Raw genomic sequence first — 72,089 nt, 5'->3', positions numbered from 1 at the left:
ATATATTGCCCCAGCAGAACCAAATACCACAGAGCAGCACAATATACTGCCCCAGCAGAACCAGATACCACAGTGCAGCACAATATACTGCCCCAGCAGAACCAAATACCACAGTGCAGCACAATATACTGCCCCAGCAGAACCAATTGCCACAGTGCAGCACAATATACTGCCCCAGCACAACCAAATACCACAGAGCAGCACAATATACTGCCCCAGCAGAACCAGACACCACAGTGCAGCACAATATACTGCCCCAGCAGAACCAGATACCACAGTGCAGCACAATATACTGCCACAGCAGAACCAAATACCACAGTGCAGCACAATATACTGCCCCAGCAGAACCAATTGCCACAGTGCAGCACAATATACTGCCCCCGCAGAACCAAATACCACAGTGCAGCTTGGGGGCTTGGGCAGCCCCTTGGGCATCAGCCCACTGAGAAATGTTCCTGTAAGATCTATGGCCAGCCTGCCCCTGGATACATAACTGAAAAGAAATAGAGAATGGGGGTCATTTACTAGGACCAGCATTTTACGCCGGTCTTAGATGCCCCTCCTGCGCTGCTGTAAGACTTGTCTAATTTATGGAGAGTCGTGCACATGGCAAGAAAAACCGCTCCACTCCCTAAGGGTGCTGACACACGTTCACGCTTTTTGATACGGTTTTTAAATCCCAAACCAGGAGTTGAATGAAAGAAAGTGGAGAAGTAGTATTTTTTCCTAAAGTTAGTAAAGTTGCTGGGATCCAGGTTCCCGTCCTGGTCTCTACGACTCTCAAATGTACATGGCGCAAAACCGCCAGTGCGAGAAAATAATGCAAAAACAGCATTGCAACTACATGGCAACTCATGACTTTTTAAAAGCCGAGTGTATTGCCTTATTCACACAGTCAGCGGGGCACATGTACTATCGTGTCTGCGCCTGTTTCCAGGAGGAAAAAAGCGGTTTCCGACAGTCTAATTTTAGTCTCATTTACTAACTGATTCTGCGCCTGTTTAGGAGACGGGGAAAAAAAGTCCTGCATGCAGTACTTTTGTTTCCGTCTAAAAAAACTGATCTCAAAACAGATTAAGGCTACATGCACACGACTGTATGTGTTTTGCTGTCCGCAATTTGCGAATCCGTAAAAAAAAAAAAAAAACGTCCGTATGTCATCTGTTTTTTTTTTTTACGGATCCATTGCAACAATGCCTAAAACGGACAAGAATAGGACATGTTCTATTTTTTTTTGCGGGGCTACGAAACGGACATACTGATGCGAACAGTACACGGTTTGCCTTCCGCATTTTTTGCGGACCCGTTGTAATAAATGGGTCCGCATCCTATCTGCAAAAAAAACGGAACGGACACGGAAACAAACAACGTTTGTGTGCATGTAGCCTAAAACTGATGCAACAGGATCCCGTTTTTTTTTTTTTTACGGGATCCAGTTCTTTTTTTTCTCTCTCTCTCTTCTTCTGACGGATCAGAAGGACGGAAATCTAAACGGTGATGTGAAGTCACCCTAAGGGCTCATGCAAACAAACGTATTTTCTTTCCGTCTCCGTTCTATTTGCGGAACCTTTCACTTAAATGGGTCCGCAAAAACAACGGAAGCTACTTTGTGTGCATTCTGTTTCCGTATTTCCTTTCCGCAAATTTAGTGCATGTCCTATTATTTCCGCAAATCACAGTCCGAGGCCCCATTCAAGTCAAAGGGTCCGCAAATAATACGGAACGCACACGGAACACATCTGTATGTCATCCGTATTTCATCCATATTTTGTAGATCCATACTGTAGAAATGCTATGCCCAGCCCCTATTGCTCATGTGTTTGGTGATTAATAAGTTACTGTTTCCGTTTCCGATACACAAAAAACAGATCGCATATGGAAACCATACGGATATGTTTTGTGGAATAATGAAACGGAAGAGGACTTAAATCAGAGAAATACAAACCTCAGATATGGAACAACAGATCCGTGAAAAAAGGACAAGAAATGAACACAAATCCATTGTGAACTTCACCACTGGACTCTGCATTGCCATATCCTCATCAGGTGTGGATGGTGTCCAGCTGAGTATAATGAAGGGTCAAGTGAAGTGATGACCATGTGATGGGTGAGGTATAAAGATCTCCTCCCTCCACCACTTCCTGGTGTGTTTTCTTCTGTAGTCAAGATGTTGTTAGGGATTAGGTGGAGTTGGTTGCTTGTGGTTCTCATCTATGGGTCAGGCTTTAGCAGTTCCTTGGTTAGACACCGGCGCCAGCCAGACACTCGGTGGAGGAATTATCAGCCTGGATGGGGATCTTCTAGAACTGTATCTGCAGTAGGTTCTCCTAGGGGAAATCTTTTGTCTCCAGTTTCTGGAATTGGGTCTCTGAGAGGTTCTGGTCCTGTGTCTGGCTGGGGTCGCATGTATCCTGGAGTAGGTATTCAGTCCAGACAGCTTACACAGCCCCCACCAATTATGCCAAACCCATCATCCCCTGTCCGTGTTCAGTGTGCTGAGGACAGTATGGTGGTGACTGTAGAGAGAGACTTCTATGGTAATGGTAGGATGGTGAATCCTTCAGACCTGGTCCTTGGGACCTGCACAGCTGGATCTCAGGCTTCAGTTACTACTGTAGTCTTTCAAATTGCTCTTCAAGACTGTGGAAGCAACCTAGAGGTAAGTTGGAGGACTAAAGGTCCCTTAGTAGACCAATATGCACTGAGCAACAATTACTGTGTTTATCATGAAAACTCTTTAGATCCTCTTCACTATATTGACCTGTTTTGGTTAGAGATGAGCGAATTTCATATTTTGAAATTTGTTTACGCTTTTACTGGTAAAAGGTGAATTGCTTTATGGGTTCCATTACCATGGACCATAATGCAATTCTATGACTAAATGCATAATGGAATGCCTCTAAAGGCATTCTGTCATAGAATTGTGTTATAGTCCATGGTAACGGAATCCATAACACAATTCCCCTTTTACCAGTAAACAAAGCATGAATAAGTTTCATAACCTGAAATTTGCATATCTCGTGTGGACATGGATCCGGTTTTGTTGAAGTACATTAACCCTTTCTACAGCTTGTACCCAAGAATGTTGACTAGTTTTAGCTGGCATACTATGGTGTCATGATCTTCTGACGCAATCATGGACTTTCATAACACAATCTAACCAGTTGTCCATTTCTGGCCTTGCAGTGTACTTGACCCAATGCCTTGTCAATTTAATTTTATTTTTTCTCTTGTATATCTTCTAGGGTTGCCCATTCTTACTAATTTTCCAGCTGATTTGGTTCAGCTTTTAGGGTTAGGCTTTTTTATTTTATTTTGTGCTTTGTGTTGAGACTAACTTTTACTATGGCTCTATCATCAAGATGACTTCAGATATACTTATCTACAAGATCAACTTGTCTTACAACCCCACCACCTCCCCCAATGTGCCAATCATTAGATCCAGTCCTGCAGTGGTTCCCATCTGGTGTTACTACCCACGGTAAGTCTGTACTAATAGTGTGCTCTATAGCTATGTCTTCTAGAGTCTTCCAGTGGTGAAATATCTTCCAAGTTAAGCTAGATGGTAGTTGCTGAATGTGGTCACATTGAGACTAGGGCATCGTGCACACGACCGTTCCGCAGTTTGCAGACCGCAAAAAACGGAAGATGCCTGTGTGACTTCCATAATCTGCAGAACGGACGGCCATCAATATAAATGCCTATTCTTGTCCGCAAAGCGCAGATAATACGACTTATTATTTTTTTTTGTGTGGCCGTGGAACGGAGCAACGGATGACATGGCGTGCTGTCCGCATCTTTTGCGGCCCCTTTGGAGTGAATGGGTCCGCATCCGAGCCGCCAAAATGGCGGCTCAGATGCAGACCCAAACAATGGCCGTGTGCATGAGGCCAAACTGTTTGCTCCAACCAGCCATGAGACAGTCCCGTCCTGATGGATCTGACTGGGACAGTCACAGCTTGATTCCACTTACATTATGAAGCAATGTTCTGTCACATCAGTACTGTGATCTTTGGCCATGTAATGAGTAATGCAATAATTAGGATGGGGCTACATGGACATTACAGCTGCTATACTCATCCTGCTCCTCTTCAAGGTTCATAAAGATTCTGAAAGGAATCATGACAAACATTCCCCTCTAGCTCTGTTATTACTAGTGAGAGGTTTTGAGCGGTCTCCTCTCCTGGCATGTGTTTCACCAACTACTTACACTCTCTCCATGTAGTAATTCTGGAGAACCTTTTAACTGTTCCTGATTCCTAATGGAAGTTAGCAGTATGCCATAAAGGTCTGAATTTTCAGTTTTGGGGTGTCTGACCCTATTCTATAGGTGCTGCCAGTCACTATGCAGGGACACCCAGATTGGCTTTTATTGAAAACTGCCAGCAATTCAATAGTAGTAGGAATAATGGGGGGAACTGTAGCCCACAAGATACTCCAGAAATGGTATGACCTGGGAATTGTTTACTAAAACAAATGTCTGGGGAGGAGACGGGCCCTCTTTGAATGGGACCTGGCTGTATGACTCAAGGCAAAAATAGGTCGTCGACCATCAAACTCTTTGTAAGTAGAGCAGGACTGGTCAGGGTGTCGTAACTTCAGTCAAACACGCTGCAACACCTTACATGGCTGGAACACCCTTAAGGCCTCAATGCCATAAGTGTCAGCTTTGCTACTTTACCATATGGTTGACAAGATACTTTCAAGTTCCAGTCAACCTCTCAAAGAGCTTGTCCATCATTACAACCATGGCTGCTTACTTCCAAAAATACCCCCTGCTGTCCATTGGTTCAGCTCTATAGTAAATAGGGCTAAACTGCGGTACCACTTGCCACCTGTGGACACATGGGGTGATTATGGAAAGCTGCCATTTTCTTGCAATCACGTACAGTTATCCTTTCATTTCTCTACTCTTCCAGATTTGGCAATGTAAGCAGCAATGCCATCAAGCCAACATGGGCTCCCTACAGCACCACAGTGAGCTCAGAAGAAAGGTTGTCTTTCTCCTTGACTCTCATGACTGGTAAGACTTCAAATAGAAGGGGGGGGGGGGGGGTGCGTATTCTCGTCTTCTACTAAAAGCCTTAATTTGTCTGTAGAGGACTGGAGTGCTCCTCGTCAATCGCTTGTCTACCAGCTTGGTGAGATCCTCTACATAGAGGCCTTTGTGAACATAGAGAACCACGTCCCGATGATGCTGTTTGTTGATAGCTGTGTTGCCACCCTTACTCCAGATGAGACCTCTAATCCTCACTATGACATCATTGCTTATAATGGGTGAGTTTCATATATATTTTTTTGTTTACTGTTAATTTAAGGCATCTTCACTGAAATATCTCCTACAGGTGCTTGATCGATGGGATACTAGGAGAATCCTCTTCAGCCTTTGTTTCTCCAAGATCTGAAGCGAATAAGCTTCGATTCACAGTTGATGCCTTCAGGTTCATTAACAGTGACCTTTCTATGGTAAGGACTAGAGATGGTAGTATAACCCTAAATGCCAAGCAATTAACTTTTTGCACCTGTCTTTAACGTCCTTGTTTTCACCCCACTGATTGGTGTTGAAAGCGCACAACCGGCCACTGTTCTAATCTGCACTTTCAACATTAAAGGGAGTCTGTTGCCAAAATTAGATGTTGCACACTGCATATATGGTGCTGTAGCACAAGTGCCAGTGCTACCTTTGTTCTTTTGCTGTGACGTTCTCCAGCTAAAAACTATGTTGAATCCATATGCAAATGAGGGTTCATGGGTGCCCAAGCTGCTCTGCCTTTCACATTGCTTGTCCCTCCCTCTAAATCTGTTGCATCATCCCCAGTACCAGCCGATAACCTGCACATGGCAGTTCACCACTGGCCTGGGCATGCCTGCTGGTTTCACACAGCGCATGCACACTTGATTGATCACTGCCCACAATGGGCATCAGTGATTAAACAGACTTGCAGAGCGGGACAAGCAAGAGGCTGGGAAGTAGTAATATTGGCCCTGAGGGTAAATTCTCCAGCTGTCCAAGATTATGAATGTAAATTATTTCTTGTGATATAAACTGTAATTGTGGTGTCTTAGATCTACATAACCTGCCACCTGAGAGCTGCTGACATCAACCAGACCCCTGATCCAATGAACAAGGCCTGCTCCTACAACAAGGCTACCAGCAGGTAAAACCTTGCACATCTAAGTTTCTTTAGTTAGATAACAATGGATGTTCTCTCAATGGTTGACACTTTTCTTGCTCTTACAGTTGGTCACCTGTGGAAGGCCCCAGTGTGAACTGCCAGTGCTGCAACACTGGGAACTGTGCTACAGTTGGCAGCCGGAGAACAGCATGGGGCCCACAACCTGCCAGGTCAAGAGGAGTTGGGAAGAGAGATGTCGGTGAGTTCTTCATTCAAATGTCCCCTAAAGCTTCCATAAATGTCAAGGTATTTGAAAATGGGTGTTGCTAATTCTTCCACTAGGTTCTCATCTAGAAAAATACACTCTGGCCAGACTGGGCCCTCTTCTAGTGACTGGATCGAAGCCTAACCAGGTCTCCAAAGAAGGAATTTCCCAAGCTTCCAGAATGGGTGTAGAAGAACCTCTGCAGTTGTGGGTGCTGGTGGCCATGGGCTCAATCACTTCAGTAGTTGTTGCAGTGACTCTTATTGTGTCTGCAAAATGTCTTCTGAAAAAACTGTCTCACAAATAATCCAGAAATAAAAATGGGAAAAATGTTACTAGCTCTTGGGTCTTGTCTCAATCATCGGTGCCAATGGTTTTATGGGACTGGTTTCATGTGACCCATAACTTCATGCATGGTCCAGCACAACAGACCATCTCCTGGTGCTATATACATGAGTACTATGGGGCTATATAGAGGATTTTCTGTGGGTCACATGGAAGTATGGTATAGGCACATCTGTATGGAGCAGATGGGTGGTTTATAGCTCACACTTCTCAGGAGAAGAATAATTGAAAGCTGCTCTCTGGCAGTGGTGGCTCTAGCTTTGAAATTTTGAGGGGGCACACTGGGGGCCAGGACAAAAGTATGGGGGGAGGCTATAACGATACATTAAAAAAAAAAATATATGCTTAGAAATGCTCCAATAATTAACCGAATACCTAAAACAGCAACCGAAAAGGAAAGTTCTGTCTGTAGTTTTAAAAACAACTCTGATTTCAACATATCCTAGTTTCCTGTGGTTGACACTGCTATGGGGGGTTATTCTGTGGATGACTTTATGGAGGGGGAGCTGTGGATGACACATACTGTATATAGCATCTTATGCTATGTGTCATCCACAGATCCCCCTCCCCGCCGCTCGGTGTACATTTGGCATTTATAAACTGTAATCCATATCCTGCAGTAACTTCAACTTTAAATCGGGATTCAGCGGCCGCTCATCTCTACTAGTACCTTAACCTTACACCACTCGGCTAGCTTTGGTAACAGGGCCAGGCTACAGCCTACAGGTCCTGCCTGTTAGTTGTTACCAAGTGAGCGCTGATTTCTGCAGGTCAGAGGATACAGATTAGTTTAGAAGAAATGTACACTCCTGTGAGCGGTCCAGACCAGCGGCAGATCTAGAGCCTGATCTCGGGAGGGGCACTTGCACATTATATTCTGTCCACCGCCAGAAAATAATGGTGCTTATAGAACAGACTACACAGTGTAGCGGTATATTGTGTGGCACAGTCTATGCTGTTTGTAGAACAAACATATTTCACATGAAAACTTACAATTGCTTGGCTCTTGAGGCTGGTGCTGCTACTAGGGGGTCATACCATGGGAGTAATAAAGCCCACCATAATCACGTTTAATTAATTCTCCTTATAATGTCACAGTGCAAAAAATACACCCTTGTAATGCCCCCAGTTGAGCTAATGTCCCCATAGTGCCAGTATAAAATACCCCTATATAGTACTCCTCTACCCCCCAGTACCCACCATAATGTGTCCCAGTATAAAATGCTACTGTACAGAGACTTTCATATAAAATACCCCTTCTTTTTAGCCTCAGTAGAAGCACCTATAGTGCCCCCAATAATGTGTCGGTAAGTGCCCCCCAATGTGCCAGTAAAAGTATTGTACGTAAAAAACACGTATACTTCCATGTCAGCGATGCAGGCCTCTTCCGGCCTGGGTCCCGCACTGTACGGTTTAAGAGACTACAGGTACTAGGCCAGAGCGCCGATCAGAGGAAGGGACATGCCTCTCCCTCCCCTGCCCCACAGCACAGGCATCTGTATTGCTGTCCTGAGGACTGATACAGATGACTATGGGTATGAGCGCAATGGAAGCTCTCATCTCCCTAATCATTATACAGATGCATTTAAAAAAAAATGTTTTTCCCATGGCATAGCAATAGTATGTGCCCTTAAATGTCTGATGGGTGTGGGTTTCACCTTCAAAGAAGATCCTGGCTTGAAGTGCATACTTTTCCATTGACTGTAATGGGAATTCTGACAAGACTTCTGGCTCAACTGTTTTTTGTTTTTGGAGATCCCATATCGGTCAATGAAGAGGGTGGCATGTGGTGGTCTTGGCTGGACTGCATTCTTAATCTAGGTCCAGTGGTGGTCTTAAGACCCACACAATTGCTTGGAACCCCTTGACAGTGCCACATCTTTCAGCAGGACATGGGGCTTAATATCTGCTATTCACTCTCTTAGGCCTCAGGCCACTAGACCTGAAGCCTAGGCGTTGGTACAATAGGACATGTGGTCAGCATAACCTGATGTGCCAGTTCTTGGGCAGTGCACTAACTTGGTCTGCTTGCATCCTGGTGCAGGCTGACCATTGTAGATAGCAACGTGAATGGAGAGTGAGGCAAGTACTTACTATTTTGGCACTTGGGAGGGGAAGTATAAATAAATGCAGGACTCCGGGGAACACATACTGGAGGGGCAATATAAATATGGTGGGGACTGTTGGGGTCCCAGCAGTGCCCACTTAGTAGTGTCTTGCAGCAGATTTAAAGTTATAGTGCCCCCTCCTTTATATTAAGAGGAGCACTTCCTACAGCATACTAATTTGGGGGTAGCAGCAGGATGACACCATTGGAACCAAAAGGAAGATGATGGTCTGGTCACCGTAGAGAACATCTACATCACTGGATGTATGAGGTATATAATGTCCAACTCTAATATGCTTTTAGCAGTAGGGTTGAGGAAGGAGTTGGACTGGGGGGTGGGGACGCTATTTCGGTTTTACCTTAAGGCTAAAGCTAAAATTGACCGAGTCAAAACTTTCTATTGTATCTGATGCAGATATCGTTGTGGACAGATAGGACTGCTGCCAGGAATAGCGAACTGAATAGGGCCCCCTGACATAGCTGTGCTTGGGGCCTAAGCCCTCATCTGGGTAGGTCCTGCCTCTGGGACCCACTAGACACTGAAGGCAAAATAGACGGAAAATCGTGAGGTCCACCCAGGACGGATATGTGGAGCATTTGCTGTTTGTACAGTACCTGCAATGTAGACGAGACTGAAGATCATCCACAGATTGTAAAAAATCTGCAGGGTAAATTGACCGGCAATGCGGATCTTTCACCTGCAGCATGATTAATTCAGCAGATTTTCAGTGTCCTCTTTTGCAATGCATGGGGGGCCTGAGCCAAAACCTGGTGCTGGTCAAGCATGGAACAGGTACAAATCTTTCCCTTCTGTCTGTGGAGCCTCCACTGCTGGTTTTGGCTCACTGATGGAAATCGCTGATCACAACACTGCAGTGTGAATGAGGCCTTGGAGAGGATACTTCTATTGTTTTCCACTTCTGTTTGGCTCAAAGCCCGTATTTGATTCTAAACGTTCCACATTTTGTGGACAAGAATAGGACATGTTTTATTTTTTTCGGGATCAGAAGTGCGGGTCGACATTTCCGGATCATGCGGCCCCATAGAAATGACGGTCTGCAATTCCGTTCTGCAAAATGCAGAACGCAATTGCGGACGAGCCTAAAATAGCATGAAATCTGGGACAGAGAATCTCCAGACATTCCCCCTTCGCCTCCAATTGGAAAATAGCAATACAGTGGTCCCTCAAGTTACAATATTGGTTCCACGACGACCATTGTAGGTTGAAACCAGTTGAGTAATTGGTTCCAAAGGCCTAAAATGAAGACATTGAGCTGTTAGCATGAGACCTCACTATCTACCACGTGAGTTTACACAGGTTGTTAGTAATCTACGTGCCCCCCTCTGCCAATGCTTTAGTTGCCTGTGACATTATTCACACTGTGACCAGCAGTCTCCAGACAAAACACCCCCAGGTTCTCTTTTTGATCTCTGGAAAATAAATCACGTGTCCGTGTCTTCCACTCTTCCCACCTTCACCCAGTATGTTAACTGCCACACCAAAGACAATAGAACGATGGACCTACTGTATGCTAATACTAAATAGGCATACAGCTCCTCACCTCTCATCTCCCCTAGGGGGCTCAGACCACAATCTGGTTTATCTTCAGCCTGTGTACAAACCCCTTGTAGGATGGGATGGTCTGAGGAAACTAAAGACTCTCTGAGGGACTGTTTTCAGCTGCACTGTGTGGGATGAGCTCTGTGCTCCTCATAGGGAGGACATCGACAACATTGCTGACTGCATCACAGACTACATCAACTTCTGTGTGGAGAACAGTGCCAGTCATGAAGGTACGGTGTTTTTCTAATAAGCCTTGGATTAACCCAGAAATAAAGACTCTGCTCAAGGAAAAGAAAAGAGCCTTTAAATCTGGAAACAAGGAGGAGCATAAAACTGCAGAAGGAGCTGAGTTGAAAAAGTTCTTCAATAGTGATGTCCCGAACTATTCGCCGGCGAACATAGCTTGTTCGCGGTCGCTGCCTCGGGCGAACATATGCAATGTTCGGTCCGCCCCCTATACATCATCATTGAGTAAACTTTGACCCTGTACCTCAGTCAGCAGACACATTACAGCCAATCAGCAGCAGACCCTCCCACCTCCTGGACAGCATCCATTTTAGATTCATTCGGAAGCTGCATTCTCAGTGAGAGGAGGGACAGTGCTGCTGCTGCTGCTGATCTAATAGGGAAAGCGTTAGCTAGGGCAGTGTTCTGTGTCCACAGACTCATCTGCTGTAAGGACAGCGTCCTGACAGCACCCCAAAAAGCCCTTTTCAGGGCTGGTACATCAGTCTGCTTTTTTTTTTTTATATATATATATATATATATATATATATATATTTTGCAGTTGCCTGGCTGCCCGTGTGTGAAAGGCTGCAGGCTCAGTCATACAGCACGTGCACACCATTCATACAGGGTGTGACAGAAAATACCTTGCAGATAAAAAAAAATTATATTTATTATTTTTCTGTGACATAATCACATTTGCAAGCCCGTGTGTGTCAGGGCCACACAGACTGTACTGTGCCCACTGCCCACCACTTATATAGAGTGGCACAGTACCTTGCACGCATAGTAACACTTATCTAATAAAAAATGACAGGCAGAGTCAGGCCACGCCGCAGGGGCCGTCATGTTCGTGGTGCTGTGATTTCCACTGGCCCTGGAATAATGCCCAGTGTTCAGAGGCCACGTACCCTGAACCCCAAAAATTCAGAGAAAATAGTTGACTGGCTTACACAGGACACCCAATCTTCAACAGCTTCCGCTAAGAACCTTGACGCACCATCCTCCTCCAGCTCAGCTTTGGTTACCTGCTCTCAAGTTACCACTCTCCCGCCCGCCGCCACCACCACTACCACCACAGCCACCACAGCCGCTTCACTTGATCCCTCAGAGGAGTTATTTACACATCAGTTGGATGAAATTAGTGAGGCAACCATTATTGCCAGGGGATGTAGATAACAGGGATATGTCTCAGTCAGGCAGCATTACACACAAGGACGTACAGTGTGATGATGTTGTACCCACTGCTGTTTCCTTTGCTGCGGTGTCAGATACAAGTGAAGTGGTTGATGATGATGTGTCCGTGGATGCCACGTGGGTGCCTGCTCGAAGAGAAGAAGAGTAAGAGGGGGAAAGTTCAGAAGGGGAGACAGAGAGAAGGAGGAGACGAGTTGGAAGCAGGGGGAGGTCGTCGCAAGGCGCTAGTGGCACAGTCAGACAGCATGTATCGGCACCCGGGGTCAGCCAGACAGCAAGCCAATCAACACATGCTGTTGCCACCACCAGAATGCCGTCATTGCAAAGCTCAGCAGTGTGGCATTTTTTTTGTGTGTCTGCCTCTGACAACAGCGATGCCATTTGCAACCTGTGCCAAAAGAAACTGAGTCGTGGGAAATCCAACACCCACCTAGGTACAACTGCTTTGCGAAGGCACATGATCGCACATCACAAACGCCTATGGGATCAACACATGATGACGAGTAGAAGCAGCACACAAGCTCAAAGCCACCATCCTCCTCCTGGTCCAGCATCTTCAGCCACGTCAACCACTGCTGTCCTCCTTGTCCCCTCTCAACCACCCGCCACTCCGCCTCTCACCTTGAGCAGTTCCATCTCATCTGCCCACAGTCAGGTGTCTGTTAAGGAAATGTTTGAGCGTAAGAAGCCAATGTCACAGAGTAACCCCCTTGTCCGGCGTCTGACAGCTGGCTTGACGGAACTCTTAGCCCGCCAGCATATTGGATGAAACCAATATGCACCAAAAAATGGTGACTTATCAGAGGACTCCTGACAACGGTTATTTAAAGCAAACTCAGCAAGGGACAAAAAAGAACACCAATCCTCCTGATTCTCTGCCACAAAACAGCGCAGATATGTCTCCAGATTCTGATTGACGCGCTCTGTCTGGCCATTCGACTGCGGGTGGAAAGCAGAAGAGAATGACAACCCTATCAGAGACTATGTCTGAGGGAATACAATGCTATTTGACAATGTGATCAATAAATGTCTGCGCCAGCGTCTTAGCATTGGGCAAGCCAGGAAAAGGAATGAAATGCACCATTTTGCTAAAACGGTCCACCACCACCAGAATCACAGTCTTCCCCGAGGAACGAGGCAGGTCCGTAATGAAGTCCATGGACAGATGTGTCCAAGGACGGGAAGGAATGGGTAACGGAAGGAGAGGACCTGATGGCCGTGAATGAGGGACTTTGGCACGAGCGCAGGTCTCGCAGGCTGCCACAAAACCCTCAACCGACTTACGAAGCGCCGGCCGCCAGAATCTCCGAGCGATGAGATCCACTGTGGCTCTTGCCCCCGGGTGCCCAGCAAGGACAGTTTTGTGGTGCTCCTTAAAAACTCCTTCTTGTGTCTTAAAGCGAGAGGCACAAACAACCTCCCAGGAGGACAAAGATCAGGAGCCTCTGACTGGGCTACCTGAACCTCTGCCTCCAATTCAGGATAAAGAGCAGAGACCACCACCCCTTCAGCCAAAATGGGACCCGGGTCTTCAAAATTCCCACCTCCCGGAAAACAATGTGACAGGGCAGAACGTGACAACAAAATTAAACCTTGAAAAGAACAAAGACCATCTGGCCTGTCTCGGGTTCAGACGCTTGGCTGACTCCAAGTAGGCCAGATTCTTATGGTCCGTAAACACGGTAATAGGGTGTCTGGCTCCCTCTAGCCAATGGCGCCATTCCTCAAAAGCTAACTTGATGGCCAACAACTCCCTATCTCCCACATCGTAATTTCTCTCTGCAGAGGAGAGTTTCTTCGAGAAAAAGGCACACGGTCGCCATTTGGCAGGAGAGGGACTCTGAGACAAGACCGCACCCACACCCACCTCAGAAGCGTCCACCTCAACTATGAAGGACAGAGAAATATCAGGTTCTACCAAGATGGGAGCAGAAGCAAAACTCTCCTTGATATTAGAAAAGGCCTTACGCGCCTCTACCGACCAGGAGGAAAAATCGACCCCCTTTCTAGTCATATCAGTGAGTGGTTTAACAACAGAGGAATAATTCAAAATAAACTTTCTGTAATAATTGGCAAAACCCCAAAAAACGCATCAGCGCCTTCTGATTCTCAGGAAGCTCCCACTCAAGCACAGCGTGGACCTTCTTGGGGTCCATGCGAAAACCAGAAGCGGAGAGAAGAAACCCCAGAAATTGAATTTCTGGAACCGCAAACAAGCATTTTTCCAGTTTAGCGTACAATTTATTCTCCCGCAGGATGAGCAAGACCTGACGTAAGTGTTCCTTATGAGTTTTGAAATCAGGAGAAAAAATCAAAATGTCATCTAGATACATTAATACAAATTTCCCCATTAAATGATAAAAAAAAATCAAAATGTCATCTAGATACACGAATACAAATTTCCCCATTAAATGATAAAAAATGCTGAAAGACGGCTGGAGCATTCATCAAACCAAAAGGCATAACCAAATTCTCAAAATGGCCCTCAGGGGTATTGAAGGCCGTCTTCCATTCGTCTCCTTCTCTGACCCTGACCAGGTTGTATGCCCCTCTTAGATCCAACTTGGAAAAAACATTAGCCCCGACAATCTGGTTAAACAGGTCCGTGATCAGAGGAAGCGGATAAGGGTCACGAATTGTGATACTGTTCAGCTCCCTGAAATCCAGACATGGTCTTAAAGAACCATCTTTTTTCTTAACAAAGAAAATACCAGCGGCAACAGGTGACTTCGAGGGTCGTATATGTCCCTTTCTCAGACTCTCAGAGATATAAGCACGCATAGCGACCCTTTCAGTTTGGGAGAGATTGTATAGACGAGATTTAGGCAGCTTGGCGCCTGGGGTGAGATTAATAGGGCAATCGTACTCCCTGTGAGGGGGCAAGTCCTGAACACCACTCTCAGAAAACACATCCGAAAATTCAGAGAGAAAAGATGGTACAGTCTTAGTAGAAACCTCAGAAACAGATGTCGTGAGGCAATTCTCTCTGCAAAAGTCACTCCAACCATTTATTTGCCTCGCTTGCCAATCAATGGTGGGTTTATGTTTAGTGAGCCAGGGTAGCCCCAACACTAGAGGAGTAGGCAACCCGCTTAGGACGAAACATGACACATCCCCACATGAGTATCACTCACAATCAAACGGATATTGTGAACTATGCCCTTTAATGATTTCTGAGAAAGTGGAACGGAATCAATAGCAAAAACAGGTATATCCTTTCCCAAAGTGCATACCTGGAAACCATGAGTTATGGCAAATTGATTATCAATGAGATTGACAGCTGCTCCACTATCTACAAAAATCTCACAAAAAATGTTCTTGCTCTCTAGCTCCACCCTGGCAGGTAGGACAAAACGGGAACTACAAGCAAACGGAAAACCTTCAATTTCCGCATCAACCTTGCCAATAGTAACAGATGGAACGTTTTTAGAGGATTTTTTTCTTTTTGTTTCTTTATTACTCTAAAAAAACTGCCTGAATCTCCTAGAGAGACAAAACATTTGCCAAATGATTTATACCTCCACAACAGAAAGAAACCTTCCTATGAGAGCTGAATCTTCTATTGTCAGAGGCAAAAAAAAACAGCTGCATGGGCTCCTGCTCAGAAGGGATTGAGAGCGACTGAGACCCCTGTGCACTGAATGAGACCGCCGCACTGTCCTTGGACTGAGTATGACAGGAAGGAGTGATCTCTCCTCTCTCTCTAAGATGCCTGTCAATACGAACAGCCCGAGACATGGCAGAGTCCAAGGAGGTAGGTCTCTCATGAAAGGCAAATGCATCTTTCAATCCCTCTGAAAGACCATGGCAAAATTGACTTCGGAGTGCAGCATCATTCCAACCAGTATCAGCTGCCCATCTCCGAAATTCTGAACAGTATATCTCTGCGGACTGTTTACCCTGGCATAAAAGACGTAGTCTAGACTCAGCCAGAGCAATACGATCTGGATCATCGTATATCTGACCCAGGGCTAAAAAAAATTCATCCACTGAACAGAGGGGCCGTGCCCCCACCGGCAGCGAAAAGGCCCAGGACTGAGCGTTATCCCTGAGCAGCGAGATGATGATCCCCACCCTCTGCTCCTCATCACCAGAGGAATGGGGAAGTAGGTGAAAATGGAGTTTGCAAGCCTCTCTAAAACAAACAAAATTCTCACTACCCCCGGAGAACGTATCCGGGAGCGAGATCTTAGGCTCAGAACAAACTCCATGAACGCAAGCTGAACCAGTCACATGAAACTGAGAAACAGTTTTACGGAGATCTGCTACCTCCAATGAAAGACCCTGCATGTGTTCAGTCAAAAGTGAAACCGGATCCATGCTTGAGACGATTTTGGCGGTTTATAATGTCACGGAAGGTGTACAGAAAACTAGAAGACACAAAATGAAGATCCGACTGACTGGATCCAAAACTAAGGAACCAAAGGGAGAGCCCTGCAACAGACCTGGCTCTCTCCCTAACTGCTCAGCCTATGCAAACACCTCAATGGTAGATGATCGCATATCCTCGTTCCTCGACTGTATAACACCTGAACACCCTATAATAGTGAGGGGACACAACCACCAGCTCCCTACACATGATACGGAGGGAGTCAGGGTCACCTGGGATCCAGCAAACAGGAAAACACAAATGGATGAACAAAACTTATCTGTAGAAGACTCAGTAGTAACATCCAGCATGCACACACTCCAGGAAGTTGTATAAACCGCAAAGTGATGCAGTATGGGAAGGGATTTAAAGGGATGCAATCAGTGCAACTACATGAAAGCTGAGAGAGGCTAACGGGATGAGAAAACAAAAGCAAAACAAAATGAACTTCAAGGAGGAGGTTCTGAAGAACGTCTGTCAGAGCTTCTCAGATGTCTGGTAGTGACAGGTAATTGTTGGGGTATTGCTTGCAGAGTGTGCCAGAGCAGGAGCACACAATGCAGGGAGGGCACAGAACAGGCTGCTGGAAGGGAAGCAGAGTTTCCAGCAGGGGTGAGTGATGCTGCTTGTGGTGGCAGGGGTATAGATACCGGCCAGGATACTGACTACAGTGTGTGCCGGGACGGGAGTGCATGCTACAGTAGCAGGGGGCGGGGCCACAGGATGAGCTGCAGGCAGGACCGCTGAGGTCCCAGCAGTCACGCTGGATACAGCGCCCTTCCCCCCGCTTGCACCCACGAGTTAATGTATTGAGGGAGGAAAGGGGGGTAATATGGCTGGGGCTTAGGTGACATGGAGGGCGAGTACGCCCTGCACCTCGCCGAGGAGGATGCTGGTGAAGCAGGATGGGGCTCCCGCAATCCAGCCCACAAGAGGGACAAGAAAGCTGGTCCCTCAGATTGAAGCTTGGCAGAAATGCTGCCAAAACTGCCTTTTCATCAGCCATACCTGCAGGAGAAAATTCCTGTTGAAAGTAACATAGTAACATAGTACATAAGGCCGAAAAAAGACATTTGTCCATCCAGTTCTGCCTGTCATCCTGCAAGTTGATCCAGAGGAAGGCAAAAAACCCCTGTGAGGTAGAAGCCAATTTTCCTCACTTTAGGGGAATAAAAATTCCTTCCCGACTCCAATCAGGCAATCAGAATAAATCCCTGGGTCAACGATCTCTCTCTAGTAGCTATAGCCTGTAATATTATTACGCTCCAGAAATACATCCAGGCCCCTCTTGAATTCCTTTATTGTAATCACCATCACCACCTCCTCAGGCAGAGAGTTCCATAGTCTCACTGCTCTTACCGTAAAGAATCCTCTTCTATGTTTGTGTACAAACCTTCTTTCCTCCAGACGCAGAGGATGTCCCCTCGTCACAGTCACCATCCTGGGAATGAATAGATGATGGGATAGATCTCTGTACTGACCCCTGATATATTTATACATATTAATTAGATCTCTCAGTCGTCTTTTTTCTAAAGTGAATAACCCTAATTTTGATAATCTTTCAGGGTACTGTAGTTGCCCCATTCCAGTTATTACTTTAGATGCCCTCCTCTGGACTTTCTCTAGCTCTGCTATGTCTGCCTTGTTTACAGGAGCCCAGAACTGTACACAGTACTCCATGTGTGGTCTGACTAGTGATTTGTAAAGTGGTAGGACTATGTTCTCATCACGGGCATCTATGCCCCTTTTAATGCAACCCATTATCTTATTGGCCTTGGCAGCAGCTGCCTGACACTTTTTTTTGCAGCTTAGTTTGCTGTTTATTAAAATTCCTAGATCTTTTTCCATGTCAGTGTTACCAAGTGTTTTATCATTTAATAAGTACGGGTGACTTGCATTATTCCTTCCCATGTGCATAACTTTACATTTGTCAGTGTTAAACCTCATCTGCCACTTCTCTGCCCAAGCCTCCAATCTATCCAGATCCCGCTGTAGTAGTATACTGTCCTCTTCAGTGTTAATTACTTTACACAGTTTAGTGTCATCTGCGAAAATTTATATTTTACTATGCAAGCCTTCTACAAGATCATTAATAAATATATTGAAGATCATAGGGCCCAATACTGACCCCTGAGGTACCCCACTAGTGACAGTGACCCAATCTGAGTGTGTACCGTTAATAACCACCCTCTGTTTTCTATCATTGAGCCAGTTACTTACCCACATACAGATGTTTTCTCCCAGTCCGAGCATTCTCATTTTATATACTAACCTTTTATGTGGAACAGTGTCAAATGCTTTGGAGAAGTCCAGATACACGACATCCATTGATTTGCCGCTGTCAAGTCTAGAACTTACCTCCTCATAGAAACTGATTACATTTGTTTGACATGACCGATCCCTCACAAAGCCATGCTGATATGGCGTTATTTGCTTATTTCCGTTAAGTTGCTCTAACGTAGCATCTCTCAGAAAACCCTCAAACAGTTTACCCACAACAGATGTTAAACTTACCGGCCTATAGTTTCCAGGCTCTGTTTTTGGACCCTTTTTGAATATTGGCACCACATTTGCCATGCGTCAATCCTCTGCTGGTGAAAAGAGACAGAGATGTGATAAACCCTCCTATTTATTAACTCTAGGGGGAGGGACAGGAGAGACCATCTGATCTGAACCTGAGAAAAAGGAGGGGGAATAAGGGAGTGAACCAAATAATCAAACAGGCAGGCACAGTGCCAAAGGAAACGCCCCCCCCCCTCTTCAGGAGAAACCACAATGCCGGCAGAAGACATGAGAGATTTAACACATGAGCTGCCAACAGTATCTGCAGTCAAAAACGCCCTCGCTATATGCTGTGGCGTTAACTAATATCTTCATTATCTCTCTGAGTTGTCTGGAGATACTGTTATCTTTTCCCTTTTATGGGCTGGTACATAGAATTAACGATGGAGGTTTTGTAGCCCTCCAAGATGCAAGCTGAGGTGCAGGTTGTCCTCAGGCATCATACACCGACCTTCTTTCTGCACTCACTACACACTTGGTGTAGGGCGGAGTTAGTCCTGGAGGCTTGTTAGAACCTCCTACTCCTATGCAACTTTATGAGAATATGTTTACAAGGACAGTTTGCATGAAACACAATCACAACATTAAGCAGTGTGTTTCAGGACACTGCATCAGATCCAGGCTCCTGTAGTGCTGCTTAGAACAACTGTGTGGCATCAATATGGGTCACATGTTCAACATGAGCCTGAGGCTGGGGAAGGTTCCACAGCTGTGGAAGACCTGATTGGTACCAGTGCCAAAGACCTCACTCCCAAAAGACCTCAGCAGCTACAGGCCCATAGCACTGACCTCACATTTGAGGAAGACCCTCGAGAGGCTGGTTCTCAACCATCTCCGCCCCCTTGTGAAGTTTGCCTACCAGCCTGGCATCAGGGTGGATGATTCCATTATCTTCCTCCTACACCGAGCTCTAACTCACCTGGAGAGGCCTGGAAGCACTGTGAGGATCATGTTTTTTGATTTCTCCACTGCATTTAACACCATCCAACCTGGACTTCTGAGGGACAGGCTGTAGATGGCAGGAGTGGACCACCACATGTCACATTGGATACTTGACTACCTCACAGAATGCCCACAGTTTGTTAAATCTCAGGGTTGTGTACCTGACAAACTGATCTGCAGTACAGGGGCACCACAGGGAACTGTGCTGGCACCGTTCCTCATCACCCTCTACACTGCAGACTTGTCCATCAACTCCCCAGGCTGCCACCTACAGAAGTTCTCTGATGACTCTGCCATAGTCAGCCTTTTCACAGGTGAGGACGACTGAGTACAGATAGGGGACACAGGATTTTGTGGAATGGTGTCAGCTGAACCAGCTCCAGATCAATGCGGGCAAAACAAGGATCTGGTGGTGGCTTTCCGCAGACACAGGCCCTCTGCTTTGGTTCCGGTGAACATACAAGGAATGGACATTGAGCTGGTGGACTCTTATAAGTACCTGGGTGTTCACCTGAATAACAAACTGGACTGGAGCCAAAACACTGATGCTCTTTTCAAAAAGGGTCAGAGCAGACTCTATCTGTGTTGAGGAGACTGAGGTCCTTTGGAGTACAGGGGACGCTTCTAAAGACCTTCTTTGACTCAGTGGTGGCATCAGCCATATTCTATGGTGTGGTTTGTTAGGGGAGCAGCTTATCTGTGGCTGAGAGACAGAGATTAGATAAGCTCATTAAAGAGGCCAGCTCTGTCCTATGTTGTCCCCTTGATCCAGTGCAGGAGGTGGGTGACAGAAGAACCAGGTGCATGAAGGAACATTATCGGAGGTCCTTACTCCCAGCAGAAGTTAGGATTTATAACCACCACTGTTCCCAGGAACCCAGTAGTGAAGTTTTTTAAGTAAATTCTGGGTAATATTTTTCTTGCATTTTACTCTTTAATTTCTAATTACTCTTATTTTTGCTCCTGTTATGAATGTGATTGCTGCTGTTTTCCCACTGAGGGACAATAAAGGGATTTTCTTCTTCTTCTTAAAATGTCATAAGAGAAAATTAAGATTTAAGAAAAATAAGCAGATAACGAAGACAGATGAAACATGTGCTTACATATAGCAGTCAGGAATAGCTGATAACCAGCAACTAATACAGATATTTTACCAGATAAATGGCCTTGATTGGTGGGATCTGTAATATCCCAGAGTGGCATTATTTCTCTTTGCACCCCCCTCACTATCTTCTATCTACAACAATCCCCCGCCACGCACCTTACTACTCGCCACCAGCTCAGAGACACTAAAGGCCCCGAAGAAAGCCAAAGAGAACGCGGCCCTAAACAAACACACCTCATACTCAGAATTGCACACCACACCAACCTGCTCCCACAACTGTTGTAACACCGAAAAAGAAACCGGACGACGAGTGTCCTTCCTAACAGCACTGCGTCTATAACCCTTCAGAGCCCGGCGCACCAAAAATCTCCTGGACACGTCAGTTAAACCACGCAAACGCAACCCAAAAAGCCACAGCCGCCACCCTTTTAGAAGTGACCGAGAAAGACAATCCCTAACTATAAGCCAACCCCACAAAATAAACCAACAGCACATGAAAATCCTCCACTGCCTCACAACCCCCCACCTGATCCACAAGCCGCTCCCAATGAGACCACACAGAAGAATAAGCAGACCACGTACTCCTACTCACGGACTGCCGAATCAGATCTGACGAGACCCCAAGGCCACGCTCCAGAGCCACTGAGGACAGGGCAGACCCGTAGCATCCGCGCTGGGCACCAAAATGCGAAAACGGTCCCACTGAAAACGAGAAAGGGAATCAGCGATAGAATTATCAACACCAGGAACATGCACCGCCACAAAACAAGCATTCAAACGTAACCCTCTGAGGAACAGGTGCCGAAGTAAACGAACAACAGGAGGTGAATTAGCTGACTGACTATTAACCGCTTGCACCACACCCAAATTATCACAACAAAAACGCACCCGTTTATTCCGTAACAATTCCCCCCACAGTTCAGTCGCCAAGACTATTTGGAACAACTCCAACAATGCTAGATTACCAAGCAAGCCGGCCCCTCGCCACTCCTCCGGTCAAGGCCCCGCACTCCAATGCCCTCAACAATACGCGCCATACCCGCAAGAACCCGACGCATCCGTAAACAATTCCAAATCTGCACTAGAAACGGGTGCCTCCATCCAAATCGAACGGCCGTTATAATCCCCCAACAAATGCTCCCAAACGCCTACATTCTCCCTCACTTCCGCAGACAACCTCGAAAAATGGAAAGGTACCTTAACTCCCGCAGTAGCCATGGCCAATCGCCTACAAAACACCCGACCCATGGGCAAAATTCTGCAAGCAAAATTCAATTTACCCAAAACCAACTGAACGCGACGTAACTGCACTTTCTTTGCCCTACGCAGAAACACTACCTCACCTCGCAAATCTGCCACCTTTTCTTCCGGCAGCCTGCACTCCATTGCCACGCTATCAATTTCTATGCCCAAAAACTTGACCGACGTAGCCGGTCCCTCCGTTTTTTCCACCGCTAACGGCACCCCGAACCTGTCTGCCACTCGCTCCATGGTGTGCAACAACACCGAACAAATCCGCGAACCAGCCAGACCAAGAAACAAAAAATCGTCCACCCATTCTAAAAACTAACTAAACATTTCGAACAAAGAACAAGAAATAGCACAACCCATAGGTAAGCAGCAATCCACATAAAATTGCCCCTCCCACCTAAAACCGAGTAAGTGAAAGCTATCTGGATGAATGGGCAACAAACGAAAAGCAGCCTCAATGTCCGTTTTCGCCAACAACACCCCATACCCGAAACGTCGCACCCACCGCACCGCTTCGTCAAACGACGTGTACGACACTGAACATAACTCGTCATCAATACCTTCATTGACGGAACTCCCCACAGGAAACGACAAATTGTGAATAAGCCGAAACTTGTTCGGCTCCTTCTTTGGGACCAATCCCAATGGTGAAACCCACAAACCATGCAACGGACATTCTGCAAACGGGCCCGCTATCCTCCCCGCTACCACTTCCTTGGCAATCTTGTCAGCAACGACAACTGGGTGCGCCAATGCGGAGGACAAGTTGCGATTGGCAACCACAACCCCCTCTGAAACACATGGGATCTTAAAACCGTCCCTGAAACCAGATAACAACAACCCTGCCACCTCCCTATTTGGATAAATCCTTAGGAAAGGCTCCATCTCGACCACCTTCACCGGAGTCACCCCTCTTCTGCATAACCTCGAATCCCTTGCCTTTTCCGCGCTTAAAACACCTCGACAAGCTGTGAGCCCAGCCGCAACCAGAGCATTCATGCTTAAACCGGCAATAGGCCAGGTACTTACAGAACCTCTCATTAAATTGCCAACAGCATCCCCTTTAATTCCCACTACTGAAGTCGGTAGACGAGGAACCCCCGGCCTCCCCCCGAAAGGACTGGCTGCTGCCTTTTGAAGCCGACATTAGCCGCATCCATAAGCTGATGTCTTTATGGTCCCACCTAATACTAGGCCGGACCGCCTTCCGCTGACCAAACTGCTCGTCGTACCTGAGCCAAGCCAACCCCCCATAAGTCCGATATGCCTCCCCGACCGGATCCATATAACAAAAAAGCGCCAAACAGTGTTTGGGCGCCTTCTCGCCAACCACACTAGCCAATATGGCGAAAGCCTGCAGCCAATTCAGAAAAGTGTGCGGTATAAGCCTATACCGCCGCTTCTCCTCCTCCTCACGTTTGCTCTCATCCAACCTCACCCTATCCAACTGAAACTTCTCTAACGGAAGTAACGAAAAAAATTCCACATACTCGTCCCTCCAAATCTTCTCCCTGACCTCCGGCTTCAAGTGCACTCCCAATGGCCCCTCAAAGCACACATATACCTCCCCTTTTGCCGCATCGGCCAACCTAACTTCCTCACCAGCTTTTCGTTTACTTCCCCCGCTCACCACCACTTCACCCACCGGGGCACCAACCGCCACAACAGGCGCCTCTCCTGCCCTAACCCCACTGGATTGTTCGCCCAACCCAACCTCAGGCCCAGACGCCCACACCGCTGTCGGGGAAGCAGCTGCCCCATTACCCAAACGCGCAATAAGAGCCAACATGGCCGACAGCAATTCCTGCGCCAAACCCTCAGACCCCGCCTGCCCTAACTGACCCCCCGCACCCCAGGGTCTGACACGAAGATCCCTCACCTGGCTGACCCTGGGCTATCCTCCCAGTCACCGCAGATCGTTCTGTCACTCCTCCTGGCATCGCACCAACCGGACGTGTAGAAGACGATGGACCGACACCAACGACCTCCGACCTGTCGTCCGCTTCACAATCTTCCAAACTGAGTTCTCCTTCCTCCAAAATTGAAGCCGACTGGAGACCCCTGCCATCGTCCGCGCTGCAGGGTCGCAGACCTGCTGGCACGTCACCCCTTGGACCACCCGAAGGTAGCCGATGTGCCGCAACCTCGCTGGCCTCATCATTATTATCGCCGTTCCGTGGCCCACCGGGACGAAAACCGGTAGCCGCGTAGCGCCCCCTTTCGGTCACATCACCTGACTTCTGCACGGGGGATAGGACCACACTGGAACCCCCGGCCAGTGCTCTGCCTCTGAATCTCTGGCCTGCTGTACCCAGACTCTCCACCGGTGTCGATGTTCTTACAGGATTCTCCTCTTGCTGCGAACTCCCAGCCTGCGCTCTTCCTCTGAGCCTCTGGCCTGCAGTACCCAGACTCGTCACCGGTGTCGCTGTTGCCACTGAACACTCCCCTTGCTGCACAGAAGACAAACGCTGCCGGCCCACAGGAACAGGCCGCAGCTCCTCCCACTCCGCCGCTGCCACCTCCACCGATGAGCGCTCACCACACGACAGTGAGGCCGCGTCCCCCGACATCCTCACCGCCGATCCACCGCCCACCGCAGGTCCAGGTAGGCTGGGTATCTCCGCTCCAGGGACCACATGGGATGCACTTCCCGCAGCACCACACGCCACCCCCCCCTGCTGAGCCAGGGACGAGCGGCGGGAACTAACCCGATCCTCTCCTGCAGGCGCCCGCCGCGGTGCCATATTACTGCCACTACGCCGGCTGGCCGTGGCTCGATCAGCCCCAGCCGGTTGCAGTGGAGGGTCCCTAAGGGGGCTCCGCAAACGGCGCCGCACCCGGGGGGTCGCCTCAGGACTCAAGCGCTCCAGCGGTACTGACCGCCAGGCCCTAACCCTCCCCACTAAAGCAGCCGGAGGCGCAGCGGGGCGCCTCCAAAGCTGCCTGCAAGCTCCTTTGTAGCCACGCAGAACCATGCTGTTCTGCTGCGGCTCTGACCGCGACCAACAACTCATCTAGGGACGCCATTACCTAATTAAAGCAGTGCAACTCACTACATCCTAACTCACCGAATATCCCCGGACACTGCTGCAGATCCCACCCCCACCGTGGGTTATAAACAGCCTGCGAATTATAACCCCCGCCCCACTTTCTTAACCCTGTATACACCTATCCTGAAAACACACTTAACCCTTTCCTGCCTACATACTTCCCCCTAAGTCAAGTTACACTACGCTACTGTCTGCGCCCCGCTCCGTTGCTCTAATTACTGTTAACAATAAATAACACATTGCTTTCCTCAGCGTGATGATGAGCCTTTCCTCAGGAGTAATGCTGCGCCTCATGTTTGTGTACTGAAAGGTAAAGACAGTATGGAGAGACGACAGCAGGATATCAAACGTTGACACTGACATCCGACAGTAGGCAAAGAACTTCTCAGGATGCTGACGAAGATCAGTGAACAGGGTATGGAAGTGGCCTTTCCTGCACCGTTGGGAAACAATGGGATGGACCCAAAATCTCCTCCTTCTCCTCGGCTCCTCGTACAACGGAAGGGACTGTGATCCCCATCGCCTAGAAATAAGCCAGTGCAGTAGGACCTCATAAAAGTCTTCTTCCATGGTGTAACGGATCTCCTGGCACCCCGACCGGGTACTTCCGTTGATAGATGCTCCTAGTGTTTTCCGAGGACTCCAAGCACTCCACTTGACACCGTACGCACTGCAGACCCCACGACCCGCCGAAGCTGGGTTGAGGTCTCACTGTCTCCTACCCATCCTGGACCTACGACAAGGCTCCAGGCTCCAGTGGGTGAACCTCTCCTAAAACCAGAGAGCAGGAACAGCTCTTACAAGAGCTAGTAGTAAAGCCAGGGGAGTATAGCAAATCTCCAGCGTATAGCAATCCCCCAGTTTTGATCAGTTACCCAAACACCAGCCTCAACATGATGAAGGATAAAACAGGCACTCTTTATTGAGGGCTACCCGCCCGTATTTATGCAGGTCCCCATCTGGTGGACACACCCCTAGGGGACCAGATGGGAGACTGTGACACAGGACAGATATGCAGCAATTCAGGGTACACAGACACAATACATCCCCACAATGCATCATGGTTTCCTCCTCTCTGCCCTGGAGACACCCGAGGAGCAATTTAATTATCTCTCAGGACAAAGGGAAATCGCCAATACACATGTGGGGACAACAGAACAGAAATCACCATTTAAACATACAATGTCACAACACTTACAGTAAACACAGACATTAAACATATCCCCAGAGAGCTTAAGTCTGAGTGCATATTATTAGGTGAATGGCACTCAGAATACATGAATACAATAAAGACAGATTTAAGCTGTGCGGCCGGTCTGTCTTCTCCTTTAAAGTTAGTATGGGCCATAATCCTGAGGCAGAGGCTGGTAGCCAGGCCCCTCCAAAACCCAGTGGCGAGGTTGGTTTCGCCACACATGGTAAAAACAAGATCCCAAACTGCAAAAATATGCTGTGAGCAAAGCCAATAAATCCAACCAAACCCACTATACTGGAAAGACTGGAGAAAATGGCCACCAAACACTCAGATGACCAGAAATATATGACTGTATCCTGGGTGGGGATAGTAAAATTGCACAATTTCCTCCTTCTGTTTTTTTGCGGTCCGCAAAACAACGGAGGACACACGGAAACATAACGGACATGATTTGCGGAAAGAGGGAAAGGATGCAGAAGCACTATAGAAACTAACTGCGACACGGATTCGCGTTTTGCAGACGGCAAAAAGCATACAGTCGCGGGCATGTAGCCTTAAGCTGATATGTTACCATGAAGGGGACTGGTCAATCGGGAGCTCGCTCATCTGTTCACGGCTTTGGTGACTTTACCCTTTGTATTATCTTTTGTACGTATACATTTTATCATCGCTTAGTAAACTTTTTATACACCTAAAGCCTCATTCACACATTCGTGTCCGTACTCACATCCGTGAAGAGGTGGTCAGTGATGCCTCCGTGAAGATGTCTGTGAAGGATCCGTGTTTTGTCTGTGTTAGAGATTTCTTAGAATTGCTTTGTCACAAAGTGCATTTTTTTTAAAAGTAGCGGATTCAATGACAGGGAGCTGCGATAACGCCGCCCCCCCCCCCCCATCATTGTACCCCTCAGATGTCGCGTTCACACATGATCGCGGCATCTGAGTGTAATTTCACACAGTTTTTAACAATAAAAAAACTATTAGATCAAACTTACCGCCTCTATTTGCTCGCGATGGTGGGCCTGCCGCCGCCATCTTGCTTGAAGATGTTAGCAAAAATTCTGTGCGGCGAGTGATTACGTAATTACTCTGGTTGGCGTTGTAACGGAACGCCTGGCACCCCGACCGGGTACCTCCGTCGATAGATGCTCCTAGTGCTTTCCGAGGACTCCAAGCACTCCACTTGACACCGTACGCACTGCAGACCCTACGAACCGCCGTAGCTTGGTTGGGGTCTCAGCGTCCTCCACCCACGCTGGACCTACTACAAGGCTCCAGGCTCCAGTGGGTGAACCTCTCCTACAGCCAGAGAGCAGGAACAGCTCTTACAAGAGCTAGTAGTTATGCCAGGGGAGTATAGCAAATCTTCAGCGTATAGCAATCCCCCAGTTTGATCAGTTATCCAAACAACAGTCTCAACATGATGAAGGATAAAACAGGAACACTTTATTGAGGGCTACCCGCCCGTATTTATGCAGGTCCCCATCTGGTGGACACGCCCCCAGGGGACCAGAATGGAGACTGCGACACACAGAACAGATACAACACATCCCCACAATGCATCATGGTTTCCTCCTCTCTGCCCCAGAGACAACCGAGGAATAATCCAATTATCTCTCAGGACAAAGGGAAATCGCCAATACACATGTGGGGACAACAGGACAGAAATCACCATTTAAACACACAATGTCACACCCTCCCAGCAAACACAGACATTTAACATATTCCCAGATAGCTCAAGTCTGAGTGCATATCATTAGGTGAATTGCACTCAGACCACACGAATACAATTAAACTAGCCATCTGGGTACCCACACATAACAAAATACAATTCCAAAGACAGATTTAAGCTGTGCGGCAGGCATGTCTTCTTTAAAGTCAGTATGGGCCATAATCCTGAGGCAGGAGGCTGGCAACCAGCCCCCTCCAAAACACTGTGGCGAGGTTGGTTTCGTCACAGGCGTGATGATGTAATCTCGCGCCGCAAGGGATTTTGGACGAGATCTTCAAGCAAGATGGAGGCTGGTGGCCCGTTGCTAGAAAATGGAGGCAGTACATTTGAATTTTTTTGTTTTTTAGACAATTTCAGGTTAAATCGGTTCACTGACACGAAGAATGAGGAAATTTGGATTCTAGGCAAATCGAATTTATCCTGAAATTGGCATCGAATTCCACTTTGTGGGATTCGATTCGCTCATCTCTAGTCCGTGTGTCAGTTTGTTCATTGCTGTCCGTGTGTCATCCGTGTTTCACTGACATAGCACAGCTGAAATTTTTTTTTTTTAAACATCTCTTCCTAGTGATCCATGAACCACGGACGGTATCCATGTTGCATCCGTGGTTTTCACAGACCCAGACTATTATTGGCGTGATGGATCCGTGACAAAATACAGCAGGCGTCCGTGCTAAAAACACTGATGTGTGAATGCAGACATTACACTGACTGGGGGACGTGTGCTGGAGAACAGGTACAGCACACGGACATGAAACACTGACATGTGACTGAGGCTTAAAGGGAACCTGTTATCTAAAAAAACGCCTCCCAAACCGCCAGCGTTACCTTAAAGTACCCAGCAGTATGTTCCTAAAGATTATTTTCTTCCTCCGGCCAGATGCACCAAAATCTTTAAAAAACAAACTTTAATCCCCTGCACGCGCCATGTAACAGCAGAGTCTGAAGTCAAGGGGGCAGCGGCCTCCTCGCTTCAGGTCAAGCTAAGCCCGCCCCTTACCTGTCCTCCCTTCACTGTGACTGACATCCTGCTGTGGGGCCGGGATCGGGCAAGGCTCGCGCATGCGCTGTGCTCTCCTTGTCACTGCAAGATCCCGTCTCCGGCACGCAGCCGGACGCTTTTCTCCCTCTGCACATGTGCTGGGCGCGCGCACGATGGAAAAGCCCCGCGCATGAATCACAGCATACTGCCAGAGCAGAACCAAATACCACAGTGCAGCACAATATACTGCCCCAGCAGAACCAAACACCACAATGCCACAATATACTGCCCCAGCAGAACCAGATACCACAGTGCAGCACAATATACTGCCCCAGCACAACCAAATACCACAATGCCACAATATGCTGCCCCAGCACAACCATACACCACAGTGCAGCACAATATACTGCCCCAGCAGAACTAAACACCACAGTGCAGCACAATATACTGCCCCAGCAGAACCAAATACCACAGTGCAGCACAATATACTGCCCCCAGCAGAACCAGATACCACAGTGCAGCACAATATGCTGCCCCAGCACAACCAAATACCACAGTGCAGCACAATATACTGCCCCCAGCAGAACCAGATACCACAGTGCAGCACAATATGCTGCCCCAGCACAACCAAATACCACAGTGCAGCACAAAATACTGCCCCCAGCAGAACCAGATACCACAGTGCAGCACAATATACTGCCCCAGCAGCACCAGATACCACAGTGCAGCACAATATACTGCCCCAGCAGAACTAAACACCACAGTGCAGCACAATATACTCCCCCAGCAGAACCAGATACCACAGTGCAGCACAATATATTGCCCCAGCAGAACCAGATACCACAGTGCAGCACAATATACTGCCCCAGCACAACCAAATACCACAATGCCACAATATGCTGCCCCAGCACAACCATACACCACAGTGCAGCACAATATACTGCCCCAGCAGAACCAAATACCACAGTGCAGCACAATATACTGCCCCCAGCAGAACCAGATATCACAGTGCAGCACAATATACTGCCCCAGCAGAACCAGATACCACAGTACAGCACAATATACTGCCCCAGCACAACCAAATACCACAATGCCACAATATACTGCCCCAGCACAACCATATACCACAGTGCAGCACAATATACTGCCCCAGCAGAACCAATTGCCACAGTGCAGCTTGGGGGCTTGGGCGGCCCCTTGGGCATCAGCCCACTGAGACATTTTTCTGTAAGATCTATGACCAGCCTGCCCCTGTATACATAACTGAAAAGAAATAGAGAATGGGGGTCATTTACTAGGACCAGCATTTTACGCCGGTCTTAGATGCCCCTCCTGCGCTGCTGTAAGACTTGTCTAATTTATTGTTGAGTCGTGCGCATGGCGAGAAAAACCGCTCCACTCCCTAAAGGTGCTGACACGCGTTCACGCTTTTTGATGCGGTTTTTAAATCCCAAACCAGGAGTTGAATGAAAAAAAGTGGAGAAGTAGTATTTTTTCCTAAAGTTAGTAAAGTTGCTGGGATCCAGGTTCCCTTCCTGGTCTCTACGACTCTCAAATGTACATGACGCAAAACCGCCAGTGCGAGAAAATAATGCAAAAACAGCATTGCAAAGCCAGGGCAACTCATGACTTTTTAAAAGCCCAGTGTATTGCCTTATTCACACAGTCAGCGGGGCACATGTACTATCGTGTCTGCGTCTGTTTTCAGGAGGAAAAAAGCGGTTTCCGACAGTCTTATTTTTTAAGTCTCATTTACCAACTGATTCTGCGCCTGTTTAGGAGACGGTGAAAAAAAGTCCTGCATGCAGTACTTTTGTTTCCGTCTAAAAAAACTAATCTCAAAACAGATTAAGGCTACATGCACACGACTGTATGTGTTTTGCTGTCCGCAATTTTCAAATCCGTAAAAAATAAAACGGAGGACATCCGTATGTCATCTGTTTTTTTTTTACGGATCCATTGCAACAATGCCTAAAACGGACAAGAATAGGACATGATCTATTTTTTTTGCGGGGCTACGAAACGGACATACTGATGCGAACAGTACACGGTTTGCCTTCCACATTTTTTGCGGACCCGTTGTAATAAATTTGTCCGTTTGTGTGCATGTAGCCTAAAACTGATGCAACAGGATCCGTTTTTTTTTCTTCTCTCTCTCTTCTTCTGACGGATCAGAAGGACGGAAAGCTAAACAGTGATGTGAAGTCACCCTAAGGGTTCATGCAAACAAACGTATTTTCTTTCCGTCTCCGTTCCATTTGCGGAACCATTCACTTAAATGGGTCCGCAAAAACAACGGAAGCTACTTTGTGTGCATTCTGTTTCCGTATTTCCTTTCCACAAATTTAGTGCATGTCCTATAATTGTCCGCTAATCACAGTCCGAGGCCCCATTCAAGTCAAAGGGTCCGCAAATAATACGGAACGCACACGGAACACATCTGTATGTCATCTGTATTTCATCCATATTTTGTAGATCCATACTGTAGAAATGCTATGCACAGCCCATATTGCTCATGTGTTTGGTGATTAATAAGTTACTGTTTCCGTTTCCGATACGCAAAAGACGGTATGTTTTGTGGAATAATGAAATGGAAGAGGACTTAAATCATAGAAATACAAACCTCAGATACGGAACAACAGATCTGTGAAAAATAGACCCCAAAACAACAAAGGACAAGAAATGAACACAAATCCATTATGAACTCCACCACTGGACTCTGCATTGCCGTATCCTCATCAGGTGTGGATGGTGTCCAGCTGAGTATAATGAAGGGTCAGGTGAAGTGATGACCATGTGATGGGTGAGGTATAAAGCTCTCCTCCCTCCACCCCTTCCTGGTGTGACTTCTCCTGTAGTCAAGATGTTGTTAGGGATTAGGTGGAGTTGGCTGCTTGTGGTTCTCATCTATGGGTCAGGCTTTAGCAGTTCCTTGGTTAGACACCGGCGCCAGCCAGACTTCTCCATGGAGGAATTATCAGCCTGGATGGGGATCTTCTAGAACTGTATCTGCAGTAGGTTCTCCTAGGGGAAATCTTTTGTCTCCAATTTCTGGAATTGGGTCTCTGAGAGGTTCTGGTCCTGTGTCTGGCTGGGGTCGCATGTATCCTGGAGTAGGTATTCAGTCCAGACAGCTTACACAGCCCCCACCAATTATGCCAAACCCATCATCCCCTGTCCGTGTGCAGTGTGCTGAGGACAGTATGGCGGTGACTGTAGAGAGAGACTTCTATGGTAATGGTAGGATGGTGAATCCTTCAGACCTGGTCCTTGGGACCTGCACAGCTAGCTCTCAGGCTTCAGTTACTACTGTAGTCTTTCAAATTGCTCTTCAAGACTGTGGAAGCAACCTAGAGGTAAGTTGGAGGACTAAAGGTCCCTTAGTAGACCAATATGCACTGGGCAACAATTACTGTGTTTATCATGAAAACCCTTTAGATCCTCTTCACTATATTGACCTGTTTTGGTTAGAGATGAGCGAATTTCATATTTTGAAATTTGTTTACGCTTTTACTGGTAAAAGGTGAATTGCTTTATGGATTCCATTACCACGGACCATAATGCAGTTCTATGACTGAATGCATAATGGCATGCCTCTAAAGGCATTCTGTCATAGAATTGTGTTATAGTCCATGGTAACGGAATCCATAACACAATTCCCCTTTTATCAGTAAATAAAGCATGAATAAGTTTCATAACCTGAAATTTGCATATATCTTGTTGTGGACATAGATCTGGTTTCGTTGAAGTACATTAACCCTTTCTACAGCTTGTACCCAAGAATGTTGGCTAGTTTTAGCTGGTATACTATGGTATCATGATCTTCTGACGCAATCGTGGACTTTCATAACACAATCTAACCAGTTGTCCATTTCTGGCCTTGCATTGTACTTGACCCAATGCTTTGTCTGTGGTGTGTGTGTTTTTTTTTTTTTTTTTGTTTTTTTTTTCTTGTATATCTTATAGGGTCGCCCAATCTTACTAATTTTCCAGCTGATTTGGTTCAGATTTTAGGCTTAGGCTTTTTTATATTGTGCTTTGTGTTGAGACTAACTCTTACTATGGCTCTATCTCATCAAGATGACTTCAGATATACTTATCTACAAGATCAACTTGTCTTACAACCCCACCACCTCCCCCAATGTGCCCATCATTAGATCCAGTCCTGCAGTGGTTCCCATCTGGTGTTACTACCCACGGTAAGTCTGTACCAATAGTGTGCTCTATAGCTATGTCTTCTAGAGTCTTCCAGTGGTGAAATATCTTCCAAGTTAAGCTAGATGGTAGTTGTTGAATGTGGTCACATTGAGACTAGGGCATCATGCAAACGACCGTTCCGCGGTTTTCAGACCGCAAAAAAACAGAAGACGCCTGTGTGACTTCCGCAATCTGCAGAACGGACGGCCATCAATATAAATGCCTATTCTTGTCCGCAAAGCACGGCCAAGAATAGTTTTTTTTTTTTGTTTTTTTTTAATAGTGGGGCCGCCGAACGGAGCAACGGATGCGGACAGCACATGGCGTGCTGTCCGCATCTTTTGCAGCCACTTTGGAGTGAATGGGTCCGCATCCGAGCCGCCAAAATGGCGGCTCAGATGCGGACCCAAACAACGGCCGTGTGCATGAGGCCAAACTGTTTGCTCCAACCAGCCATGAGACAGTCCTGTCCTGATGGATCTGACTGGGACAGTCACAGCTTGATTCCACTTACATTATGAAGCAATGTTCTGTCACATCAGTACTGTGATCTTTGGCCATGTAATGAGTATAGCAGCCGTACTGTCCATGTAGCCCCATCCTAATTATTTGTATTAATCATCCTGCTCCTCTTCAAGGTTCATAAAGACTCTGAAAGGAATCATGACAAACATTCCCCTCTAGCTCTGTCAATACTAGTGAGAGGCTTTGAGCTGTCTCCTCTCCTGGCATGTGTTTCACCAACTACTTACACTCTCCATGTAGTAATTCTGACCATCAAACTCTTTGTAAGTAAAGCAGGACTGGTCAGGGTGTCGTAACTTCAGTTAAACACGCTGCAACACCTTACATGGCTGGAGCACCCCTAAGACCTCAATGCCATAAGTGTCAGCTTTGCTACTTTACCATATGGTTGACAAGATGCTTTCAAGTTCCAGTCAACCTCTCAAAGAGCTTGTCCATTACAACCATGGCTGCTTGCTTCCAAAAATCCCCCCTGCTGTCCATTGGTTCAGTTCTATAGTGAATAGGGCTAAACTGCAGTACCACTTGCCACCTGTGGACACATGGGATGATTATGGAAAGCTGCCATTTTCTTGCAATCACGTACAGTTATCCTTTCATTTCTCTACTCTTCCAGATTTGGCAATGTAAGCAGCAATGCCATCAAGCCAACATGGGCTCCCTACAGCACCACAGTGAGCTCAGAAGAAAGGTTGTCTTTCTCCTTGACTCTCATGACTGGTAAGACTTCAAGTAGAAGGGGGGGGGGGGGGCGTATTCTCATCTTGTACTAAAAGCCTTATTTTGTCTGTAGAGGACTGGAGTGCTCCTCGTCAATCACTGGTCTACCAGCTTGGTGAGATCTTCTACATAGAGGCCTTTGTGAACATAGAGAACCACGTCCCGATGATGCTGTTTGTTGATAGCTGTGTTGCCACCCTTACTCCAGATGAGACCTCTAATCCTCACTATGACATCATTGCTTATAATGGGTGAGTTTCATATATTTTATTTTGTTTACTGTTAATTTAAGGCATCTTCACTGAAATATCTCCTACAGGTGCTTGATCGATGGGATACTAGGAGAATCCTCTTCAGCCTTTGTTTCTCCAAGACCTGAAGCGAATAAGCTTAGATTCACAGTTGATGCCTTCAGGTTCATTAACAGTGACCTTTCTATGGTAAGGACTAGAGATGGTAGTATGACCCTAAATGCCAAGCAATTCACTTTTTGCACCTGTCTTTAACGTCCTTGTTTTCACCCCACTGATTGAATGGGGTTGCAAGCGCACAACTGGCCACTGTTCTAATCTGCACTTTAAACATTAAAGGGAGTCTGTTGCCAAAATTAGATGTTGCACACTGCCTACATGGTGCTGTAGCACAAGTGCCAGTGCTACCTTTGTTCTTTTGCTGTGACGTTCTCCAGCTAAAAACTATGTTGACTCCATATGTAAATGAGGGCTCATAGGTGCCCAAGCTGCTCTGCCTTTCACATTGCTTGTCCCTCCCTCTAAATCTGTTGCATCATCCCCAGTACCAGCCGATAACCTGCACATGGCAGTTCACCACTGGCCTGGGCATGCCTGCTGGTTTCACACAGCGCATGCACACTTGATTGATCACTGCCCACAATGGGCATCAGTGATTAAACAGACTTGCAGAGCGGGACAAGCAAGAGGCCGGGAAGTAGTAATATTGGCCCTGAGCGTAAATTCTCCAGCTGTCCAAGATTATGAATGTAAATTATTTCTTGTGATATAAACTGTAATTGTGGTGTCTTAGATCTACATAACCTGCCACCTGAGAGCTGCTGACATCAACCAGACCCCTGATCCAATGAACAAGGCCTGCTCCTACAACAAGGCTACCAGCAGGTAAAACCTTGCACATCTGAGTTTCTTTAGTTAGATAACAATGGATGTTCTCTCAATGGTTGACACTTGACTTGGACTTGCTCTTACAGTTGGTCACCTGTGGAAGGCCCCAGTGCGAACTGCCAGTGCTGCAACACTGGGAACTGTGCTACAGTTGGCAGCCGGAGAACAGCATGGGGCCCACAACCTGCCAGGTCAAGAGGAGTTGGGAAGAGAGATGTCGGTGAGTTCTTCAAACGTCCCCTAAAGCTTCCATAAATGTCAAGGTATTTGAAAATGGGTGTTGCTAATTCTTCCACTAGGTTCTCATCTAGAGAAATACACTCTGGCCAGACTGGGCCCTCTTCTAGTGACTGGATCTAAGCCTAACCAGGTCTCCAAAGAAGGAATTCCCCAAGCTTCCAGAATGGGTGTAGAAGAACCTCTGCAGTTGTGGGTGCTGGTGGCCATGGGCTCAATCACTTCAGTAGTTGTTGCTGTGACTCTTATTGTGTCTGCAAAATGTCTTCTGAAAAAACTGTCTCACAAATAGTCCAGAAATAAAAATGGGAAAAATGTTACTTGCTCTTGGGTCTTGTCTCAATCAACGGTGCCAATGGTTTTATGGGACTGGTTTCATGTGACCCATAACTTCATGCATGGTCCAGCACAACAGACCATCTCCTGGTGCTATATACATGAGTACTATGGGGCTATATAGAGTATTTTCTGTGGGTCACATGGAAGTATGGTATGGGCACATCTGTATAGAGCAGATGGGTGGTTTATAGCTCACACTTCTCAGGAGAAGAATAATTGAAAGCTGCTCTCTGGCAGTGGTGTCTCTAGCTTTGAAATTTTGAGGGGGCACACTGGGGGCCAGGACAAAAGTATGGGGGGAGGCTATAACAATACATTAAAAAAATATATATGCTTAGAAATGCTCCAATAATTAACCAAATACCTAAAACAGCAACCGGAAAGAAAAGTCCTGTCTGTAGTCTTAAAAACAACTCAGATTTCAACATATCCTAGTGTCCTGTGGTTGACGCTGCTATGGGGGGTTATTCTGTGGATGACTTTATGGAGGGGGAGCTGTGGATGACACATACTGTATATAGCATCTTATGCTACGTGTCATCCACAGATCCCCCTCCCCGCCGCTCAGTGTACATTTGGCATTTATAAACTGTAATCCATATCCTGCAGTAACTTCAACTTAAAATCGGAATTCAGCGGCCGCTCATCTCTACTAGTACCTTAACCTTACACCACTCGGCTAGCTTTGGTAACAGGGCCAGGCTACAGCCTACAGGTACTGCCTGTTAGTTGTTACCAAGTGAGCGCTGATTTCTGCAGGTCAGAGGATATGGATTACAGTTTAGAAGAAATGTACACTCCTGTGAGCGGTCCAGACCAGCGGCAGATCCAGAGCCTGGTCTCGGGAGGGGCACTTGCACATTATATTCTGTCCACCGCCAGAACATAATGGTGCTTATAGAACCGACTACACAGTGTAGCGGTATATTGTGTGGCACAGTCTATGCTGTTTGTATAACAAACATATTTCAGATGAAAACTTACAATTGCTTGGCCCTTGAGGCTGGTGCTGCTACTAGGGGGTCATACCATGGGAGTAATAAAGCCCACCATAATCACATTTAATTAATTCTCCTTATGTGACAGTGCAAAAAATACACCCTTGTAATGCCCCCAGTTGAGCTAATGTCCCCATAGTGCCAGTATAAAATACCCCTATATAGTACTCCCCTACCCCCCCAGTACCCACCATAATGTGTCCCAGTATAAAATGCTACTGTACAGAGACTTCCATATAAAATACCCCTTCTTTGTAGCCTCAGTAGAAGCACCTATAGTGCCCCCAATGTGCCAGTAAAAGTATTGTACGTAAAAAAACACGTATACTTCCATGTCAGCGATGCAGGCCTCTTCCGGCCTGGGTCCCGCACTGTACGGTTTAAGAGGCTGCAGGCACTAGGCCAGCGCGCCGATCAGAGGAAGGGACATGCCTCTCCCCTGCCCCACAGCACAGGCATCTGTATTGCTGTCCTGAGGACGGTGATACAGAGGACTATGGGTATGAGCGCAATGGAAGCTCTCATCTCCCTAATCATTATACAGATGCATTTAAAAAAAGATAGTTTTTCACATGGCATAGCAATAGTATGTGCCCTTAAATGTCTGATGGGTGTGGGTTTCACCTTCAAAGAAGATCCTGGCTTGAAGTGCATACTTTTCCATTGACTGCTATGGGAATTCTGACAAGACTTCTGGCTCAACAGTTTTTGTTTTTGGAGATCCTATATCAGTCAATGAAGAGGGTGGCATGTGGTGGTCTTGGCTGGACTGCGTTTTTAATCTATGTCCAGTGGTGGTCTGAAGACCCACACAATTGCTTGGAACCCCTTGACAGTGCCACATCTTTCAGCAGGACTTGGGGCTTAATATCTGCTATTCACTCTTAGGCCTCAGGCCACTAGACCTGAAGCCTAGGCATTGGTACAATAGGACATGTGGTCAGCATAACCTGATGTGCCAGTTCTCAGGCAGTGCACTAACTTGGTCTGCCTGCATCCTGGTGCAGGCTGACCATTGTAGATAGCAACGTGAATGGGGAGTGAGGCAAGCACTTGCTATTTTGGCACTTGGGAGGTGAAGTATAACGAAATGCAGGACTCCGGGGAACACATACTGGGGGGGCAATATAAATATGGTGGGGACTGTTGGGGTCCCAGCAGTGCCCACTTAGTAGTGTCTTGCAGCAGATTTAAAGTTATAGTGCCCCCTCCTTTATATTAAGAGGAGCACTTCCTGCAGCATACTAATTTGGGGGTAGCAGCAGGATAACACCATTGGGAACCAAAAGGAAGATGATGGTCTGGTCACCGTAGAGAACATCTACATCACTGGATGTAAGAGGTATGATGCTGTATGTAATGTCCAACTCTAATATGCTTTTAGCAGTAGGGTTGAGGAAGGAGTTGGACTGGGGGGTGGGGACGCTATTTCGGTTTTACCTTAAGGCTAAAGTTGACCGAGGCAAAACTTTCTATTGTATCTGATGCAGATATCGTTGTGGACAGATAGGACTGCTGCCAGGAATAGCGAACTGAATAGGGCCCCCAGACATAGCTGGGCTTGGGACCTAAGCCCTCATCTGGGTAGGACCTGCCTCTGGGACCCACTAGACACTGAAGGCAAAATAGAAGGAAAATCGTGAGGTTCACCCAGGACGGATATGTGGAGTATTTGCTGTTTGTACAGTACCTGCAATGTAGACGAGACTGAAGATCATCCACAGATTGTAAAAAATCTGCAGGGTAAATTGACCGGCAATGCAGATGTTACACCTGGAGCATGATTAATTCTGCAGACTTTCAGTGTCCTCTTTTGCAATGCATGGGGGGCCTGAGCCAAAACCTGGTGCTGGTCAAGCACAGAACAGGTACAAATCTTTCCCTTCTGTCTGTGGAGCCTCCACTGCTGGTTTTGGCTCACTGATGGAAATCGCAGATCACACCCCTGAAGTGTGAATGAGGCCTTGGAGAGGATACTTCTATTGCTTTCCACTTCTGTTTGGCTCAAAGCCCGTATTTGATTCTAAACAGGTCTAGAGTAATAAAGTAGCAATCGGAAAAAGCTCAAAACTCTTCAACGCGTGTTTTACCATCCAGAGGATAGCTTAACAATTTAGTGAAACACCTAAGGGTCCATTCACACATCCATGTGTGTTTTGCGGATCCGCAAAACACAGACACTGGCCATGTGCGTTCCACATTTTGCGGACAAGAATAGGACATTGTTTTATTTTTTTCGGGATCAGAAGTGCGGGTCCACATTTCCGGATCATGCGGCCCCATAGAAATGACTGGGTCTGCAATTCCGTTCCGCAAAATGCAGAACGCAATTGCAGACGAGCCTAAAATAACATGAAATCTGGGACAGAGAATCTCCAGACATTCCCCCTTCGCTTCCAATTATGAAAATGGCAATACAGTGGACCCTCAAGTTACAATATTAGTTCCACGACGACCATTGTATGCTGAAACCAGTTGAGTAATTGGTTCCAAAGGCCTAAAATGAAGACATTGAGCTGTTGGCATGAGACCTCACTATCTACCACGTGAGTTTACACAGGTTGTGTTAGTAATCTACGTGCCCCCCTCTGCCAATGCTTTAGTTGCCTGTGACATTTTTCACACTGTGACCAGCAGTCTCCAGACAAAACACCCCAGGTTCTCTTTTTGATCTCTGGAGACTTAATCACGTGTCCCTGTCTTCCACTCTAACCACCTTCACCCAGTATGTTAACTGCCACACCAAAGACAATAGAACGATGGACCTACTGTATGCTAATACTAAATAGGCATACAGCTCCTCTCATCTCCCCTGGGGGCTCAGACCACAATCTGGTTTATCTTCAGCCTGTGTACAAACCCCTTGTAGGATGGGATGGTCTGAGGGACTGTTTTCAGCTGCACTGTGTGGGATGAGCTCTGTGCTCCTCATAGGGAGGACATCGACAACATTGCTGACTGCATCACAGACTACATCAACTTCTGTGTGGAGAACACAGTGCCAGTCATGAAGGTACGGTGTTTTTCTAATAATAAGCCTTGGATTAACCCAGAAATAAAGACTCTCCTCAAGGAAAAGAAAAGAGCCTTTAAATCTGGAAACAAGGAGGAGCATAAAACTGCAGAAGGAGCTGAGAAGAAAGATCAGAGAGGGTAAAATCATTTACAGGAAGAAGATGGAGGACCAGCTGCAGCAGAATAATACATACGGGGTCTGGAAAAGCTTGAAATCAATTGCCGGTCACAAACCGGGTCAAATCCAGACTGCAGGTGACTTGGGGTGGGTTAATGAGTTGAGCAAGTTCTTCAATAGGTTTGACCCGATACCCATTCCCCCATGCTGCTACAAACACCCCCCACCACCAATGCCTGTTCACCTCTTAGCAACCTACCACCACTCTCCCCCTCTACACCAGAGGACTCCATCGTTCACCCCCCCCCCTCCCCACATGCCCACCTCGTCCTTCACCACACTCAAGGTGCGTAAAGCTGTTAGACCAGATGGCATCAGTGCAGCGTGCCGGACCGCAGGGGAAAACACGTGAGGCTAGCTGTGGGCCGATGGGTGCAATAGTCGTTTGTACTCACGGTTAGCAGATGCCTCCCTGAGTCGGCAGTGCAGTGGATGGGAACACAGGACGATATCTTCCAGGGCACTCTCTGTTGCAGGGAACACCAGCCAGATGTTGGTTGAGGTGCACTTGATGTTTAGGGTGCTTGTGGCTGGGCCCCTGGTTTGTGACGTTTGGTGAAAATTTTAAGAGTAGTAGTTATGATAATATGGAAAAAAAGACTAGAATTTTAAATAAACTCCTGGTAGTACTGAAGCTGATCCACAGTTTATCAATGTATGAAAAGTCATTAACATCAGAGCAGCTTTTACAACGATTCTCAGAAGTTGCATAGAGAATAGTCCTTGATGACAGTCTCTCTCAATGCTCCAAATTGGAGGTTAATGCTGTTTTTATTGTACTGTATAATTTGAGTTGAGCGAACACCTGGATGTTCAGGTTCGAGAAGTTTGGCCGAACTTCCCGGAAATGTTCGGGTTCGGCATTCGAACCCGACCCGAACTTCGCCCCGAACCCCATTGAAGTCAATGGGGACCCGAACTTTTCGGCACTAAAAAGGCTGTAAAACTGCCCAGGAGAGGGCTAGAGGGCTGCAAAAGGCAGCAACATGTAGGTAAATCCCCTGCAAACAAATGTGGATAGGGAAATGAATTAGAATAAAAATAAAATAAATAAAAATTAACCAATATCTATTGGAGAGAGGTCCCGTAACAGAGAATCTGGCTTCATGTCAGCAGAGAATTAGTCTGCATGTCATAGCAGAGAATCATGCTTCACGTCACCCAACACTGGAACAGTCCATTGGCATATATTTAGGCCCCAGCACCCAGACAGAGGAGAGAGGTCCCGTAACAGAGAATCTGTCTTCATGTCAGCAGAGAATCATTCTGCATGTCATAGCAGAGAATCAGGCTTCACGTCACCCAACACTGGAACAGTCCATTGTCAGATATTTAGGCCCAGGTAGAGGAGAGAGGTCCCGTAAGAGAATCTGGCTTCATGTCAGCAGAGAATCAGTCTGCATGTCATAGCAGAGAATGAGGCTTCACGTCACCTAACATTGGAACTGTCCATTGTCATATATTTAGGCCCAGGCAGAGGAGAGAGGTCCCGTAACAGAGAATCTGGCTTCATGTCAGCAGAGAATCAGTCTGCATGTCATAGCAGAGAATCAGGTTTCACGTCAGCCACCACTGCAACAGTCCATTGTCATATATTTAGACCCAGGCAGAGGAGAGAGGTCCCTTAACAGAGAATCTGGCTTCATGTCAGCAGAGAATCAGTCTGCATGTCATAGCAGAGAATCAGGCTTCACGTCAGCCACCACTGCAACAGTCCATTGGCATATATTTAGGCCCCGGCACCCAGGAAGAGGAGAGAGGTCCCATAACAGAGAATCTGGCTTCATGTCAGCAGAGAATCAGTCTTCATGTCATAGCAGAGAATCAGGCTTCACGTCACCCAACATTGGAACAGTCCATTGTCATATATTTAGGCCCCGGCACCCAGACAGAGGAGAGGTTCATTCAACTTTGGGTAGCCTCGCAATATAATGGTAAAATGAAAATAAAAATAGGATTGAATGAGGAAGTGCCCTGGAGTACAATAATATATGGTTAAGGGGAGGTAGTTAATGTCTAATCTGCACAATGGATGGACAGGTCCTGTGGGATCCATGCCTGGTTCATTTTTATGAAAGTCAGCTTGTCCACATTGGCTGTAGACAGGCGGCTGCGTTTGTCTGTAATGACGCCCCCTGCCGTGCTGAATACACGTTCAGACAAAACGCTGGCCGCTGGGCAGGCCAGCACCTTCAAGGCATAAAAGGCTAGCTCTGGCCACGTGGACAATTTAGAGACCCAGAAGTTGAATGGGGCCGAACCATCAGTCAGTACGTGGAGGGGTGTGCACACGTACTGTTCCACCATGTTAGTGAAATGTTGCCTCCTGCTAACACGTTGCGTATCAGGTGGTGGTGCAGTTAGCTGTGGCGTGTTGACAAAACTTTTCCACATCTCTGCCATGCTAACCCTGCCCTCAGAGGAGCTGGCCGTGACACAGCTGCCTTGGCGACCTCTTGCTCCTCCTCTGCCTTGGCCTTGGGCTTCCACTTGTTCCCCTGTGACATTTGGGAATGCTCTCAGTAGCGCGTCTACCAACGTGCGCTTGTACTCGCGCATCTTCCTATCACGCTCCAGTGCAGGAAGTAAGGTGGGTACATTGTCTTTGTAGCGTGGATCCAGCAGGGTGGCAACCCAGTAGTCCGCACACGTTAAAATGTGGGCAACTCTGCTGTCGTTGCGCAGGCACTGCAGCATGTAGTCGCTCATGTGTGCCAGGCTGCCCAGAGGTAAGGACAAGCTGTCCTCTGTGGGAGGCGTATCGTCATCGTCCTGCGTTTCCCCCCAGCCACGCACCAGTGATGGGCCCGAGCTGCGTTGGGTGCCACCCCGCTATGACCATGCTTCATCCTCATCCTCATCCTCCTCCACCTCCTCCTCATCCTCGTCCTCCAGTAGTGGGCCCTGGCTGGCCACATTTGTACCTGGCCTCTGCTGTTGCAAAAAACCTCCCTCTGAGTCACTTCGAAGAGACTGGCCTGAAAGTGCTAAAAATGACCCCTCTTCCTCCTCCTCCTCCTGGGCCACCTCCTCTTCCATCATCGCCCTAACCCTGCTTTCACACCTGAGCGTTTCTCAAACGCGCGTTTTACGTACGTTTTTGTCGCGTGTTTTTATGCGCGTTTTTTGTAATAGTAAACGCGCGTTTGTGTGATTGACTGCAGTGTCCTATGGCCACAAACGCGCATCAAAACGCCCCAAAGAAGCTCAAGTACTTGATTATGCATCGGGCGTTTTACAGCGCGATCGTACGCGCTGTAAAACGCACAGGTGAGAACCATTCCCATAGGGAAGCATTGGTTTTCATGTGTTGAGCGTTTTACAGCGCGTTTGAACGCGCTGTAAAATGCTCAAGTGTGAACTTAGGTAAGTGTTTTCTCATGGAGACATAGAAGTGGTATTGTAACGCTGATAACGGCATCATCGCCACTGGCCATGTTGGTGGAGTACTCGAAACAGCGCAACAGGGCACACAAGTCTCGCATGGAGGCCCAGTCATTGGTGGTGAAGTGGTGCTGTTCCGCAGTGCGACTGACCCGTGCGTGCTGCAGCTGAAACTCCACTATGGCCTGCTGCTGCTAGCACAGTCTGTACAGCATGTGCAAGGTGGAGTTCCACCTGGTGGGCACGTCGCATATGAGGCGGTTAGCGGGAAGACCGAAGTTACGCTGTAGCGCAGACAGGCGAGCAGCGGCAGGATGTGAACGCCGGAAGAGCAAACAGACGGCCCGCACTTTATGCAGCAGCTCTGACATGTCGGGGTAGTTGTGAATGAACTTCTGCACCACCAAATTCAGCACATGCGCCAAGCAAGGGATGTGCGTCAAACCGGCTAGTCCCAGAGCTGCAACGAGATTTTGCCCATTATCGCACACCACCAGGCCGGGCTTGAGGCTCACCGGCAGCAACCACTCGTCGGTCTGTTGTTCTATACCCCGCCACAACTCCTGTGCGGTGTGGGACCTGTCCCCCAAACATATGAGTTTCAGAATGGCCTGCTGACGTTTACGCCGGGCTGTGCTGAAGTTGGTGGTGAAGGTGTGTGGCTGACTGGATGAGCAGGTGGAAGAAGAGGAGGAGGAAGCCGAGAAGGAGGAGGTGGCAACAGGAGGCAAAGAATGTTGCCCTGCGATCCTTGGCGGCGGAAGGACGTGCGCTAAACAGCTCTCCGCCTGGGGCCCAGCCGCCACTACATTTACCCAGTGTGCAGTTAGGGAGATATAGCGTCCCTGGCCGTGCATACTGGTCCTCGTATCTGTGGTTAGGTGGACCTTGCTACAGATGGCGTTGCGCAGTGTACACTTGATTTTATCGGATACTTGGTTGTGCAGGGAAGGCACGGCTCTCTTGGAGAAATAGTGCCAGCTGGGAACAACATACTGTGGGACAGCAAGCGACATGAGCTGTTTGAAGCTGTCTGTGTCCACCAGCCTAAATGACAGTATTTCATAGGCCAGTAGTTTAGAAATGCTGGCATTCAGGGCCAGGGATCGAGGGTGGCTAGGTGGGAATTTACGCTTTCTCTCAAATGTTTGTGAGATGGAGAGCTGAACGCTGGCGTGTGACATGGTTGAGATGCTTGGTGACGGAGGTGGTGGTGGTGGTACATCCCCTGTTTGCTGGGCGGCAGGTGCCAACGTTCCTCCAGAGGCGGAGGAAGAGGCCGAGGCGGCAGCAGCAGAAGAGGTAGCAGGGGGAGCCTGAGTGACTTCCTTGGTTTTAAGGTGTTTACTCCACTGCAGTTCATGCTTCAGGCTCTGATGGCACAGCATGCAAACCACTCGGGTCTTGTCGTCAGCACATTGTTTGAAGAAGTGCCATGCCAGGGAACTCCTTGAAGCTGCCTTTGGGGTGCTCGGTCCCAGATGGCGGCGGTCAGTAGCAGGCGGAGTCTCTTGGCGGCGGGTGTTCTGCTTTTGCCCACTGCTCCCTCTTTTGCTACGCTGTTGGCTCGGTCTCACCACTGCCTCTTCCTCCGAACTGTGAAAGTCAGTGGCACGACCTTCATTCCATGTGGGGTCTAGGACCTCATCGTCCCCTGCATCGTCTTCCACCCAGTCTTGATCCCTGACCTCCTGTTCAGTCTGCACACTGCAGAAAGACGCAGCAGTTGGCACCTGTGTTTCGTCATCATCAGAGACTTGCTGAGGTGGTATTCCCATGTCCTCATCATCAGGAAACATAAGTGGTTGTGCGTCAGTGCATTCTATGTCTTCCACCGCTGGGGAAGGGCTAGGTGGATGCCCTTGGGAAACCCTGCCAGCGGAGTCTTCAAACAGCATAAGAGACTGCTGCATAACTTGAGGCTGAGACAGTTTCCCTGGTATGCATGGGGGTGATGTGACAGACTGATGGGGTTGGTTTTCAGGCGCCATCTGTGCGCTTTCTGCAGAAGACTGGGTGGGAGATAATGTGAACGTGCTTGATCCACTGTCGGCCACCCAATTGACTAATGCCTGTACCTGCTCAGGCCTTACCATCCTTAGAACGGCATTGGGCCCCACCAAATATCGCTGTAAATTATGGCGGCTACTGGGACCTGAGGTAGTTGGTACACTAGGACGTGTGGCTGTGGCAGAACGGCCACGTCCTCTCCCAGCACCAGAGGGTCCACTAACACCACCGCGACCATGTCCACGTCCGCGTCCCTTACTAGATGTTTTCCTCATTGTTACCGTTCACCACAATAAGAAAAATATTATTTGGCCCAATGTATTGAATTCTAATTCAGGCCTTTTTTTACAGACACCTAACACTATCTGGCTATCTATTTAGGTACCGTATTACACTAATACAGGCACAGCAGTAACCACAGATTTAGCTGAATATAAATTTGAGGCCTAGTATTTAGGCGCTGGATGGATGACAGGTATAGGTTTACTGACAGAATTAGACTTGGAAATGCACAGTAGCGTGTGTGTGAAGTTATTGAGGATGACCCTATCAGCACCTTGAATCTTATATACCCTTTTAGGGATAGATTTAAAGCAGGCCTGATACAGCAGAAACCACTAATTTAGGAAATTGCTAAGTTGGGAATTGTATTTCAACCCAGAACAAAAATATATCTTTTCCCAGACAGCAGACAGTATTACAATTGGCTGGCCACAGCTGAAACACCAGATTTAGGGTACTGCTATTTTGGCAATTGTATTTCACCCCTCAATAAAATAGCAAGCACAGCCAAGCCCCTGATGTAGGATATGGCCAAAAAATAACCACACTATTGATGGTTAAATGCACTTGGTGACAGCTTGTGCTGGCGCACCACAAGACACAAAATGGCCGCCGATCACCCCAGAAAAAAGTGACTGAAAAATGCTCTGGGCAGCCTAAAAACAGTGAGCAATTGAATAGCAGCAGTTCAATGATCCACAGCTGTAGAACGATCACTGACTTAAGTGTTTTGGAGGAGTTAATCACTGCCTAATCTCGTCCTAACAGTCGCAGCTGCAACCTCTCCCTACACTGTTCAGAGCAGAGTGTTGTGCGGCGCTATGTGACTCCAGCTTAAATAGAGGCTGGGTCACATGTGCAACACGCCAGACCTGCAGGGTATAGCGACAGTGAGGTCACGGTATGGGCAATCGAGGGTTACTCACTTTTTGGAGGACCCTGGGCAGGCATGCAGCAGTGAATGAGAGGCAGACACTAGTTCCTCTGGGGCACACTCTGTAGATAGGGACTAGACCTGATGGTATGTGAGGTGCCCTGGTGGTTGCAGGTGTTTAGAGTGCCTGAGGCAAGGTCTCTTTAACCACCTCCCGACCGCCTAACGTGCCGATGCGTCCGGGAGGTGGTTGATTTGTTCCTCCTGGACGCATCGGCGCCTCATCTCGCGATACCCGAGATTTCCTGTGAACGCGCGCGCGCTCACAGGAACAGAAGGTAAGCGAGTGGATCTCCAGCCTGCCAGCGGCGATCGTTCGCTGGCAGGCTGGAGATGTGATTTTTTTTAACCCCTAAAGGTATATTAGACGCTGTTTTGATAACAGCGTCTAATATACCTACTACCTGGTCCTCTGGTGGTCCCTTTTGTTAGGATCGACCACCAGAGGACACAGGTAGGTCAGTAAAGTCGCACCAAACACTACACTACACCCCCCCCGTCACTTATTAACCCTTTATGATCACCCCATATAAACTCCCTGATCACCCCCCTGTCATTGATCACCCCCCTGCAAGGCTCCATTCAGACGTCCGTATGATTTTTACGGATCCATGGATACATGGATCGGATCCGCAAAACACATGCGGACGTCTGAATGGAGCCTTACAGGGGGGTGATCAATGACAGGCGGGTGATCACCCCCTGTCATTGATCACCCCCCTGCAAGGCTCCATTCAGACGTCCGTATGATTTTTACGGATCCATGGATACATGGATCGGATCCGCAAAACACATGCGGACGTCTGAATGGAGCCTTACAGGGGGGTGATCATCCCATATACACTCCCTGATCACCCCCTGTCATTGATCACCCCCCTGTAAGGCTCCATTCAGACGTCCGCATGTGTTTTGCGGATCCGATCCATGTATCCATGGATCCGTAAAAATCATACGGACGTCTGAATGGAGCCTTACCAGGGGGGTGATCAATGACAGGGGGTGATCACCCATATACACTCCCTGATCACCCCCTGTCATTGATCACCCCCCTGTAAGGCTCCATTCAGACGTCCGCATGTGTTTTGTGGATCCGATCCATGTATCCATGGATCCGTAAAAATCATACGGACGTCTGAATGGAGCCTTACCAGGGGGGTGATCAATGACAGGGGGTGATCACCCATATACACTCCCTGATCACCCCCTGTCATTGATCACCCCCCTGTAAGGCTCCATTCAGACGTCCGCATGTGTTTTGCGGATCCGATCCATGTATCCATGGATCCGTAAAAATCATACGGACGTCTGAATGGAGCCTTACAGGGGGGTGATCAATGACAGGAGGGTGATCACCCATATACACTCCCTGATCACCCCCTGTCATTGATCACCCCCCTGTAAGGCTCCATTCAGACGTCCGCATGTGTTTTGCGGATCCGATCCATGTATCCATGGATCCGTAAAAATCATACGGACGTCTGAATGGAGCCTTACAGGGGGGTAATCAATGACAGGAGGGTGATCACCCATATACACTCCCTGATCACCCCCTGTCATTGATCACCCCCCTGTAAGGCTCCATTCAGACGTCCGCATGTGTTTTGCGGATCCGATCCATGTATCCATGGATCCGTAAAAATCATACGGACGTCTGAATGGAGCCTTACCAGGGGGGTGATCAATGACAGGGGGTGATCACCCATATACACTCCCTGATCACCCCCTGTCATTGATCACCCCCCTGTAAGGCTCCATTCAGACGTCCGCATGTGTTTTGCGGATCCGATCCATGTATCCATGGATCCGTAAAAATCATACGGACGTCTGAATGGAGCCTTACCAGGGGGGTGATCAATGACAGGGGGTGATCACCCATATACACTCCCTGATCACCCCCTGTCATTGATCACCCCCCTGTAAGGCTCCATTCAGACGTCCGCATGTGTTTTGCGGATCTGATCCATGTATCCATGGATCCGTAAAAATCATACGGACGTCTGAATGGAGCCTTACCAGGGGGGTGATCAATGACAGGGGGTGATCACCCATATACACTCCCTGATCACCCCCTGTCATTGATCACCCCCCTGTAAGGCTCCATTCAGACGTCCGCATGTGTTTTGCGGATCCGATCCATGTATCCATGGATCCGTAAAAATCATACGGACGTCTGAATGGAGCCTTACCAGGGGGGTGATCAATGACAGGGGGTGATCACCCATATACACTCCCTGATCACCCCCTGTCATTGATCACCCCCCTGTAAGGCTCCATTCAGACGTCCGCATGTGTTTTGCGGATCCGATCCATGTATCCATGGATCCGTAAAAATCATACGGACGTCTGAATGGAGCCTTACAGGGGGGTGATCAATGACAGGAGGGTGATCACCCATATACACTCCCTGATCACCCCCTGTCATTGATCACCCCCCTGTAAGGCTCCATTCAGACGTCCGCATGTGTTTTGCGGATCCGATCCATGTATCCATGGATCCGTAAAAATCATACGGACGTCTGAATGGAGCCTTACCAGGGGGGTGATCAATGACAGGGGGTGATCACCCATATACACTCCCTGATCACCCCCTGTCATTGATCACCCCCCTGTAAGGCTCCATTCAGACGTCCGCATGTGCTTTGCGGATCCGATCCATGTATCCATGGATCCGTAAAAATCATGCGGACGTCTGAATGGAGCCTTACAGGGGGTGATCAATGACAGGGGGTGATCACCCATATACACTCCCTGATCACCCCCTGTCATTGATCACCCCGCTGTAAGGCTCCATTCAGACGTCCGCATGTGTTTTGCGGATCCGATCCATGTATCCATGGATCCGTAAAAATCATACGGACGTCTGAAATGGAGCCTTACCAGGGGGGTGATCAATGATGGAGGTGATCAGGGAGTCTATATGGGTGATCACCCCCCTGTCATTGATCACCCCCCCTGTAATGCTCCATTCAGACATTTTTTTGGCTCAAGTTAGCGGAAATATATATATTTTTTGTTTGTTTTTTCTTACAAAGTCTCATATTCCACTAACTTGTGTCAAAAAATAAAATCTCACATGAACTCACCATACCCCTCACGGAATCCAAATGCGTAAACATTTTTAGACATTTATATTCCAGACTTCTTCTCACGCTTTAGGGCCCCTAAAAAGCCAGGGCAGTATAAATACCCCACATGTGACCCCATTTCGGAAAGAAGACACCCCAAGGTATTCGCTGAGGGGCATATTGAGTCCATGAAAGATTGAAATTTTTGTCCTAAGTTAGCGGAAAGTGAGACTTTGTGAGAAAAAAACAAAAAAAAATCAATTTCCGCTAACTTATGCAAAAAAATAAAAATTCTATGAACTCGCCAGGCCCCTCATTGAATACCTTGGGGTGTCTTCTTTCCAAAGTGGGGTCACATGTGGGGTATTTATACTGCCCTGGCTTTTTAGGGGCCCTAAAGCGTGAGAAGAAGTCTGGGATCCAAATGTCTAAAAATGCCCTCCTAAAAGGAATTTGGGCACCTTTGCGCATCTAGGCTGCAAAAAAGTGTCACACATCTGGTATCGCCGTATTCAGGAGAAGTTGGGGAATGTGTTTTGGGGTGTCATTTTACATATACCCATGCTGGGTGAGAGAAATATCTTGGTCAAATGCCAACTTTGTATAAAAAAAATGGGAAAAGTTGTCTTTTGCCAAGATATTTCTCTCACCCAGCATGGGTATATGTAAAATGACACCCCAAAACACATTCCCCAACTTCTCCTGAGTACGGCGATACCAGATGTGTCACACTTTTTTGCAGCCTAGGTGGGCAAAGGGGCACACATTCCAAAGTGCACCTTTCGGATTTCGCAGGCCCTTTTTTACACATTTTGATTGCAAGGTACTTCTCACACATTAGGGCCCCTAAATTGCCAGGGCAGTATAACTACGCCACAAGTGACCCCATTTTGGAAAGAAGACACCCCAAGGTATTCCGTGAGGGGCATGGCGAGTTCCTAGAATTTTTTATTTTTTGTCGCAAGTTAGTGGAATATGAGACTTTGTAAGAAAAAAATAAAAATAAAAAATCATCATCATTTTCTGCTAACTTGTGACAAACAATAAAAAGTTCTATGAACTCACTATGCCCATCAGCGAATACCTTAGGGTGTCTACTTTCCGAAATGGGGTCATTTGTGGGGTTTTTCTACTGTTTGGGCATTGTAGAACCTCAGGAATCATGACAGGTGCTCAGAAAGTCAGAGCTGTTTCAAAAAGCGGAAATTCACATTTTTGTACCATAGTTTGTAAACGCTATAACTTTTACCCAAACCATTTTTTTTTTGCCCAAACATTTTTTTTTTATCAAAGACATGTAGAACAATAAATTTGGGGAAAAATTTATATATGGATGTCGTTTTTTTTGCAAAATTTTACAGCTGAAAGTGAAAAATTTCATTTTTTTGCAAAAAAATCGTTACATTTTGATTAATAACAAAAAAGTAAAAATGTCAGCAGCAATAAAATACCACCAAATGAAAGCTCCATTGGTGAGAAGAAAAGGAGGTAAAATTCATTTGGGTGGTAAGTTGCATGACCGAGCGATAAACGGTGAAAGGAGTGTAGTGCCGAAGTGTAAAAAGTGGCCTGGTCATGAAGGGGGTTTCAGCTAGCGGGGCTGAAGTGGTTAAGGATCGTGACGCCAGTGCCTGTAACGGTGGCACACCGGTTTGCAGGAGGATTAAATGAGTACGCAGTTGTTGAACCAAACGTTGCTTTACTTGGTGAAAACAGTCCAACTTTGTACATGCAGTTACAGAAGATGTTAATGCAGTCCTTTACAGTTCCCAATGCACAGCAGGTTTATGACACAGCAGGTTTCTATCTTGCAAGATACTTGGAGGGTATATAGTTAATGCTTTGCAGTGCAATGCTGCTCTATCCCCACAGCTATTCTAGCTGGCTGGATCCCAAGGCCCGGATGCCTAATTGCTGGCTTAAATCCTTGGTATAAATTCCTTCCTCCAGTATTGGCACTTGCTTAAGGTTACAGTACCTTTGTTTCCTAGCTGTCTCACTGCTTGATGTGAAAGGTGGCTGCAAGTTACTCCCAGGAGGTGCTGTCCTACTACTGGGGTATCTCAACTGAGCTATCCGTAGCCTCAGGAGCTTCAGGCTGACGAGGTACTCCTCTAGTCCCCTGGAATACACTACTGTCTCCAAGCAGGCTGTACTCCTAGCCTCCTGGTGCAGCTAGAAACCAGGACTATCCAGCTGCATGTCAGGAGGAGGCCCTCAGCATATCTTGGGCTGGTGCCTTCTCACTTCTGTCTCCACAGACTCCTGACTATGACCAAACCCCTCCCTGTCTGGGCCTGGACATTTATACTAGGGGCTCCCTATCTCCCTCTAGTGTCTGGGAGGCTAAATTACACCCCACTAGGCCTGCTAAGTGTATAACAGGGGAAACAACATATGTAAAAACACACAGTAAATTACATTAAATGCATAGATCAATACAATATCACTGTCCCTTGTGAGTAGAAGTACACGCTACCTAATTGACCCTTGTGTAGAGCCCACTCCTACCTAGTGGGACACTACATACCCCCACGCTATGACGTTGCCCGTCCTCGGCGCAACCTGAAAGGGGCCCTGCCCAGCTGGATACTGCACCTGTAATAGAAAAATAATGCAAAGCAGGAAAATACATCTACATTTGCGACATACATTATATGTATATATCAGGCAGTTCCACTGGCTAAGGAGCAAGTTCGGTGAAAAGGGGCGTCGTTCTCTTCTCTCAGGATAACATAAGGGAACAGGGGGGCTGACCTGGCGCAGCGTAACAATAAATACCAGGATAGTCCATAATAATACTTTAAGTGCAAAGTGTGTGTGGCGAAACCAACCTCGCCACTGGGTTTTGGAGGGGGCTGTTTAAAAGCCTCTGCCTCAGGATTATGGCCCCTACTAACTTTTAAACCCCTGAACCTATTCCAGGGAATTTTGGATAGGTTTGTCCCCCAAGTTATACTGTTTAAATTGATGTAAGTTATATGTATGGACAATGTAACCTCACAAAGTTGTAACAATTTATAATAAGTGTAACTTGTCAGCTTGGGAGGAATATGCTGGGTGTGGTTCTATTGTCCCATTGTCCCATTGTGTGTTTGAATGGTGATGTCTGTCCTGTTGTCTCCACATGTGTATTGGCGATCTCCCCTTTGTCCTGAGAGATAATTGTATTGCCCTCGGTTGTCTCCCAGGCAGAGAGGAGGAAACCATGATGCATTGTGGGGATGTGTTGTATCTGTCCTGTGTCGCAGTCTCCCTTCTGGTCCTCTGGGGGCGTGAACGATTGGTTGCTGTATTTACATTGTGTGTGTTGTGAATTACTGATTGGTTGTATTTCAAAACCCTGTGGGCGGACCTGTATTTGCAACAACTGTAATAAAAACCAGGCTGAGTGTGCCAGCACGTCAGACCACTGCTGACCCTCAAGACGGAGCCTTGTCTCGTTATTGGGGGGATTCCCTATATGCTGTTAGAGACTGATTGCCAGGAGTGTAAGCTGACTGTACGCTTTTACTGTTCGTCTGCCGGCAGCTATTCGCGAGGTTCCAGTTTGGAGTGCTATTTTGTATCCATTTCGGGAGGTTGGTGTTCTGCAGTAGCTGTGCCTGTCTCTCAGAAAGGGGCATATCGCCTAAACGGATCTTAACCCCTTGTCTGCTGAAACGGTCCGTTACAGTGTCCATAATAGAACAGTAGTAGTCCAAAGAAAATGTAAAACATTAAATAACAATTCTTGGAGGCTCAAAGCATATAAATGAGTCCGTACCCAGGTTTCCTTCTTGTAACACATTCAGTGAAAATGACAAGTATAATTTCGTATAAAGCAAGGCCGGAGGTATAAGATCACAGAGGCTCACATACAGTGGAGTCCATCTCTGGGCGCATTTCTTTAAAATAGTAGCAAGATCTCAGAGGCTCATGTGCATTAGAGTCTATCCCTGGGCGCATTTCTTTTAGCATTTTACGTTGCATAATAAAAGTGACAGCACATAAAAATAGTCCACATTATTCAAATGGCACATATAAAAATAAGTGCTGCAATACCCTTAATCAACCTGAAAAGAGGGTGAAAGGGTTAAAGGTGCAACATACACAAATAGGCACAACTGTTTTTTTTTTTTTTCACTCTGAGAAAGCAGGCAGGAGGTCCTGTAAACAATATGGCCTTGCTGCAATTGGTATTTTTCAGAGCCACAGAGCCGTGGGTAACTGGCAGCAGCAGCAGAGGGCCAAAACAACGAGGGACTCCTGTCCTGGAAGGGTTAATCCACTTTATTAGGGTCCCTTGGCAAAATTAATCAAATAACGGCCTAGCAGGCCAATTCACAGGGGCAAGTCATATCCACTTGGCATCTCAGTGGTGCTCCCTGGCTCCATTTGTAGACTGGGCCTGTACTGAGAATCAACAGGCGGATGTGCCCACAACACAGTATTGGGGGGCAACTGCAGCATGAACGGACCCCTAATAGGTATTGGCCCCATAGGCCTAGGGGTAATCAGGGTTGCTGACCGCAGCGGTGCAGGCATGACAATTGGAGGTTGCTGCACTGGCCTGGGCACCGCTGCTGCAAGCGGTCCGGTGGGTTCCTGGACAACTGGCTCTGTGCGCCGGTGCACAGCGTAGGAGGACCTCATCGCAGGTGCTGACACTAAAGAGGGCCAGCTGGAAGGGACAGGTACTCTCACCTCAGACCCGGAGACGTCCGAGTCCTTAAGTCCTTTTTCTTTCAGGTCAGGTGGAGTCTGGATCCTGGCGGAGGCAATCTGGCGCAGCTCCCGTAGTTTCTTCTCCAGCCGCACGATCTGGTCGTCCAGGCTTTCAGAGTCGGGATCGCTGTCCTCCGCTGTCGCCTCCGGCACTTGTACAGGAGTTGGCGCATCCTGCGCAGCCGCTGCAGGTTCAGGTGAGGCGTCCGCTTTTCTTCCTCTTCTGATGTTGTCCAGGGCAGCACGGAATCTTTCGGCATCTTCTATTTCACGGACAGTCTTCTCCCTGCGAGGCAGCTCAGGTGAGGGCCATGGGCTTACCCTCTCCTCCACCACTGTAGGTTGCCAAAAGACGTTCGGGCCAATGAAGGAGCCCCGTTCTTGGAAGGCATGATGGGCCGGTTCTGGAGAGCGCACTGGTTCGCGCTCGCAGCCAGGGTGGTCCTCATCAAGGTCCCAGTCCTCCGTTTTCTTTTTAGGACGGGACACGGCAGTGGCGTAGGGGCCTCGCAGGCCCTCGGCAGGGGTGAACTCCACTTCCTCTCCCTCGCGGAGGTTATGCAGATGCTCTGGGAGGTAACTCCGCTTGACGGACCTCCGATTCACGTATAAGTCTCTGCCGGTAATATAGTCTTTGATGAAACCGAAGCCTCGGTCCTTGTCAAAGGCCACAACCAACCCCATTCTCCTCTCCAGGCGGGGTTGGGTGTCAGTGTGGCGCTCATGAACGGTCTTTGCCAGTTCTTCATAGTAGATTTTAGTTTTAGTTGTCTTCTTTATTGCGGCCTCCCGGATCTCTGCCATTAATGCTGACCACTTGAATGAGGGCTGGAAAAAGTCTCTCCAGGAGCCATAGTAGGTCTCCGGTTGCGTCCTCGGTGGCGGGCAGGTGGGTCTCTCCGGTCCCGGAGAGTAGGCCGGTGGAGCGTCCTCTTGCTCTACACCAACAACGTTCATCTTTAGCAGATCAGGCGCAGACATCCCAGCAGAGCAGTCTTCACTCTTCAACATGCTCGATCCTTCTCTGGAGAGCGACAGGGTGGCGCCAACAATTTCAGACAGATCCTCCCATTGCACTGGGAGGCCGCCCCCCAGGTACTCCAGTATGGGGGAGGCGGAGTCCATTTCAGCAGACATGGAAATGTCCAGACAGGGCGGTGGCGCGGACATCTAGCCTTTCCCGCACTTTTCAGCAGAAGCCGCCAACTTTTACCGCCAATTCAGTATGAAGATGACGCAGCAAACAATTCCAGTCAAGCTAAGCGGCCATCTTTGAGCAAAATCGCTGTCTGTTCACTGACAGCAAGCGGTGGCTTAAATAAGCAGCAAACAGTCTATGCAGTTCACTTTGGCCCAGCAATTTTCAATAAAGCAAATAGGGCTTGTCACTTTAAGGCAATTAACAGCACACAGTTTTTTTTATCCGCAATGGCGCAGGAATGATCGTATCCTGTTCGTGACGCCAATTTATGCAACACGCCAGACCTGCAGGGTATAGCGACAGTGAGGTCACGGTATGGGCAATCAAGAGTTACTCACTTTTTGGAGGACCCTGGGCAGGCATGCAGCAGTGAATGAGAGGCAGACACTAGTTCCTCTGGGGCACACTCTGGGTGTAGAGACCTGGCCTGATGTTGGGTGAGGTGCCCTGGTTGTTGCAGGTGTTTAGAGTGCCTGAGGCAAGGTCCCTTTAAGGATCGTGATGACAGTGCCTGTAACGGTGGCACACCGGTTTGCAGGAGGATTAAATGAGTACTCAGTTGTTGAACCAAACGTCGCTTTACTTGGTGAAAACAGTCCAACTTTGTACATGCAGTTAGAGAAGATGATAATGCAGTCCTTTACAGTTCCCAATGCACAGCAGGTTTATGACACAGCAGGTTTCTATCTTGCAAGATACTTGGAGGGTATATAGTTAATGCTTTGCAGTGCAGTGCTGCTCTATCCCCACAGCTATTCTAGCTGGCTGGATCCCAAGGCCCGGATGCCTAAAGCTGCTGGCTTAAATCCTTGGTATAAAATCCTTCCCCCAGTATTGGCACTTGCTTAAGGTTACAGTACCTTTGTTTCCTAGCTGTCTCACTGCTTGATGTGAAAGGTGGCTGCAAGTTGCTCCCAGGAGGTGCTGTCCTACTACTGGGGTATCTCAACTGAGCTATCCTTAGTCTCAGGAGCTTCAGGCTGACGAGGTACTCCTCTAGTCCCCTGGAATACACTACTGTCTCCAATCAGGCTGTACTCCATCTAGCCTCCTGGTGCAGCTAGAAACCAGGACTATCCAGCTGCATGTCAGGAGGAGGCCCTCAGCATATCTTGGGCTGGTGCCTTCTCACTTCTGTCTCCACAGACTCCTGACTATGACTAAACCCCTCCCTGTCTGGGCCTGGACATTTATACTAGGGGCTCCCTATCTCCCTCTAGTGTCTGGGAGGCTAAATTACACCCCACTAGGCCTGCTAAGTGTATAACAGGGGAAACATTGCATGTAAAAACACACAGTAAATTACATTAAATGCATAGATCAATACAATATCACTGTCCCTTGTGAGTAGAAGTACACGCTACCCAATTGACCATTGTGTAGTGCCCACTCCTACCTAGTGGGACACTACACATGCTGCACTGGCCAATTACAGCCATGCCAATAGTAGGCATGGCTATGATGGCCTCTTGGGGCAAGTAGTATGACGCTTGTTGATTGGCTGCTTTGCAGCCTTTCAAAAAGCACCAAGAAAGCGACGAACACCGGTAGCTGAGATCTCTCCACCTTATGCAAAGGAGGCTGGAGTCACATACATGACAGGTACCTTCCTTTGTCAATATCTTCATTACCTCTCTGAGTTGTCTGGAGATACTGTGATCTTTTCCCTTCTATGGGCTGGTACATAGAATTAACTATGGAGGTTTTGTAACCCTCCAAGATGCAAGCTGAGGTGCAGGTTGTCCTCAGGCATCACACACCGACCTTCTTCTTTCTGCACTCACTACACACTTGGTGTAGGGCGGAGTGAGCCCTGGGAGGCTAGTTATAACCTCCCACTCCCTATGCAACTTATGAGAATATGTTTACAAGGACAGTTTGCATGAAACACAATCACAACATTAAGCAGTGCGTTTAAGGACACTGCATCCCCCCCCCTTATTTAACGTAAGTCACCCCGGACGCACTCTTGCCATAATGATGCATCACCTGAAAAACACAAAAAGAGCATGCATGCATATACACAAAACCATTAACCCATTCTTGTGGTTTCTCTTCTTTGACTGTAAGAGAATTAGGTTAGGCACATCTATATATCAGGAGCATCACAACATAGATTAGGTGACAAGGACCTTGGTTTTTCTTGTAACTGGGGAACTGGGGAGCTGACCTGGTACAGCGAACAGTAAAGACCAGGATAGGCCATAAAAATGAAACAAAAAGTAAACTCCTCAGGAGGCCCACAGGGCATGAGTCTGTTCCCTGGGCACAAAGCACAAAGGTTTTAGAACATCACAGAGGGCTCTAGTGCGTCAACTGTAAAGTTCGGGTTCGTACAACTTTAGGTTTTTCGGCACCCGAACATTTACGTAAAAGTTTGGGTTCAGTGTTCGGCGCTATCTTGGCGCTTTTTGAAAGGCTGCACATCGGTGATAAGAGCCATTATTGAGGGCCACAGACACCTTTGCATGGTGGAGGTTTTATAGCTTCAGGCAGCAACACCAAACTTCTGAGAGACAGTTAAGTTTTCCTGTCTAAAATATTCAGCTTGTAGGGAAAGTCAAGGAATAGGATTCAGCACATCTAAAGGAACTAGGTACACCTAACCCACTGCTCCAAAGCCACGAAACCTAAACAGCCTAAAACAGTGGATTTGCAGAATTAACTCTGTACCATCTAGAGACTGCATAATTGTACTGCTGCAACCAAAAGACATCCAAATTAAAAGTTGTGAGTTGCATCTTACCACTGTCTACCTCATTATTACTACCTATGGTTGTACCACCATTAACGGTACTGGCGTCACGACAAAAACCATCGAGGGACTCAGCCGCAACAAGCACCCTAAGCACCCCTAACATCAAGGGCACCTCAACCACCATCTTGGCTGATGCTTTCTACCACAGAGCGTGCCCCGAAGGATTTCGTGCTGTCCACCTCAACACTGTGCTGCCAGCCCAGGGAGGCTATCAGCTAACCGTGAGTAAACTGATGAACTGTGTGTTACCGAAGCTGGGTTGAGGCCTCACCGTCTCCTACCCACCCTGGACCTACGACAAGGCTCCAGGCTCCAGTGGGTGAACCTCTCCTAAAACCAGAGAGCAGGAACAGCTCTTACAAGAGCTAGTAGTAAAGCCAGGGGAGTATAGCAAATCTCCAGCGTATAGGAATCCCCCAGTTTTGATCAGTTACCCAAACACCAGCCTCAACATGATGAAAGATAAAACAGGCACTCTTTATTGAGGGCTACCTGCCCGTATTTATGCAGGTCCCCATCTGGTGGACACGCCCCTAGGGGACCAGATGGAAGACTGTGACACAGGACAGATATGCAGCAATTCAGGGTACACAGACACAATACATCCCCACAATGCATCATGGTTTCCTCCTCTCTGCCCTGGAGACACCTGAGAAGCAATTCAATTATCTCTCAGGATAAAAGGAATACACATGTGGAGACAACAGGACAGAAATCACCATTTAAACATACAATGTTACAACACTTACAGTAAACACAGACATTAAACATATCCCCAGAGAGCTTAAGTCTGAGTGCATATTATTAGGTGAATGGCACTCAGAAAACATGAATACAATAAAATTAGCTATCTGGGTACCCTCACATAACATACAATACAATTCCAAAGACAGATTTAAGCTGTGCGGCCGGTCTGTCTTCTCCTTTAAAGTTAGTATGGGCCATAATCCTGAGGCAGAGGCTGGTAGCCAGGCCCCTCCAAAACCCAGTGGCGAGGTTGGTTTCGCCACACATGGTAAAAACAAGATCCCAAACCGCAAAAATATGCTGTGAGCAAAGCCAATAAATCCAATCAAACCCACTATACTGGAAAGACTGGAGAAAATGGCCACCAAACACTCAGATGACCAGAAATATATGACTGTATCCTGGGTGGGGATAGTAAAATTGCACAATTTCCTCCTTCTGTTTTTTTGCGGTCCGCAAAGCAACGGAGGACACACGGAAACACAACGGACATGATTTGCGGAAAGACGGAAAGGATGCAGAAGCACTATAGAAACTAACTGCGACACGGATTCGCGTTTTGCAGACCGCAAAAAGCATACAGTCGCGGGCATGTAGCCTTAAGCTGATATGTTACCATGAAGGGGACTGGTCAGTCGGGAGCTCGCTCATCTGTTCACGGCTTTGGTGTCTTTACCCTTTGTGTTATCTTTTGTACGTATACATTTTATCATCGCTTAGTAAACTTTTTATACACCTAAAGCCTCATTCACACATCGGTGTCCGTACTCACATCCATGAAGAGGTGGCCAGTGATGCCTCCTGAAGATGTCTGTGAAGGATCCGTGTTTTGTCTGTGTTAGGCCTCTTTCACACGGGCGTCAGTTTTTTTGCCCGGATAAGAGCCGGGTGCGTTGCGGAAAAATGCTGGATTTTCTTGCGCGAGTGCAAAACATTGTCATGCGTTTTGGACTCGCGTGAGAAAAAGTGTGCATGTTTGGTACCCAAACCAGAACTTCTTCATAGAAGTTCGGGCTTGGGATTGATGTTCTGAAGATTGTATTATTTTCCCTTATAACATGGTTATAAGGGAAAATAATAGCATTCTGAATACAGAATGCATAGTAAACCAGCGCTAGAGGGGTTAAAAAAATAAAATAAATAATTTAACTCACCTTAGTCCACTTGATCGCGAAGCTGGCATCTCCTTGTGTCTCCTCTGCGCTGAGCGGCTGAAAAGGACCTGGGGTGAGCTGCTCCATTAAATACAGGTTAAGGACATTCGATGACGTCACTCCGGTCATCACATGGTACGTCACATGATCTGTTACCATGGTGATTCACCATGGTAAAAGACCATGTGATGACCGGAGTGACGTCATCGAAGGTCCTTAACCGATATTTAATGGAGCAGCTCACCACAGGTCCTGTTCATCAGCAGAGGAGACACAAGGAGATGCCGGGCTTCGTGATCAAGTGGACTAAGGTGAGTTAAATTATTTTTTATTTTTTTTAACCCCTCTAGCGCTGGTTTACTATCTGTATTCAGAATGCTATTATTTTCCCTTATAACCATGTTATAAGGGAAAATAATACATTCTTCAGAACATCAATCCCAAGCCCGAACTTCTATGAAGAAGTTCGGGTTTGGGTACCAAACATGCGCGATTTTTCTCACGCGAGTGCAACGCATGACAATGTTTTGCACTCGCTCGGGAAAATCGCGCATTTTCCCGCAACGCACCCGGCTCTTATCCGGGCAAAAAAACATGACGCCCGTGTGAAAGAGGCCTTAGAGATGAGAGAATTTCTTAGAATTGCTTTGTCACAAAGTGCATTTTTTTTAAAGTAGCGGATTCAATGACAGGGAGCTGCGATAGCGCCGGCCCCATCATTGTACCCCTCAGATGTCGCGTTCACACATGATCGCGGCATCTGAGTGTAATTTCACACAGTTTTTAACAATAAAAAAAACTATTAGATCAAACTTGCCGTCTCCATTTGCTCGCGACGGGCCTGCCGCCGCCATCTTGCTTGAAGATGTTACCAGAAATTCTGTGAGGTGCGCGGTTACGTAATTACGCTGGTTGGCGTGATGATGTAATCTCGCGCCGCAAGGGATTTTGGACCAGATCTTCAAGCAAGATGGAGGCTGGTGGCCCGTTGCTAGAAAATGGAGGCAGTACGTTAGAATATTTTTGTTTTTTAGACAATTTCAGGTTAAATCGGTTCACTGACACGAAGAATGAGGAAATTTGGATTCTAGGCAAATCGAATTTATCCTGAAATTGGCATCGAATTCCACTTTGTGGGATTCGATTCGCTCATCTCTAGTCCGTGTGTCAGTATTTTTGCTGTCCGTGTGTCATCCGTGTCTCACTGACATAGCACAGCTGAAAAATTATTTTCCAAACATCTCTTCCTAGTGATCCATGAAACACGGATGGTATCCGTGGTACATCCGTGGTTTTCACAGACCCAGACTGTAATGGGCGTGATGGATCCGTGACAAAATGCAGCAGGCGTCCGTGCTAAAAACACTGATGTGTGAATACAGACATTAAACTGAAGGGGGGACGTGCGCTGGAGAACACGTACAGCACACGGACATGGAACACTGACATGTGACTGAGGCTTAAAGGGAACCTGTCATCTAAAAAAACGCCTCCCAAACCGCCAGCGTTACCTTAAAGTACCCAGCAGTATGTTCCTAAAGATTATTTTCTTCCTCCGGCCAGATGCACCAAAATCTTAAAAAACAAACTTTAATCCCCTGCACGCGCCATGTAACAGCAGAGTCTGAAGTCAAGGGGGCAGCAGCCTCCTCGCTTCAGGTCAAGCTAAGCCCGCCCCTTACCCGTCCTCCCTTCACTGTGACTGACATCCTGCTGTGGGGCTGGGATCGTGCAAGTCTCGCGCATGCGCTGTGCTCTCCTTGTCACTGCACGATCCCGTCTCCGGCACCCAGCCGGACGCTTTTCTCCCTCTGCACATGTGCTGGGCGCGCGCACGATGGAAAAGCCCCGCGCATGAATCACAGTATACTGCCAGAGCAGAACCAAATACCACAGTGCAGCACAATATACTGCCAGAGCAGAACCAAATACCACAGTGCAGCACAATATACTGCCCCAGCAGAACCAGATACCACAGTGCAGCACAATATACTGCACCAGCACAACCAAATACCACAGTGCAGCACAATATACTGCCCCCGCAGAACCAAATACCAAAGTGCAGCACAATATACTGCCCCACCAGCACCAAATACCACAGTGCAGCACAATATGCTGCCCCAGCAGAACCAAATACCAAAGTGCAGTGCAATATACTGCCCCAGCAGAACCAAATACCAAAGTGCAGCACAATATACTGCCCCAGCAGAACCAAATACCACAGTGCAGCACAATATACCTCCCCAGCAGAACCAGATACCACAGTGCAGCACAATATACTGCCCCAGCAGAACCAGATACCACAGTGCAGCACAATATACTGCCCCTGCAGAACCAGATACCACAGTGCAGCACAATATACTGCCCCATCAGAACCAGATACCACAGTGCAGCACAATATACTGCCCCAGCAGAACCAAATACCACAGTGCAGCACAATATACTGCCCCAGCAGAACCAAATACCACAGTGCAGCACAATATACTGCCCCAGAAGAACCAATTACTACAGTGCAGCACAATATACTGCCCCAGCATAACCAAATACCACAGTGCAGCACAATATACTGCCCCAGCAGAACCAAATAGCACAGTGCAGCACAGTATACTGCCCCAGCAGAACCAGATACCACAGTGCAGCACAATATACTGCCCCAGCAGAATCAGATACCACAGTGCAGCACAATATACTGCCCCAGCAGAACCAAATACCACAGTGCAGCACAATATACTGCCCCAGCAGAACCAAATACCACAATGCCACAATATACTGCCCCAGCAGAACCAGAAACCACAGTGCAGCACAATATACTGCCCCAGCAGAACCAGACACCACAGTGCAGCACAATATACTGCCCCAGCAGAACCAGATACCACAGTGCAGCACAATATACTGCCCCAGCAGAACCAAATACCACAGTGCAGCACAATATACCGCCCCAGCAGAACCAAATACCACAGTGCAGCACAATATACTGCCCCCAGCAGAACCAAATACCACAGAGCAGCTTGGGGACTTGGGCAGCCCCTTGGTCATCAGCCCACTGAGACATTTTCCTGTAGGATCTATGGCCAGCCTGCCCCTGGATACATAACTGAAAAGAAATAGAGAATGGGGGTCATTTACTAGGACCAGCATTTTACGCCGGTCTTAGATGCCCCTCCTGCGCTGCTGTAAGACTTGTCTAATTTATGGAGAGTCGTGCACATGGCGAGAAAAACCGCTCCACTCCCTAAGGCCTCTTTCACACTACCGTTTTTTTTTTTCCGTTTTGCGGTCCGTTTTTTGCGTTCCGTATACGGTCCGTATACGGAACCATTCATTTCAATGGTTCCGCAAAAAAACGGAATGTGTTCCGTATGCATTCCGTTTCCGTATTTCCGTTTTTCCGTTCCGTTGAAAAGATAGAACATGTCCTATATTTGGCCGCAAATCACAGTCCGTGGCTCCATTCAAGTCAATGGGTCCGCAAAAAAAACGGAACACATACGGAAATGCATCCGTATGTCTTCCGTATCCGTTCCGTTTTTTGCGGAACCATCAATTGAAAATGTTATGCCCAGCCCAATTTTTTCTATGTAATTACTGTATACTGTATATGCCATACGGAAAAACGGAACGGAACAACGGAACGGAAACGGAACCACAACGGAAGCAAAAAACTGAACAACGGATCCGTGAAAAACGGAACGCAAAACACTGAATTCAACATACTGTAGTGTGAAAGAGGCCTAAGGGTGCTGACACACGTTCACGCTTTTTGATGCAGTTTTTGAATCCCAAACCAGGAGTTAAATGAAAAAAAGTGGAGAAGTAGTATTTTTTCCTAAAGTTAGTAAAGTTGCTGGGATCCAGGTTCCCGTCCTGGTCTCTACGACTCTCAAATGTACATGACGCAAAACCGCCAGTGCGAGAAAATAATGCAAAAACAGCATTGCAACGCCATGGCAACTCATGACTTTTTAAAACCCCAGTGTATTGCTTTATTCCCACAGTCAGCGGGGCACATGTACTATCCTGTCTGCGCCTGTTTCCAGGAGGAAAAAAGCGGTTTCCGACAGTCTAATTTTTTAAGTCTCATTTACTAACTGATTCTGCGCCTGTTTAGGAGGCGCTTGCGCCTTGTTCATCTAGACGGGGAAAAAAAGTCCTGCATGCAGTACTTTTGTTTCCGTCTAAAAAAACTGATTTCAAAACAGATTAAGGCTGCATGCACACGACCGTATGTGTTTTGCTGTCCGCAATTTGCGAATCCGTAAAAAAAAAAAACGGAGGACATCTGTATGTCATCTATTTTTTTTTACGGATCCATTGCAACAATGCCTAAAACGGAAAAGAATAGGACATGTTCTACGGGATCCAGTTCTTTTTTTTCTCTCTCTCTTCTTCTGACGGATCAGAAGGACGGAAAGCTAAACAGTGATGTGAAGTCACCCTAAGGGCTCATGCAAACAAACGTATTTTCTTTCCATCTCAGTTCTATTTGCGGAACCATTCACTTAAATGGGTCCGCAAAAACAACGGAAGCTACTTTGTGTGCATTCTGTTTCAGTATTTATTTTCCGCAAAATTAGTGCATGTCCTATAATTGTCCGCAAATCACAGTCCGAGGCCCCATTTAAGTCAAAGGGTCCGCAAATAATACGGAACGCACACGGAACACATCTGTATGTCATCCGTATTTCATCCGTATTTCGCGGATCCATACTGTAGAAGAGCTATGCACAGCCCATATTGCTCATGTGTTTGGTGATTAATAAGTTACTGTTTCCGTTTCCGATAGGCAAAAAACAGATCGCATATGGAAACCATACGGATATGTTTTGTGGAATAATAAAATGGAAGAGGACTTAAATCAGAGAAATACAAACCTCAGATACGGAACAACGGATCCATGAAAAATGGACTTCAAAACAACAAAGGACAAGAAATGAACACAAATCCCTTATGAACTCCACCACTGGACTCTGCATTGCCATATCCTCATCAGGTATGGATGGTGTCCAGCTGAGTATAATGAAGGGTCAAGTGAAGTGATGACCATGTGATGGGTGAGGTATAAAGCTCTCCTCCCTCCACCCCTTCCTGGTGTGACTTCTCCTTTAGTCAGGATGTTGTTAGGGATTAGGTGGAGTTGGTTGCTTGTGGTTCTCATCTATGGGTCAGGCTTTAGCAGTTCCTTGGTTAGACACCGGCGCCAGCCAGACACTCAGTGGAGGAATTATCAGCCTGGATGGGGATCTTCTAGAACTGTATCTGCAGTAGGTTCTCCTAGGAGAAATCTTTTGTCTCCAGTTTCTGGAATTGGGTCTCTGAGAGGTTCTGGTCCTGTGTCTGGCTGGGGTCGCATGTATCCTGGAGTAGGTATTCAGTCCAGACAGCTTACACAGCCCCCACCAATTATGTCAAACCCATCATCCCCTGTCCGTGTGCAGTGTGCTGAGGACAGTATGGTGGTGACTGTAGAGAGAGACTTCTATGGTAATGGTAGGATGGTGAATCCTTCAGACCTGGTCCTTGGGACCTGCACAGCTAGCTCTCAGGCTTCAGTTACTACTGTAGTCTTTCAAATTGCTCTTCAAGACTGTGGAAGCAACCTAGAGGTAAGTTGGAGGACTAAAGGTCCCTTAGTAGACCAATATGCACTGGGCAACAATTACTGTTTATCATGAAAACCCTTTAGATCCTCTTCACTATATTGACATGTTTTGGTTAGAGATGAGCGAATTTCATTTTTTGAAATTCTTTACGCTTTTACTGGTAAAAGGTGAATTGCTTTATGGATTCCATTACCATGGACCATAATGCAGTTCTATGACTGAATGCATAATGGCATGCCTCTAAAGGCATTCTGTCATAGAATTGTGTTATAGTCCATGGTAACGGAATCCATAACACAATTCCCCTTTTACCAGTAAACAAAGCTTGAATAAGTTTCATAACCCGAAATTTGCATATCTCTTGTTGTGGACATAGATCTGGTTTCGTTGAAGTACATTAACCCTTTCTACAGCTTGTAACCAAGAATGTTGGCTAGTTTTAGCTGGTATACTATGGTGTCATGAGCTTCTGACGCAATCATGGACTTTTATAACACAATCTAACCAGTTGTCCATTTCTGGCCTTGCAGTGTACTTGACCCAATGCCTTGTCAATTTTATTTATTTTTTCTCTTGTCTATCTTTTAGGGTCACCCATTCTTACTAATTTTCCAGCTGATTTGGTTCAGCTTTTAGGGTTAGGCATTTTTATTTTGTGCTTTGTGTTGAGACTAACTTTTACTATGGCTCTATCTCATCAAGATGACTTCAGATATACTTATCTACAAGATCAACTTGTCTTACAACCCCACCACCTCCCCCAATGTGCCCATCATTAGATCCAGTCCTGCAGTGGTTCCCATCTGGTGTTACTACCCACGGTAAGTCTGTACCAATAGTGTGCTCTATAGCTATGTCTTCTAGAGTCTTCCAGTGGTGAAATATCTTCCAAGTTAAGCTAGATGGTAGTTGTTGAATGTGGTCACATTGAGACTAGGGCATCATGCACCTGACCGTTCCGCGGTTTGCAGACCGCAAAGAACGGAAGATGCCTGTGTGACTTCCACAATCTGCAGAACGGACGGCCATCAATATAAATGCCTATTCTTGTCCGCAAAGCGCAGATAATACGACTTATTATATATTTTTTTTTTTGTGTGGCCGTGGAACGGAGCAACGGATGCGGACAGCACATGGCGTGCTGTCCGCATCTTTTGCGGCCCCTTTGGAGTGAATGGGTCCGCATCCGAGCCGCCAAAATGGCGGCTCAGATGCGGACCCAAACAACGGCCGTGTGCATGAGGCCAAACTGTTTGCTCCAACCAGCCATGAGACAGCCCCGTCCTGCTGGATCTGACTGGGACAGTCACAGCTTGATTCCACTTACATTATGAAGCAATGTTCTGTAGCATCAGTACTGTGATCTTTGGCCATGTAATGAGTATAGCAGCTGTAATGTCCATGTAGTCCCATCCTAATTATTGCATTAATCATCCTGTTCCTCTTCAAGGTTCATAAAGACTCTGAAAGGAATCATGACAAACATTCCCCTCTAGCTCTGTCAATACTAGTGAGAGGCTTTGCGCTGTCTCCTCTCCTGGCATGTGTTTCACCAACTACTTACACTCTCCATGTAGTAATTCTGGAGAACCTTTTAACTGTTCCTGATTCCTAATGGAAGTTAGCAGTATGCCATAAAGGTCTGAATTTTCAGTTTTGGGGTGTCTGACCCTATTCTATAGGTGCTGCCAGTCACTATGCAGGGACACCCAGATTGGCTTTTATTGAAAACTGCCAGCAATTCAATAGTAGTAGGAATAATGGGGGGGAACTGTAGCCCACAAGATACTCCAGAAATGGTATGACCTGGGAATTGGTTACTAAAACAAATGTCTGGGGAGTAGACGGGCCCTCTTTGAATGGGACCTGGCTGTATGACTCAAGGCAAAAATAGGTTGTCGACCATCAAACTCTTTGTAAGTAGAGCAGGACTGGTCAGGGTGTCGTAACTTCAGTTAAACACGCTGCAACACCTTACATGGCTGGAACACCCTTAAGGCCTCAATGCCATAAGTGTCTGCTTTGCTACTTTACCATATGGTTGACAAGATACTTTCAACTTCTCAAAGAGCTTGTCCATTACAACCATGGCTGCTTACTTCCAAAAATACCCCCTGCTGTCCATTGGTTCAGCTCTATAGTAAATAGGGCTAAACTGCAGTACCACTTGCCACCTGTGGACACATGGGATGATTATGGAAAGCTGCCATTTTCTTGCAATCACGTACAGTTATCCTTTCATTTCTCTACTCTTCCAGATTTGGCAATGTAAGCAGCAATGCCATCAAGCCAACATGGGCTCCCTACAGCACCACAGTGAGCTCAGAAGAAAGGTTGTCTTTCTCCTTGACTCTCATGACTGGTAAGACTTCAAGTAGAAGGGGGGGGGGGGGGCATATTCTTGTCTTGTACTAAAAGCCTTATTTTGTCTGTAGAGGACTGGAGTGCTCCTCGTCAATCACTTGTCTACCAGCTTGGTGAGATCTTCTACATAGAGGCCTTTGTGAACATAGAGAACCACGTCCCGATGATGCTGTTTGTTGATAGCTGTGTTGCCACCCTTACTCCAGATGAGACCTCTAATCCTAACTATGACATCATTGCTTATAATGGGTAAGTTTCATATATATTTTTTTTGTTTACTGTTAATTTAAGGCATCGTCACTGAAATATCTCCTACAGGTGCTTGATCGATGGGATACTAGGAGAATCCTCTTCAGCCTTTGTTTCTCCAAGATCTGAAGCGAATAAGCTTCGATTCACAGTTGATGCCTTCAGGTTCATTAACAGTGACCTTTCTATGGTAAGGACTAGAGATGGTAGTATGACCCTAAATGCCAAGCAATTAACTTTTTGCACCTGTCTTTAACGTCCTTGTTTTCACCCCACTGATTGAATGGTGTTGAAAGCGCACAACTGGCCACTGTTCTAATCTGCACTTTCAACATTAAAGGGAGTCTGTTGCCAAAATTAGATGTTGCACACTGCCTACATGGTGCTGTAGCACAAGTGCCAGTGCTACCTTTGTTCTTTTGCTGTGACTGTTCTCCTGCTAAAAACTATGTTGAATCCATATGCAAATGAGGGGTCATGGGTGCCCAAGCTGCTCTGCCTTTCACATTGCTTGTCCCTCCCTCTAAATCTGTTGCATCATCCCCAGTACCAGCCGATAACCTGCACATGGCAGTTCACCACTGGCCTGGGCATGCCTGCTGGTTTCACACAGCGCATGCACACTTGATTGATCACTGCCCACAATGGGCATCAGTGATTAAACAGACTTGCAGAGCGGGACAAGCAAGAGGCTGGGAAGTAGTAATATTGGCCCTGAGGGTAAATTCTCCAGCTGTCCAAGATTATGAATGTAAATTATTTCTTGTGATATAAACTGTAATTGTGGTGTCTTAGATCTACATAACCTGCCACCTGAGAGCTGCTGACATCAACCAGACCCCTGATCCAATGAACAAGGCCTGCTCCTACAACAAGGCTACCAGCAGGTAAAACCTTGCACATCTGAGTTTCTTTAGTTAGATAACAATGGATGTTCTCTCAATAGTTGACACTTGACTTGGACTTGCTCTTACAGTTGGTCACCTGTGGAAGGCCCCAGTGTGAACTGCCAGTGCTGCAACACTGGGAACTGTGCTACAGTTGGCAGCCGGAGAACAGCATGGGGCCCACAACCTGCCAGGTCAAGAGGAGTTGGGAAGAGAGATGTCGGTGAGTTCTTCATTCAAACGTCTCCTAAAGCTTCCATAAATGTCAAGGTATTTGAAAATGGGTGTTGCTAATTCTTCCACTAGGTTCTCATCTAGAGAAATACACTCTGGCCAGACTGGGCCCTCTTCTAGTGACTGGATCGAAGCCTAACCAGGTCTCCAAAGAAGGAATTTCCCAAGCTTCCAGAATGGGTGTAGAAGAACCTCTGCAGTTGTGGGTGCTGGTGGCCATGGGCTCAATCACTTCAGTAGTTGTTGCTGTGACTCTTATTGTGTCTGCAAAATGTCTTCTGAAAAAACTGTCTCACAAATAGTCCAGAAATAAAAATAGGAAAATGTTACTTGCTCTTGGGTCTTGTCTCAATCAACGGTGCCAATGGTTTTATGGGACTGGTTTCATGTGACCCATAACTTCATGCATGGTCCAGCACAACAGACCATCTCCTGGTGCTATATACATGAGTACTATGGGGCTATATAGAGGATTTTCTATGGGTCACATGGAAGTATGATATGGGCACATCTGTATGGAGCAGATGGGTGGTTTATAGCTCACACTTCTCAGGAGAAGAATAATTGAAAGCTGCTCTCTGGCAGTGGTGGCTCTGGCTTTGAAATTTTGAGGGGGCACACTGGGGGCCAGGACAAAAGTATGGGGGAGGCTATAACGATACCTTTAAAAAAAAAAAATATGCTTAGAAATGCTCCAATAATTAACCGAATACCTAAAACATCAACCGGAAAGAAAAGTCCTGTCTGTAGTTTTAAAAACAACTCTGAGTTCAACATATCCTAGTTTCCTGTGATTGACACTGCTATGGGGGTGCATTCTGTGGATGACTTTATGGAGGGGGAGCTGTGGATGACACATACTGTATATAGCATCTTATGCTACGTGTCATCCACAGATCCCCCTCCCCGCCGCTTGGTGTACATTTGGCATTTATAAACTGTAATCCATATCCTGCAGTAACTTCCACTTTAAATCGGAATTCAGCGGCCGCTCATCTCTACTAGTACCTTAACCTTACACCACTCGGCTAGCTTTGGTAACAGGGCCAGGCTACAGCCTACAGGTACTGCCTGTTAGTTGTTACCAAGTGAGCGCTGATTTCTGCAGGTCAGAGGATACAGTTTAGAAGAAATGTACACTCCTGTGAGCGGTCCAGACCAGCGGCGAATCCAGAGCCTGGTCTCGGGAGGGGCACTTGCACATTATATTCTGTCCACCGCCAGAAAATAATGGTGCTTATAGAACAGACTACACAGTGTAGCGGTATATTGTGTGGCACAGTGTAGCAGTATACTGTATATTGTGTGGCACAGTTTATGCTGTTTGTAGAACAAACATATTTCACATGAAAACTTACAATTGCTTGGCTCTTGAGGCTGGTGCTGCTACTAGGGGGGTCATACCATGGGAGTAATAAAGCCCACCATAATCACATTTAATTAATTCTCCTTATGTGACAGTGCAAAAAATACACCCTTGTAATGCCCCCAGTTGAGCTAATGTCCCCATAGTGCCAGTATAAAATACCCCTATATAGTACTCCTCTACCCCCCAGTACCCACCATAATGTGTCCCAGTATAAAATGCTACTGTACAGAGACTTCCATATAAAATACCCCTTCTTTGTAGCCTCAGTAGATGCACCTATAGTGCCCCCAATAATGTGTCAGTAAGTGCCCCCCAATGTGCCAGTAAAAGTATTGTACGTAAAAAACCACGTATACTTCCATGTCAGCGATGCAGGCCTCTTCCGGCCTGGGTCCCGCACTGTACGGTTTAAGAGACTGCAGGCACTAGGCCAGAGCGCCGATCAGAGGAAGGGACATGCCTCTCCCTCCCCTGCCCCACAGCACAGGCATCTGTATTGCTGTCCTGAGGACTGATACAGAGGACTATGGGTATGAGCGCAATGGAAGCTCTCATCTCCCTAATCATTATACAGATGCATTTTAAAAAAAATAGCTTTTCCCATGGCATAGCAATAGTATGTGCCCTTAAATGTCTGATGGGTGTGGGTTTCACCTTCAAAGAAGATCCTGGCTTGAAGTGCATACTTTTCCATTGACTGTAATGGGAATTCTGACAAGACTTCAACTGTTTTTTGTTTTTGGAGATCCCATATCAATCAATGAAGAGGGTGGCATGTGGTGGTCTT

General features: G+C 47.2%; 2 protein-coding genes and 1 pseudogene across 2 annotated transcripts; all 3 read left to right on the top strand.

Annotated features, from left to right (window-relative positions):
* The first annotated feature begins 2,167 nt into the window (after window positions 1-2,167).
* LOC122923895 (zona pellucida sperm-binding protein 3-like) lies at window positions 2,168-6,688 on the top strand. Its single transcript, XM_044274753.1, has 8 exons — window positions 2,168-2,659; window positions 3,363-3,481; window positions 4,920-5,023; window positions 5,100-5,277; window positions 5,346-5,466; window positions 6,067-6,158; window positions 6,242-6,375; window positions 6,459-6,688. The coding sequence occupies exons 1-8, from the start codon at window positions 2,168-2,170 to the stop codon at window positions 6,686-6,688; spliced, it is 1,470 nt and encodes a 489-aa protein (XP_044130688.1).
* A 25,184-nt stretch (window positions 6,689-31,872) lies between these two features.
* LOC122923893 lies at window positions 31,873-36,119 on the top strand (annotated as a pseudogene).
* A 29,591-nt stretch (window positions 36,120-65,710) lies between these two features.
* Window positions 65,711-70,235, top strand: LOC122923894 (zona pellucida sperm-binding protein 3-like). The gene is made up of 8 exons (XM_044274752.1): window positions 65,711-66,202; window positions 66,902-67,020; window positions 68,458-68,561; window positions 68,635-68,812; window positions 68,882-69,002; window positions 69,608-69,699; window positions 69,789-69,922; window positions 70,006-70,235. Exons 1-8 carry the CDS (start codon window positions 65,711-65,713, stop codon window positions 70,233-70,235), a joined length of 1,470 nt encoding a protein of 489 aa, XP_044130687.1.
* The last annotated feature ends 1,854 nt before the right edge of the window (window positions 70,236-72,089 follow it).

Source organism: Bufo gargarizans, unplaced genomic scaffold, assembly GCF_014858855.1.
Source record: "Bufo gargarizans isolate SCDJY-AF-19 unplaced genomic scaffold, ASM1485885v1 original_scaffold_2038_pilon, whole genome shotgun sequence".
In the NCBI taxonomy this organism is placed as follows: domain Eukaryota; kingdom Metazoa; phylum Chordata; class Amphibia; order Anura; family Bufonidae; genus Bufo; species Bufo gargarizans.
Note: the sequence above shows the minus strand (reverse complement) of the source record. Positions and strands in the feature narration are given on the sequence as shown.

Bases quoted from the DNA above. Each gene is read 5' to 3' on its own strand.
- LOC122923895 (XM_044274753.1), top strand. From the start codon at position 2,168: ATGTTGTTAGGGATTAGGTGGAGTTGGTTGCTTGTGGTTCTCATCTAT. The intron at 3,482-4,919 runs GTAAGTCTGTAC...CTACTCTTCCAG, and splicing joins ATCTGGTGTTACTACCCACG to ATTTGGCAATGTAAGCAGCA. The intron at 5,024-5,099 runs GTAAGACTTCAA...ATTTGTCTGTAG, and splicing joins CTCCTTGACTCTCATGACTG to AGGACTGGAGTGCTCCTCGT.
- LOC122923894 (XM_044274752.1), top strand. From the start codon at position 65,711: ATGTTGTTAGGGATTAGGTGGAGTTGGTTGCTTGTGGTTCTCATCTAT. The intron at 66,203-66,901 runs GTAAGTTGGAGG...TATCTCATCAAG, and splicing joins ACTGTGGAAGCAACCTAGAG to ATGACTTCAGATATACTTAT. The intron at 68,813-68,881 runs GTAAGTTTCATA...TATCTCCTACAG, and splicing joins GACATCATTGCTTATAATGG to GTGCTTGATCGATGGGATAC.